The 72,089-nt window shown below is 38.4% G+C and overlaps 2 long non-coding RNA genes across 6 annotated transcripts; both read right to left on the reverse strand.

The window, feature by feature from the left end:
* Window positions 1-7,357: 7,357 nt before the first annotated feature.
* On the reverse strand, window positions 7,358-11,086 carry LOC134965634 (uncharacterized). The gene is made up of 3 exons (XR_010188474.1): window positions 10,866-11,086; window positions 9,689-9,748; window positions 7,358-8,607 (listed from the first exon to the last, which is right to left on the reverse strand). It is a non-coding gene; the product is annotated as an uncharacterized LOC134965634 (long non-coding RNA).
* A 22,558-nt stretch (window positions 11,087-33,644) lies between these two features.
* LOC134966730 (uncharacterized) lies at window positions 33,645-55,101 on the reverse strand. 5 transcript variants are annotated; one of them, XR_010188697.1, is made up of 11 exons: window positions 55,022-55,101; window positions 53,834-53,893; window positions 52,610-52,753; window positions 45,849-45,939; window positions 44,662-44,721; window positions 43,699-43,815; window positions 43,438-43,581; window positions 36,620-36,710; window positions 35,438-35,497; window positions 34,475-34,591; window positions 33,645-34,357 (listed from the first exon to the last, which is right to left on the reverse strand). It is a non-coding gene; the product is annotated as an uncharacterized LOC134966730 (long non-coding RNA). The 5 variants fall into 5 exon arrangements; XR_010188698.1 differs by lacking the exon at window positions 34,475-34,591 and adding an exon at window positions 52,871-52,987; XR_010188695.1 differs by lacking the exon at window positions 34,475-34,591.
* Window positions 55,102-72,089: the final 16,988 nt, after the last annotated feature.

Here is a 72,089-nt window from a genome sequence, read left to right on the forward strand (position 1 = left end):
ATACCGGTAGCAGAGTTAGATTGCCTGTGTATGCTGAGATGATAATTCCCTAAATTTAACCTAATTTTAGGTACAGTGCGGAACAAACTTTTATCACAATAATCCTGGGTGCAGCCACAATTTCTGATGTTCACAACAAATTATATGGTAGTGGCATACCTACAGAGGGTATTGATTTATTAATAATAAACTAAATTGCTTGGTAATCAACACATAGGTATAGTTGTGTTGTAATAATAATAGTTTTTAGATCAGTGTGTAGTTCTTTATGTTATGTTTGTTATATTTTCATATTTTAATGGATAAATAAAAGTTATGTTTCATCTCTATATTAGCAGACGCAGTACGGTAGTCCACGGCTGTGGCTATCTCTGTGTCGTCAGTGCTCGTCCATAATTGTATACCTACCTACCTGTGGTGGGGGTTTTTTTTCTATCTTCTTCATACTACTAGTTTAGGAGTCTGCTGACAGTGTCCACCAGGTCCGTCATTATAATCCTACAGTAGTAATATATTTAGTATATTATCTATACTAGCAGACGCAGTACGGTAGTCCACGGCTGTGGCTATCTCTGTGTCATCAGTGCTCGTCCATAATTGTATACCTACCTACCTGTGGTGGGGTTTTATTTTCTATCTTCTTCATACTAGTAGTTTAGGAGTCTGCTGACATTGTCCACCAGGTCCATCATTATATTATATACCTACAGTAGTAATATATTTAGTATATTATCTATACTAGCAGACGCAGTACAATAGGCCACGGCTGTACCCACCTCTGTGTCGTCACTCGTCCATAATTGTATACCTACCTACCTGTGGTGGGGGTTTTTTTTCTACCTTCTTCATACTAGTAGTTTAGCAGTCTGCTGACAGTGTCCACCAGGTCCGTCATTATATTATATATACCTACAGTAGTTATATATATATTTTTTTTATATCATTAATTATCATCTCTATACTAGCAGACGCAGTACGGTAGTCCACGGCTGTAGCTACCTCTGTGTTGTCAGTCACTCGTCATCCATAAGTAAACTAGTATCCATCCATCTCCATTGTTTACCTGAGGTGCCTTTTAGTTGTGCCTATTAAAATATGGAGAACAAAAATGTTGAGGTTCCAAAAATAGGGAAAGATCAAGATCCACTTCCACCTCGTGCTGAAGCTGCTGCCACTAGTCATGGCCGAGACGATGAAATTCCATCAACGTCGTCTGCCAAGGCCGATGCCCAATGTCATAGTACAGAGCATGTAAAATCCAAAACACAAAATATCAGTAAAAAAAGGACTCAAAAATCTAAATTAAAATCGTCGGAGGAGAAGCGTAAACTTGCCAATATGCCATTTACCACACGGAGTGGCAAGGAACGGTTGAGGCCCTGGCCTATGTTCATGGCTAGTGGTTCAGCTTCACATGAGGATGGAAGCACTCAGCCTCTCGCTAGAAAAATGAAAAGACTTAAGCTGGCAAAAGCACAGCAAAGAACTGTGCGTTCTTCGAAATCACAAATCCACAAGGAGAGTCCAATTGTGTCGGTTGCAATGCCTGACCTTCCCAACACTGGACGGGAAGAGCATGCGCCTTCCACCATTTGCACGCCCCCTGCAAGTGCTGGAAGGAGCACCCGCAGTCCAGTTCCTGATAGTCAGATTGAAGATGTCAGTGTTGAAGTACACCAGGATGAGGAGGATATGGGTGTTGCTGGCGCTGGGGAGGAAATTGACCAGGAGGATTCTGATGGTGAGGTGGTTTGTTTAAGTCAGGCACCCGGGGAGACACCTGTTGTCCGTGGAAGGAATATGGCCATTGACATGCCTGGTCAAAATACCAAAAAAATCAGCTCTTCGGTGTGGAAGTATTTCAACAAAAATGCGGACAACAGGTGTCAAGCCGTGTGTTGCCTTTGTCAAGCTGTAATAAGTAGGGGTAAGGACGTTAACCACCTCGGAACATCCTCCCTTATACGTCACCTGCAGCGCATTCATCATAAGTCAGTGACAGGTTCAAAAACTTTGGGCGACAGCGGAAGCAGTCCACTGACCAGTAAATCCCTTCCTCTTGTAACCAAGCTCACGCAAACCACCCCACCAACTCCCTCAGTGTCAATTTCCTCCTTCCCCAGGAATGCCAATAGTCCTGCAGGCCATGTCACTGGCAATTCTGACGAGTCCTCTCCTGCCTGGGATTCCTCCGATGCATCCGTGAGTGTAACGCCTACTGCTGCTGGCGCTGCTGTTGTTGCTGCTGGGAATCGATGGTCATCCCAGAGGGGAAGTCGTAAGACCACTTTTACTACTTCCACCAAGCAATTGACTGTCCAACAGTCCTTTGCGAGGAAGATGCAATATCACAGCAGTCATCCTGCTGCAAAGCGGATAACTGAGGCCTTGGCATCCTGGGCGGTGAGAAACGTGGTTCCGGTATCCATCTTTACTTCAGAGCCAACTATAGACTTGATTGAGGTACTGTGTCCCAGGTACCAAATACCATCTAGGTTCCATTTCTCTAGGCAGGCGATACCGAAAATGTACACAGACCTCAGAAAAAGACTCACCAGTGTCCTAAAAAATGCAGTTGTACCCAATGTCCACTTAACCACGGACATGTGGACAAGTGGAGCAGGGCAGACTCAGGACTATATGACTGTGACAGCCCACTGGGTAGATGTATTGACTCCCGCCGCAAGAACAGCAGCGGCGGCACCAGTAGCAGCATCTCTCAAACGCCAACCCTTTCCTAGGCAGGCTACGCTTTGTATCACCGCTTTCCAGAATACGCACACAGCTGAAAACCTCTTACGGCAACTGAGGAAGATCATCGCAGAATGGCTTACCCCAATTGGACTCTCCTGTGGATTTGTGGCATCGGACAATGCCAGCAATATTGTGCGTGCATTATATCTGGGCAAATTCCAGCACGTCCCATGTTTTGCACATACCATGAATTTGGTGGTGCAGAATTATTTAAAAAACGAGAGGGGCGTGCAAGAGATGCTGTCGGTGGCCAGAAGAATTGCGGGACACTTTCGGCGTACAGGCACCACGTACAGAAGACTGGAGCAACACCAAAAACGCCTAAACCTGCCCTGCCATCATCTGAAGCAAGAAGTGGTAACGAGGTGGAATTCAACCCTCTATATGCTTCAGAGGATGGAGGAGCAGCAAAAGGCCATTCAAGCCTATACATCTGGCCACGATATAGGCAAAGGAGGTGGAATGCACCTGTCTCAAGCGCAGTGGAGAATGATTTCAACGTTGTGAAAGGTTCTGCAACCTTTTGAACTTGCCACACGTGAAGTCAGTTCAGACACTGCCAGCCTGAGTCAGGTCATTCCCCTCATCAGGCTTTTGCAGAAGAAGCTGGAGACATTGAAGGAGGAGCTAAGACATAGCGATTCCGCTAGGCATGTGGGACTTGTGGATGGAGCCCTTCATTCGCTTAATCAGGATTCACGGGTGGTCAATCTGTTGAAATCAGAGCACTACATTTTGGCCACCGTGCTCGATCCTAGATTTAAAGCCTACGTTGTATCTCTCTTTCCGGCAGACACAAGTCTGCAGGGGTTCAAAGACCTGCTGGTGGGAAAATTATCAAGTCAAGTGGAACTTGATCGGTCAACAGCTCCTCCTTCACATTCTCCCGCAATTGGGGGTGCGAGGAAAAGGCTCAGAATTCCGAGCCCACCCGCTGGCGGTGATGCAGGGCAGTCTGGAGCGACTGCTGATGCTGACATCTGCTCCGGACTGAAGGACCTGCCAACGATTACGGACATGTCGTCTACTGGCACTGCATATGATTCTCTCTCCATTGAAAGAATGGTGGAGGATTATATGAGTGACCGCATCCAAGTAGGCACGTCAGACAGTCCGTACGTATACTGGCAGGAAAAAGAGGCAATTTGGAGGCCCTTGCAGAAACTGGCTTTATTCTACCTAAGTTGCCCTCCCACAAGTGTGTACTCCGAAAGAGTGTTTAGTGCCACCGCTCACCTTGTCAGCAATCGGCGTACGAGGTTACTTCCAGAAAATGTGGAGAAGATGATGTTCATTAAAATGAATTATAATCAATTCCTCCGTGGAGACATTGACCAGCAGCAATTGCCTCCACAAAGTACACAGGGAGCTGAGATGGTGGATTCCAGTGGGGACGAATTGATAATCTGTGAGGAGGGGGATGTACACGGTGATGAATCGGAGGATGATGATGAGGTGGACATCTTGCCTCTGTAGAGCCAGTTTGTGCAAGGAGAGATTAATTGCTTCTTTTTTGGTGGGGGTCCAAACCAACCCGTCATTTCAGTCACAGTCGTGTGGCAGACCCTGTCACTGAAATGATGGGTTGGTTAAAGTGTGCATGTCCTGTTTATACAACATATGGGTGGGTGGGAGGGCCCAAGGACAATTCCATCTTGCACCTCTTTTTTCTTTAATTTTTCTTTGCGTCATGTGCTGTTTGGGGAGTGTTTTTTGGAAGGGCCATCCTGCGTGACACTGCAGTGCCACTCCTAGATGGGCCAGGTGTTTGTGTCGGCCACTAGGGTCGCTTAGCTTACTCACACAGCTACCTCATTGCGCCTCTTTTTTTTCTTCTTTGCGTCATGTGCTATTTGGGGAGTATTTTTTGGAAGGGCCATCCTGCGTGACACTGCAGTGCCACTCCTAGATGGGCCAGGTGTTTGTGTCGGCCACTTGGGTCGCTGAGCTTAGTCACACAGCTACCTCATTGCGCCTCTTTTTTTTCTTCTTTGCGTCATGTGCTGTTTGGGGAGTGTTTTTTGGAAGGGCCATCCTGCATGACACTGCAGTGCCACTCCTAGATGGGCCAGGTGTTTGTGTCGGCCACTTGGGTCGCTTAGCTTAGCCATCCAGCGACCTCGGTGCAAATTTTAAGACTAAAAATAATATTGTGAGGTGTGAGGTGTTCAGAATAGACTGAAAATGAGTGGAAATTATGGTTATTGAGGTTAATAATACTTTGGGATCAAAATGACCCCCAAATTCTATGATTTAAGCAGTTTTTTAGGGTTTTTTGAAAAAAACACCCGAATCCAAAACACACCCGAATCCGACAAAAAAAATTCGGTGAGGTTTTGCCAAAACGCGTTCGAACCCAAAACACGGCCGCGGAACCGAACCCAAAACCAAAACACAAAACCCGAAAAATTTCCGGTGCACATCTCTAGTGTTGAGTAACGCTTCTGAGTTTTGTGGTAGTTATCGCCCGGTACAAGTGCCAGAGTATTTTCCTTTAAAAACTTGCATTGGTACATGGTCATGCAAACCGACGTTAAAGTTGTAAGTTGAAAGGGATCAACATGATTCTTAACAATGATGTCACCCTTCTTCTTAGTGATTACAATTTCTTGTTCTGTCATAGCTATAACAGCATTTCTGAAAAATATACACGCTTTTTGTAAAATTTTGACATCCGCCTTACAGTAGCGGGCATGTTCAACCTGAAAGTTAAAGGGGTTGTGGTTGCTTTTTTCATACCAATATGTAAAATCTGTTTTCTCATCAGCCATCATATACTGCACACCAAAATATTCTACTGATGTCATCATCCCTATGTAATTTTGTTAGCGGATGTGTTAAATAAATGTGGAAAATTACCTTTGACTTCATCAAAACCCATCGCTTTTGGTAATCGACTGAGACGCACGGACAAAAAATTTAAAGAGTCTATAAATGTTATTTTTAATTCGGTTGCCATTATGCACAATAGTTTACGACCTTGCGCCAGCACATTGATCTTAATTTACTTCTTAATTAACTGCCGCATTACAAAGTACGCATCATAATGCCCTACATTATGGGCTATGAATGTTTAATCCGCAAATTTCGGTCTCATGAATGTTTTTACAAAATCATCAATGCAGGGAAGGCCCTAAACTCCCAGGATTCCTCATCCATTAGTGTTAGAGCATAACAGTAATTTGGTATGTGAACACCTGTTTTTTTTTTTTTATGCACTCAAAATCATAAAATTTGTATTTCTTTGTAAGTTTCTCAGGTTTGATGCATTGTATATAAAATAAATGATCCACAAAACCATCAATATATACCTTGCATATAGGACATTTCATACCCTGGCAGTAATGGGATGGTGTGGTGTACTTCGCACTCTGATCACAATACAATCGTTCAAGACAAGATATCTTGTGAGACAATGCTAGAGACTTGTGTGTCTCTAAACATTCAGTTGACCGGCAAAATACCCTACACACCCAGCACCTTAGTGCAGACATAACAGAATCAACACAATCCTGTCTGAGGCACGACTTACAAAAGAATAGGCATTCGTGGTTATTTTTGAGATGGTACGCTGTGTGACAAAATGTGCAAAAGAATCGGGCCCCTACAAAAGTTTTAATGTCTAGAATGCCGTAGAAGTGATTATTGTGCCATAATATGAAAATTATTTTCTGTTTGTACGGACTATCTGTGCAAAAGTAATGCCAATCTCCATTACTGTAATACATTATTTTAATTGTTACTAATAATTGTTTTTCAAATAGCGCCACATCGCTAAATCCAATTGCTTTGTCATATGGAAGATTCAAAGCATCATGAAGGTCTTGAGCTCTTTTATGTATCACAAAATCATTGGCGTTATCTTTGTCCAGTAGTTTGCAGACACTAGCGGCCAGACACAGATTGTTACCAATGTTGTTAAAATCATACAACAAAAGCGATCGTTTTTCAATAATAAGGTTTATGTTTATGTCTATGGTTTATGTTTATGTTTATGGTTTATGACTCATGCTCCGCCCTGTTAACGCACCTACTATTCTGTTCTTAAGAACACTGATCACAAATCTTAATCCCTCTGATATTAAGAATTCAGCATTACTTGGAAGCGTGTTCGTTATTTGATTCAAGAAACTAATGGCATCTAGTGTCTCGTGCGGCTTCCTATGTGAATAAATTGAATTATGTAAACCTCCACCCTCCAACCTTAACTGGACACGGTCATTAGGATCTACGCCAACCAGGAAGTTATCAAGCATAGCATGAATAGCATCATGTACAGACCGAATACCCTGAACAAAAGATGTAACCCTGTTCAAATTGACAAAATGATAATGATGATGGAATTATATTGCTCTGAAATTTGGGTGTTGACATTCAAAGCTATCAATAGGTTCTAAAAAAACAGGGTGCATTTCCTCGTAATTACTGGGTGACTCAGCCCTATGTGCAGCACCATGTACAGGTGAGTCGACGTGATCAATAATGCCTTGTACTGGTGAAGATGATGGTGCAATAATATCTGGAAGTGTTGGCAGTTGGTTTGGCGTAATATGATCTGTCTGTGTTGGCTTATGCTCTATACCTATCACGGAGCCCAGCAGTAGGTCATAATTTCAGTCAGTAGCCATGTTGCTTAACTGCTGTCTCAGAAAATCACGTTTTCTGAATTTAAATTACATAGCTATTGATTGTTTTACTTTTGATAGCCTGTATGAATCTTTATATGACAATTTTCACATTACAGCATTTTTTATTTGATTTGCCTGTTTACAGATTGGAAATACATGTTTCATACTTCGGCCTACCAGTTCTAGTCATTTCGGTTCTTCAGCAAAGTAATGTATATTTTCCTTTACAAATGACCATGTTTTGTCTGAGTGTTTTCTAATTTTTGCTGTGGCATCAATATACGGAGTAATACATTTTTCAAAAACCTGTGATGGCCTTTAACTGCTAAGCATCTTCATGAGTCTAGATATGGATTTTGTTATCTGCTCCATGAACATGACATCTTTCCATAGTCTACCCATCAAAGCATAGTATTGTATTTCTGCTACTTTGTTTGTATTTTGTTGAATGTTCACTACATTAGACATTGTTGCAGCAACCGGCATAACAATGTCAGGTGATGCAACAACGTCTGTCTCTAGAACAGCGTCTTCTGATACTGCAGAACCAGGTTATGCAGACCCCGCAAAACCCCGGTTGTTCAGTGGTTCTGAATTATTTTGTATACTGTATGTATAAAGGGTTTCTTGCTGAGTATCTGTTATAGTTATATGGCTAGCCTGTGTGTCAGATATTTTATAATCTCAGTTTGTGTCATTGGCCTAAACTTGTTATTATTACTTTTTTTTCTTGAGACTCTACAAGATTTCTTTGCAGGTACTATAATATTAATACTAGTACCGGCAGCATGTTCATTTTCCGGTGTGTCTGGAATTGTGATAATGTCCTGGATTGCATAGTCACTAAGGCTATGTGTACTGTGCATTTCAGCACTGTTGTCATCATGTATCACTGAGAGGCGTTGCCGCTTAGCTGGAATGTCATCTGAATAGGGAAGTTTTCTTTTCAGACTTTTGCCATACTGCTTAGTATTTAGATCACGACCCCACTGTGTTGTGCGTGGCATACCTCTCTTTTGTTTGTTTGGCTTGGAATTACAATATGCATAATTCATAATCAATGGTTCAGCATCTTTTAGGCTGTAGTTCAGTGGTGTTGAGCAACGAAAATTGGCTACGTCATCGTCGATAGTCTGTGGCAGTGTAGTACCGCCGGTGATTGATTGGACTGCAGCCTGAGTCTCCGTCATAATAGCTTGTTCATAACAACTTGCTACATTGGCATCTGTAACAATAATAATGATATAAATTAGCTATTCATCAGTATGATTTATATCATGCGCTCTGGAAAAAAATAATTGCTTTAGACCAGTGATCATATAGCATAGTTTGATTAATGCACCTTGTATAAAACACTATTGCAACTGTTCTGTCATGTAGATTTGCGATGGTGTCAAATTTAAGACATCCAATAAGAGACTCTGTATGGTCCCACATCTGTTTGGACTTGTCGGATTATCTATTGACCACAAACAAGTATAATTACTATCTTTTAAAAAAAAAGATAAAAACATTTTCCGGACAATATGTTTAACTACAGTACTTACAGCTGCTATCAGACTGGAAATGATGTTGGAAATGCATTTTGGTATGCTGAAATATCTGCACCAAACATGTAATTAGCGGGTGGTCTTCAGTATGCCAGCTGTCGGGATCCCGGCGCACAGTAGACCTGCGCTAGGATCCTGACAGCCGGAATACTGACACTTATTCTCCCTCGTGGGGGTCCACGACCCCCCTGGAGGGAGAATAAAATAGTGTGGTGCACGTAGCGAGCGCAGCGAGCCCACAAGGGGCTCATTTGCGCTTGCCACACTGTCGGTAAGCCAGTGGTCGGGCTCCCGGCGCCGGGAGCCTGACCGCCGGCATATCGTAGTGAACCCGTAATTAGCTCCATTTGGTTAATTTGTTTCTGTCTTGTCTCCATTTACAGATCCTGTGGTTGGTTAAATATGGGAAATTATAATTTTAATAATAAATGTCAATCTTGTATCCACTATAAAAATGCTGTTCATACTTTTAAATCACTCTTCAAAGGCTGGTATTGAAAACTAGTTAGCTCATCAGAATCTGAAATGTATTATTGTCAGAGTCTGCTCAACTCTTTTGGTTCTAAAAAAAATAAAAAAATATTTTTATTTTTTTTAATGTGTCCTGGTTAATGGTTTTATACATTTTTAAACCTCTCTGAGTTGAAATCATTATTCACTGAAATAACTTTAAAATACTGCTATATACATATTTTTAAAGTAAGTTACAGATTTTAAACAGATAAAACATTAATAAAACACCAATTAAACACAAACCTGCATTATGATGATCAAATTGTTGCCTCAAATAAACTTTTTAGCCAGTTCTGCACAATTCTGCAATACATAAAATTATTCACACATTGTCATTGGATTTTATCTATACTTTTGTAGATGTAACACATGCCACTATTTAAAATGACCACTTATAAAACACAATTGTTGTTAAGTGCTGCCATCTTGTGTATTATACCCAGATCACAAGTCAAAATAGAAGCAGTTGAAAATGCTACCATCTTGTGTATTAAAACCAGAACAACCGTCAAAATAGAAGCAGCTCCAAATGCTGCATCTTGTGGATTAAAATCAGTACAACAGTCAAAATATAACAGAACAAAAATCCAAAACATGTGTCAACATATAACAGAATAAATTTTTAGTATACATACTTGCATTCCAAAACCATGTAACATCATTTAAACAAAATATTAAGACCAAACATATCATTTCAACATGCTATAATCAAATATAATCAACATGCATACACACGAACAGCATGCACTACAAAAGTATGTAACATTTAAGCAATATTTGCAACAACATTTAAACAAATAGTAAGACCAAACATCATTGAAGCATGCTATAAGCAACACCCCCCCCGAGCATAGATCAGAATAATGCATATCAAAAGTATGAAACATCATGCAAACAAATTAATAAGACATAGAATTTGAAACATAGAAACATAGAATTTGACGCCAGATAAGAACCACTTGGCCCATCTAGTCTGCCCCTTTTTTTATCCTTTAGGTAATCAAAACCCTTTTTGAACCTTAATTCTTTGTAAGGATATTCATAAGATCAAGCATATCATTGCAACATGCTATAATCAACATGCATACACAATAACAGCACACACCACAATGTTTTATATATATATATATATATATATATAAACACACATATATGACAAAATTCATACAATTAATAAAATATTAAATTAAACAAATTAGTAAGATCAAGCATATCATTGCAGCATGCTATAAGCAACATGCATACACAATAACATCACATATCACTATGTTCCTTATTTATATATATATATATATATGTATTTATATATATAAATATATATAAAACAAAATCCATACAATTAATAAAATAATGATAGTAATAATAGTAGCATTAACATGATAGCGCTGATGCTATTTATAAAATAAAATGTAATTATTACCTTTTTCTCAGTGAACAATTTCAACACTCCCTCACAGACAGCGACCCAGAGAGTTTTCAGTTCATGTGTCCATACAGTGTTGAGCCACAACCTATATAGCAATAATTTTGGTGACTCAGCTGCCCTACAGAATGACACAGTAACCCCTGTGCTATGCCACAGCCCACATATGTCATTGTACAATTAAACTATTTTTCATAAAATTAACATAACTTCTCCCCAGCTGTGCAGTGTTTTTATTTTTATTTTATCAACTTATTAGAAATTATACGCTCTTAATATTAAATATAAACAAGATATGGTGATATTTTTGTGAATATATTGCACATTGTGAATTTAACAAACATAAGTTATTTGCCTAGACATGTCTGGACATGTATATATGTATATATTATATATTAACTGTGTATATGACTTGCCTGACCATGTATATATTAAAAAATAAATAAAAAATAGAAAAATATATAATATGGTTCACACACATAATACATTCAACAAGTAGTGTACAACTATATATAGACGACTAGATGTCACCAGAGGCCCATAAATGCATCAAATGTATTACAGTTTTTTTTTATTTTCTATTAACACAAATGCTATCAGGGTGTGTGTAGCATAGCTTATCTACAACAACAGATACTATGTAAGAGAAACATGATCCACACAACAATGATTCGGTGAATGTAAGAAAAAAACACCTTATTTTAAATGGACAAGTTACAAATATCTGACCTAATTGATCTCTACATATAATATTATTAACACCGAATGGAGTATGTTACATGTATCACCGTGTAAAACAGAATATTATTATTATTAGCAACAGCACGCTGCCCAAAAAATGTTGTGTACTGCAGTCGTTTGGCTGTCAGAAAAAATGTAATATGCTTTAAACATAAAAATAAAAATACATTTGCAAGAGAGAATTTTATCAAGATGCCGTGCTATTTTTTTCGAATAGCAGTGCTGTGTGACATACTGTGGCTTTTTTCAAACCTATGAGTAAAAAAAATGTCAAGTACTTCTAATCTTGTATTATTTTTATCAAGTGCTTTATAATTAACTGTCTTACAGCTAAGATGTATAAATAATAACTAAGCACACTGAATAGTGGCACAGTTTATCAAAGCTGTCCAAGACTAAACCAACATATTATTTAATATGTGTAATATCAAAGTGTTAATTTTGCACAAAGGCACTGGGGAGGTCATGTGGCCTATTTCTTATCTTAAACAACAGTTCTTGCTATACCCCCAGCACTAGTGACTTGTTAAAAAGAAGGAAAAAAAAGCCATTTTAAAACACAAAATGCTGATTTGGTGAATATAAGAAAAAAAAACTTGTTTTAAATGGACAAGTTACAAATAGCTGACCTAATGATCTCTACATATAATATTATTAACACCAAATGCAGGGAGGTTGTGTAGCCTAGCTCTTATCTTAAACAGCAAGTCTCACTCTCCCCCATCACCAATGACTTGTTAAAAAGAAGAAAAAAAGTCATTTTAAAACACAAAATGCTGTGTCTTGTAATTAAGTGCTTTATAATTAACTGTCTTACAGTTAAGCTGTATAAATAATAACTAAGCACACTGAATACTGGCGCGGATTATCAAAGCTGTCCAAGACTAAACCAACATATTATTTAATATGTGTAATATCAAAGTGTTAATTTTGCACAAAGGCACTGGGGAGGTCGTGTGGCCTATTTCTTATCTTAAACAACAGGTCTTGCTAAAATGTAATATGCTTTTTTTCACCCATTTTTTTCGAATTGCAGTACTGTGTGACATACTGTGGCTTTATTTCAAACCTATGAGTCTTATCTGACAAAACACATCTTGCAAGATACTTTTGTGATCGGCCTATGACTAATGAAAAAACTGATATCAAATGATGACATTTATATTCAATTTATATTAAAAATGGGTGTAAAACAGGGAGTGTCGGGGGGGGGGTGTTATGGGCGGTGATGGGGGTGGGGTCTGTGCAGAGAGTAGGCTGAGAGTAGGTGGCGAGAAGGCATGGTTACCTGTCACTTTTCATTTGACAGAAAAGTATGCTATTGCTACTTACTCTGCCTGTTAGTGCTAATCACGCGGTTCCTCCGGGTCTGTTTTCAGTTAGCTCAGTGTCTGGGGCTTGGTCTGGGCTCATCACGTCCCTATCTTAAGTACTGCCATGGTGAGCAGGGATGAATTAGCGGTGCGGCGGCGGCTAATGATGTCGGAATGGCCGTGAAAGCCATAGTGAGCCGGAATGCATTAACGGTGGGACTTCTCAGTGCATCAGCAGCTGTTGGTAATATCAGACACCGCTGATGGGTGCAGACTCAGTTCGTGGAGACAATGCCTGTGATGGGTCCATTCCTGGCTAAAATGCGTTTTGTAGCTGAGTGCTACTTTTTCGAGGATGAAAGCCTAATGTTCCCTGATCCTTATTTAAGGGTCATATTCAAATCAAACTTTATATGTATATAATAAAAAAAAAAACGCATGTCCAGTAACAGGAAGTCCTTTAGAATAGTGGGAACTGCATGTCATAAAAGACTTAGCTTTTTGAAAATCTGTACTTTAAATAAAATAAAAAAAATAAAAATAAAACTGTAGAAAGTAATGTAAGTAATGTGCTTATGTGTATGATATATTAAAGGAAAGGGTTCAATTCAAAATCAACGTTCATACCCATTGGTGTAGGGTTTTTAGATTGTAGATCCAGCATGTTTCATTTTTTTTCAGAGTCCACAATACTTCCTCCTCTCCAATCCTGATTTACTTTTTGTATCTCTACAAATTTCTGCCCTTATGATGACATTCCAAAAAATGTTGTGTAACACTGTGGGTGGTCATTCCTTTTTTAATGTTGTTTATATGTTCTCCCACTAAAATTTTCAGCTTTATTTTAGTTTGTACCATGTATTGGATGCCACATGGACATTCCAATAAATAAACTACTCCTTCACTTTCACATGTTATTTTTTTTTAACAACAATAATTTTTATTGAAAAAAAGATAACAGTTTTATGGGGTACAAAAATAAAGAGGGGAATAAGCAGTACATCATACAGCATATCAAAGAGGTAGAAATAGAGGGGTGCAGGAGGGAAGGGTGGGGGGCAGGGAGCATACAGTAAATTCAAAATGCATATACGTCCATAATCTAGATAGAAGTCAAGAGAAACATCCAAAGGGGAAAGGGACATGGTACACCCAGCAAGTATACATGCAGTAGCAGAAATCATAATTTTTTGGTGCGAGGAGCACAGAGATGTAACAGTAATAACACATAGGTTTACATATTTTATAGCACAATAAGGAGGGGCTGTTAAAGAGGAAAAGAGAGGGGGAAGGTACATATATAAAACCTAGTGAAAACCTGAGTTGAGAAGGGAGAGGTGCAGAACTATAATAATTTTGGGAAGGGAATTCAGGAAGTAGACATACTGACTCGTTACTCACTATCCGGTTGTTCAATTAAATTACAGTAAGAGTGATCATTTGAAGATAGGTTGTGAAAGTGATGAGATCCCTCGCCAACAGTGACAAACTGCTGCCACAGGGACCAATTCTTCCAGGGGGAAGCAATGTTGTTGTGGGGGATATATTCAGTCTCCATAAGGTAGTGGTGATTTGTTTTGTGGATAACTGGTATTAAAGTGGGATGCACAGGTTGTTTCCAGAGCTGGGCCAGGTTAGTGCGAGTAGCAATTAGAATGTGGCCTAAGACGTAGGGGGGAATAGAAGAGGGAACAATATGAAATAACGCCAAGGTAGGGTCCGGGGTAAGGCGAGTGTTAAGGACCTTATTGGTGAAGTCAAAGACTTCAGACCAGTATTTAGTAATATGTGGGCAGGACCATGTTATTTTGTCTTTTATGGTATATTCATGCTTTGGTTTGATTTAAATTCTTTTGTAGGTTTAGTTGTTCCCACTTTGTTTCTACAACCTACACAATTAAGACAGAAATAAAAACCTTTATTCTCTTTCACTTTTAATGTCTCAGGTGGGCTGAAGCTTCTTGTAAGATCTTGATTCAATGTGCATCCTTTTTTATAGATGACTTTCGATCTCGTAGGAATAAGTTTCTTTAAGTCTTCATCTAATTCTAGAACATGCCAATGTTTAAGAAGGATTTCTTCCACTTTTTTTTATAATTGCCGTTGTATTGGGTAATGAAACACAAACTTGATTCCACTATTTCAGGTTGTCTTGGTGTGTATTTAATTAGTTGTTTTCTATTCAAATTAGTTTTTTAGACCTTGGCTTTGTTCATTGAATAATACATCCTTTGAACAGTTGCGTCGCAATCTCTTAAATTGGCCTCCATGTTATTACCATTGACTTCTGTGAAATGTATCCTAGTCTCAATATTGATATTTTCAATGAAGATTTCCAAATTAAGAAATACTAACATTTCTTTACTGTATGATGTTGTAAATTCCGAATCAAGGTTATTGCAATTTGTGTATTGTATAAATTCCTTCAATTTTTGATCTGTTCCATCCCATAAAAAGAAAATGTAATCGATATAACAATGCCACTTAATGATATGTTCTTTGTATACATTGCTTTGCCATATGGTTTCATCCTCCCAGTTTGCGACAAATACATTTGCATAACTGGGGGAAATTGATGTTCCCATTGCTGTCCCATGCTGTTGCAAGTAGAATTATCCATTGTTCCAGAAGTAATTGTGTCTTAGGATGAAGTTGATGCTGCCAAGGATGAAATTGATTTGTTTATTATTTAAGTTTGATTTTGTAGAAAGATAATGTCTGGTAGCAACCATGCCATCTTCGTGGTTGATACATGTATACAGTGAATTAATGTCACTAGTACAGAGGAAATAGGTCTCATTCCTTTAACACCTTCTAGAAGCTGTAACATGCTCATGGTATCCTTCAGGAAACTCCTCTGTAATTCAACCATAGGTTGAAGGAAACAGTCTATGTGTTTTGAAAGATTTGATGTTAAAGATCCAATTGAAGATACTATTGGCCTTCCCGGAGGGTTATTGGCATCTTTATGTAGTTTCGGAAGATAGTAAATCATTGGTATCTTTGGATTTTGTATATTGATGAAATCGTATTCTTTTTTGTTTACAATACCAAGTTCCAAACCTTCTGTCAATTCCTGATTTAATAGTTGTTCAAATGTTTTTGTAGGGTCTGCTGTTAATTTTTTATAGGAATAATTTTCTGGTAAAAGCCTTTCTAGTTCTTGTTCATACTGAACTTTGCTCAAGAGTACGATTCCTCCCCCTTTATCAGCTTGCTTGATTATTAGGTTCTTGTCATCTTTTAGACTTTTTAAACCTTATCTTTCTTTAATTGAAAAGTTGAATCTTGTTTTCATTTTTTCTGGTAGTTCAGCGATGTCTTTTTCTACTAGTTTTTGGAAACTTTCCATATGCGGTCCTTTCATATGGGTTGGATTAAATTTTGATGGAGGTCTGAAGTCTGTATGTTGGTATTCAGTAGTTGTATTTATAATCTGTCTAGTGACTAGGCACTAAGCAAAATATTTTTTAATGCATAATTTGCGAATAAATTTCTGTGTCAATGAATAAATCAAATTTACTGATGGTGGATGTGGTGCAAATTTCAAACCTTTTTCAGAACTGATATTTCTTCTGATGTTAATGTTTGATCACTCAAATTGAAAATGGTTTTATTCTCATTGCTTGACGGATCAATGTCTTTTATCTGCTGCTTCTTTGTCCTTGTTGCTCCTCTCTTGCCTCTTTTTATGATGAATAATTGTTTCTTTGCTTCTTCTGGGAATCTTTTATTGGATCTGGCAGTTTCTCTGTGACCCAAACCATTTCTAAAAAAATCATCTATTGCTTGATCTTCCTCATCTGACGAATCAATGAACTGATAGTTCCTTTTTTGTGATCTTTTTCCTGATGATTTTTCTTTTAGTTCTATATTTTCCATAAGTTTTTTTGAATTTAAATGCTCATCAATTTTTGCTTCTTGTGTGCCTCTTTTAAACGAATCTTTTATGAGTTTGTAGGGGTTTGCCTCATATGTGATAGGTGCACCCCTAGTCACAGACGGAGCCATGACTAGCATGGCTCCATCTGTAAGTAAATATCTATCTATCTATCTATCTAAACTGATTTTTTTAAGTGATCACATTATATAAATTACACTGTTTCAGCCTTATTCAGTGTCATTTTATTTACAAAGATGCATATTTGGTAATAATATTGTACTAATTGTTGTTTAAATAGCTATTATTTGCATCATTTCATAATTAAAAAGCAGCAATTTTGAGGACATTTTTGAAAATATATCAAACAGTTAAGAAGTGGTTAATAACTGATATGACCATGAGAGAGAAGATAAAAGTATTGTTGTATTTGGCGCACTAATAATAGAAAGGAACCTTTATTGTGACTCTTTGAAATGTAGAAACTAAAGCATCGACTTGTTAAAAAGAAGGAAAAAAAAGCCATTTTAAAACACAAAATGCTGATTTGGTGAATATAAGAAAAAAAAAACTTGTTTTAAATGGACAAGTTACAAATAGCTGACCTAATGATCTCTACATATAATATTATTAACACCAAATGCAGGGAGGTTGTGTAGCCTAGCTCTTATCTTAAACAGCAAGTCTCACTCTCCCCCATCACCAATGACTTGTTAAAATGAAGAAAAAAAGTCATTTTAAAACACAAAATGCTGTGTCTTGTAATTAAGTGCTTTATAATTAACTGTCTTACAGTTAAGCTGTATAAATAATAACTAAGCACACTGAATACTGGCGCGGATTATCAAAGCTGTCCAAGACTAAACCAACATATTATTTAATATGTGTAATATCAAAGTGTTAATTTTGCACAAAGGCACTGGGGAGGTCGTGTGGCCTATTTCTTATCTTAAACAACAGGTCTTGCTAAAATGTAATATGCTTTTTTTCACCCATTTTTTTCGAATTGCAGTACTGTGTGACATACTGTGGCTTTATTTCAAACCTATGAGTCTTATCTGACAAAACACATCTTGCAAGATACTTTTGTGATCGGCCTATGACTAATGAAAAAACTGATATCAAATGATGACATTTATATTCAATTTATATTAAAAATGGGTGTAAAACAGGGAGTGTCGGGGGGGGTGTTATGGGCGGTGATGGGGGTGGGGTCTGGGCAGAGAGTAGGCTGAGAGTAGGTGGCGAGAAGGCATGGTTACCTGTCACTTTTCATTTGACAGAAAAGTATGCTATTGCTACTTACTCTGCCTGTTAGTGCTAATCACGCGGTTCCTCCGGGTCTGTTTTCAGTTAGCTCAGTGTCTGGGGCTTGGTCTGGGCTCATCACGTCCCTATCTTAAGTACTGCCATGGTGAGCAGGGATGAATTAGCGGTGCGGCGGCGGCTAATGATGTCGGAACGGCCGTGAAAGCCATAGTGAGCCGGAATGCATTAACGGTGGGACTTCTCAGTGCATCAGCAGCTGTTGGTAATATCAGACGCCGCTGATGGGTGCAGACTCAGTTCGTGGAGACAATGCCTGTGATGGGTCCATTCCTGGCTAAAATGCGTTTTGTAGCTGAGTGCTACTTTTTCGAGGATGAAAGCCTAATGTTCCCTGATCCTTATTTAAGGGTCATATTCAAATCAAACTTTATATGTATATAATAAAAAAAAAAAAATGCATGTCCAGTAACAGGAAGTCCTTTAGAATAGTGGGAACTGCATGTCATAAAAGACTTAGCTTTTTGAAAATCTGTACTTTAAATAAAATAAAAAAAATAAAAATAAAACTGTAGAAAGTAATGTAAGTAATGTGCTTATGTGTATGATATATTAAAGGAAAGGGTTCAATTCAAAATCAACGTTCATACCCATTGGTGTAGGGTTTTTAGAGCGTAGATCCAGCATGTTTCATTTTTTTTCAGAGTCCACAATACTTCCTCCTCTCCAATCCTGATTTACTTTTTGTATCTCTACAAATTTCTGCCCTTATGATGACATTCCAAAAAATGTTGTGTAACACTGTGGGTGGTCATTCCTTTTTTAATGTTGTTTATATGTTCTCCCACTAAAATTTTCAGCTTTATTTTAGTTTGTACCATGTATTGGATGCCACATGGACATTCCAATAAATAAACTACTCCTTCACTTTCACATGTTATTTTTTTTTAACAACAATAATTTTTATTGAAAAAAAGATAACAGTTTTATGGGGTACAAAAATAAAGAGGGGAATAAGCAGTACATCATACAGCATATCAAAGAGGTAGAAATAGAGGGGTGCAGGAGGGAAGGGTGGGGGGCAGGGAGCATACAGTAAATTCAAAATGCATATACGTCCATAATCTAGATAGAAGTCAAGAGAAACATCCAAAGGGGAAAGGGACATGGTACACCCAGCAAGTATACATGCAGTAGCAGAAATCATAATTTTTTGGTGCGAGGAGCACAGAGATGTAACAGTAATAACACATAGGTTTACATATTTTATAGCACAATAAGGAGGGGCTGTTAAAGAGGAAAAGAGAGGGGGAAGGTACATATATAAAACCTAGTGAAAACCTGAGTTGAGAAGGGAGAGGTGCAGAACTATAATAATTTTGGGAAGGGAATTCAGGAAGTAGACATACTGACTCGTTACTCACTATCCGGTTGTTCAATTAAATTACAGAAAGAGTGATCATTTGAAGATAGGTTGTGAAAGTGATGAGATCCCTCGCCAACAGTGACAAACTGCTGCCACAGGGACCAATTCTTCCAGGGGGAAGCAATGTTGTTGTGGGGGATATATTCAGTCTCCATAAGGTAGTGGTGATTTGTTTTGTGGATAACTGGTATTAAAGTGGGATGCACAGGTTGTTTCCAGAGCTAGGCCAGGTTAGTGCGAGTAGCAATTAGAATGTGGCCTAAGACGTAGGGGGGAATAGAAGAGGGAACAATATGAAATAACGCCAAGGTAGGGTCCGGGGTAAGGCGAGTGTTAAGGACCTTATTGGTGAAGTCAAAGACTTCAGACCAGTATTTAGTAATATGTGGGCAGGACCATGTTATTTTGTCTTTTATGGTATATTCATGCTTTGGTTTGATTTAAATTCTTTTGTAGGTTTAGTTGTTCCCACTTTGTTTCTACAACCTACACAATTAAGACAGAAATAAAAACCTTTATTCTCTTTCACTTTTAATGTCTCAGGTGGGCTGAAGCTTCTTGTAAGATCTTGATTCAATGTGCATCCTTTTTTATAGATGACTTTCGATCTCGTAGGAATAAGTTTCTTTAAGTCTTCATCTAATTCTAGAACATGCCAATGTTTAAGAAGGATTTCTTCCACTTTTTTTATAATTGCCGTTGTATTGGGTAATGAAACACAAACTTGATTCCACTATTTCAGGTTGTCTTGGTGTGTATTTAATTAGTTGTTTTCTATTCAAATTAGTTTTTTAGACCTTGGCTTTGTTCATTGAATAATACATCCTTTGAACAGTTGCGTCGCAATCTCTTAAATTGGCCTCCATGTTATTACCATTCACTTCTGTGAAATGTATCCTAGTCTCAATATTGATATTTTCAATGAAGATTTCCAAATTAAGAAATACTAACATTTCTTTACTGTATGATGTTGTAAATTCCGAATCAAGGTTATTGCAATTTGTGTATTGTATAAATTCCTTCAATTTTTGATCTGTTCCATCCCATAAAAAGAAAATGTAATCGATATAACAATGCCACTTAATGATATGTTCTTTGTATACATTGCTTTGCCATATGGTTTCATCCTCCCAGTTTGCGACAAATACATTTGCATAACTGGGGGAAATTGATGTTCCCATTGCTGTCCCATGCTGTTGCAAGTAGAATTATCCATTGTTCCAGAAGTAATTGTGTCTTAGGATGAAGTTGATGCTGCCAAGGATGAAATTGATTTGTTTATTATTTAAGTTTGATTTTGTAGAAAGATAATGTCTGGTAGCAACCATGCCATCTTCGTGGTTGATACATGTATACAGTGAATTAATGTCACTAGTACAGAGGAAATAGGTCTCATTCCATTTAACACCTTCTAGAAGCTGTAACATGCTCATGGTATCCTTCAGGAAACTCCTCTGTAATTCAACCATAGGTTGAAGGAAACAGTCTATGTATTTTGAAAGATTTGATGTTAAAGATCCAATTGAAGATACTATTGGCCTTCCCGGAGGGTTATTGGCATCTTTATGTAGTTTCGGAAGATAGTAAATCATTGGTATCTTTGGATTTTGTATATTGATGAAATCGTATTCTTTTTTGTTTATAATACCAAGTTCCAAACCTTCTGTCAATTCCTGATTTAATAGTTGTTCAAATGTTTTTGTAGGGTCTGCTGTTAATTTTTTATAGAAATAATTTTCTGGTAAAAGCCTTTCTAGTTCTTGTTCATACTGAACTTTGCTCAAGAGTACGATTCCTCCCCCTTTATCAGCTTGCTTGATTATTAGGTTCTTGTCATCTTTTAGACTTTTTAAACCTTATCTTTCTTTAATTGAAAAGTTGAATCTTGTTTTCATTTTTTCTGGTAGTTCAGCGATGTCTTTTTCTACTAGTTTTTGGAAACTTTCCATATGCGGTCCTTTCATATGGGTTGGATTAAATTTTGATGGAGGTCTGAAGTCTGTATGTTGGTATTCAGTAGTTGTATTTATAATCTGTCTAGTGACTAGGCACTAAGCAAAATATTTTTTAATGCATAATTTGCGAATAAATTTCTGTGTCAATGAATAAATCAAATTTACTGATGGTGGATGTGGTGCAAATTTCAAACCTTTTTCAGAACTGATATTTCTTCTGATGTTAATGTTTGATCACTCAAATTGAAAATGGTTTTATTCTCATTGCTTGACGGATCAATGTCTTTTATCTGCTGCTTCTTTGTCCTTGTTGCTCCTCTCTTGCCTCTTTTTATGATGAATAATTGTTTCTTTGCTTCTTCTGGGAATCTTTTATTGGATCTGGCAGTTTCTCTGTGACCCAAACCATTTCTAAAAAAATCATCTATTGCTTGATCTTCCTCATCTGACGAATCAATGAACTGATAGTTCCTTTTTTGTGATCTTTTTCCTGATGATTTTTCTTTTAGTTCTATATTTTCCATAAGTTTTTTTGAATTTAAATGCTCATCAATTTTTGCTTCTTGTGTGCCTCTTTTAAACGAATCTTTTATGAGTTTGTAGGGGTTTGCCTCATATGTGATAGGCGCACCCCTAGTCACAGACGGAGCCATGACTAGCATGGCTCCATCTGTAAGTAAATATCTATCTATCTATCTATCTAAACTGATTTTTTTAAGTGATCACATTATATAAATTACACTGTTTCAGCCTTATTCAGTGTCATTTTATTTACAAAGATGCATATTTGGTAATAATATTGTACTAATTGTTGTTTAAATAGCTATTATTTGCATCATTTCATAATTAAAAAGCAGCAATTTTGAGGACATTTTTGAAAATATATCAAACAGTTAAGAAGTGGTTAATAACTGATATGACCATGAGAGAGAAGATAAAAGTATTGTTGTATTTGGCGCACTAATAATAGAAAGGAACCTTTATTGTGACTCTTTGAAATGTAGAAACTAAAGCATCGACTTGTTAAAAAGAAGGAAAAAAAAGCCATTTTAAAACACAAAATGCTGATTTGGTGAATATAAGAAAAAAAAAACTTGTTTTAAATGGACAAGTTACAAATAGCTGACCTAATGATCTCTACATATAATATTATTAACACCAAATGCAGGGAGGTTGTGTAGCCTAGCTCTTATCTTAAACAGCAAGTCTCACTCTCCCCCATCACCAATGACTTGTTAAAATGAAGAAAAAAAGTCATTTTAAAACACAAAATGCTGTGTCTTGTAATTAAGTGCTTTATAATTAACTGTCTTACAGTTAAGCTGTATAAATAATAACTAAGCACACTGAATACTGGCGCGGATTATCAAAGCTGTCCAAGACTAAACCAACATATTATTTAATATGTGTAATATCAAAGTGTTAATTTTGCACAAAGGCACTGGGGAGGTCGTGTGGCCTATTTCTTATCTTAAACAACAGGTCTTGCTAAAATGTAATATGCTTTTTTTCACCCATTTTTTTCGAATTGCAGTACTGTGTGACATACTGTGGCTTTATTTCAAACCTATGAGTCTTATCTGACAAAACACATCTTGCAAGATACTTTTGTGATCGGCCTATGACTAATGAAAAAACTGATATCAAATGATGACATTTATATTCAATTTATATTAAAAATGGGTGTAAAACAGGGAGTGTCGGGGGGGGTGTTATGGGCGGTGATGGGGGTGGGGTCTGGGCAGAGAGTAGGCTGAGAGTAGGTGGCGAGAAGGCATGGTTACCTGTCACTTTTCATTTGACAGAAAAGTATGCTATTGCTACTTACTCTGCCTGTTAGTGCTAATCACGCGGTTCCTCCGGGTCTGTTTTCAGTTAGCTCAGTGTCTGGGGCTTGGTCTGGGCTCATCACGTCCCTATCTTAAGTACTGCCATGGTGAGCAGGGATGAATTAGCGGTGCGGCGGCGGCTAATGATGTCGGAACGGCCGTGAAAGCCATAGTGAGCCGGAATGCATTAACGGTGGGACTTCTCAGTGCATCAGCAGCTGTTGGTAATATCAGATGCCGCTGATGGGTGCAGACTCAGTTCGTGGAGACAATGCCTGTGATGGGTCCATTCCTGGCTAAAATGCGTTTTGTAGCTGAGTGCTACTTTTTCGAGGATGAAAGCCTAATGTTCCCTGATCCTTATTTAAGGGTCATATTCAAATCAAACTTTATATGTATATAATAAAAAAAAAAAAACGCATGTCCAGTAACAGGAAGTCCTTTAGAATAGTGGGAACTGCATGTCATAAAAGACTTAGCTTTTTGAAAATCTGTACTTTAAATAAAATAAAAAAAATAAAAATAAAACTGTAGAAAGTAATGTAAGTAATGTGCTTATGTGTATGATATATTAAAGGAAAGGGTTCAATTCAAAATCAACGTTCATACCCATTGGTGTAGGGTTTTTAGAGCGTAGATCCAGCATGTTTCATTTTTTTTCAGAGTCCACAATACTTCCTCCTCTCCAATCCTGATTTACTTTTTGTATCTCTACAAATTTCTGCCCTTATGATGACATTCCAAAAAATGTTGTGTAACACTGTGGGTGGTCATTCCTTTTTTAATGTTGTTTATATGTTCTCCCACTAAAATTTTCAGCTTTATTTTAGTTTGTACCATGTATTGGATGCCACATGGACATTCCAATAAATAAACTACTCCTTCACTTTCACATGTTATTTTTTTTTAACAACAATAATTTTTATTGAAAAAAAGATAACAGTTTTATGGGGTACAAAAATAAAGAGGGGAATAAGCAGTACATCATACAGCATATCAAAGAGGTAGAAATAGAGGGGTGCAGGAGGGAAGGGTGGGGGGCAGGGAGCATACAGTAAATTCAAAATGCATATACGTCCATAATCTAGATAGAAGTCAAGAGAAACATCCAAAGGGGAAAGGGACATGGTACACCCAGCAAGTATACATGCAGTAGCAGAAATCATAATTTTTTGGTGCGAGGAGCACAGAGATGTAACAGTAATAACACATAGGTTTACATATTTTATAGCACAATAAGGAGGGGCTGTTAAAGAGGAAAAGAGAGGGGGAAGGTACATATATAAAACCTAGTGAAAACCTGAGTTGAGAAGGGAGAGGTGCAGAACTATAATAATTTTGGGAAGGGAATTCAGGAAGTAGACATACTGACTCGTTACTCACTATCCGGTTGTTCAATTAAATTACAGAAAGAGTGATCATTTGAAGATAGGTTGTGAAAGTGATGAGATCCCTCGCCAACAGTGACAAACTGCTGCCACAGGGACCAATTCTTCCAGGGGGAAGCAATGTTGTTGTGGGGGATATATTCAGTCTCCATAAGGTAGTGGTGATTTGTTTTGTGGATAACTGGTATTAAAGTGGGATGCACAGGTTGTTTCCAGAGCTGGGCCAGGTTAGTGCGAGTAGCAATTAGAATGTGGCCTAAGACGTAGGGGGGAATAGAAGAGGGAACAATATGAAATAACGCCAAGGTAGGGTCCGGGGTAAGGCGAGTGTTAAGGACCTTATTGGTGAAGTCAAAGACTTCAGACCAGTATTTAGTAATATGTGGGCAGGACCATGTTATTTTGTCTTTTATGGTATATTCATGCTTTGGTTTGATTTAAATTCTTTTGTAGGTTTAGTTGTTCCCACTTTGTTTCTACAACCTACACAATTAAGACAGAAATAAAAACCTTTATTCTCTTTCACTTTTAATGTCTCAGGTGGGCTGAAGCTTCTTGTAAGATCTTGATTCAATGTGCATCCTTTTTTATAGATGACTTTCGATCTCGTAGGAATAAGTTTCTTTAAGTCTTCATCTAATTCTAGAACATGCCAATGTTTAAGAAGGATTTCTTCCACTTTTTTTAGAATTGCCGTTGTATTGGGTAATGAAACACAAACTTGATTCCACTATTTCAGGTTGTCTTGGTGTGTATTTAATTAGTTGTTTTCTATTCAAATTAGTTTTTTAGACCTTGGCTTTGTTCATTGAATAATACATCCTTTGAACAGTTGCGTCGCAATCTCTTAAATTGGCCTCCATGTTATTACCATTCACTACTGTGAAATGTATCCTAGTCTCAATATTGATATTTTCAATGAAGATTTCCAAATTAAGAAATACTAACATTTCTTTACTGTATGATGTTGTAAATTCCGAATCAAGGTTATTGCAATTTGTGTATTGTATAAATTCCTTCAATTTTTGATCTGTTCCATCCCATAAAAAGAAAATGTAATCGATATAACAATGCCACTTAATGATATGTTCTTTGTATACATTGCTTTGCCATATGGTTTCATCCTCCCAGTTTGCGACAAATACATTTGCATAACTGGGGGAAATTGATGTTCCCATTGCTGTCCCATGCTGTTGCAAGTAGAATTATCCATTGTTCCAGAAGTAATTGTGTCTTAGGATGAAGTTGATGCTGCCAAGGATGAAATTGATTTGTTTATTATTTAAGTTTGATTTTGTAGAAAGATAATGTCTGGTAGCAACCATGCCATCTTCGTGGTTGATACATGTATACAGTGAATTAATGTCACTAGTACAGAGGAAATAGGTCTCATTCCATTTAACACCTTCTAGAAGCTGTAACATGCTCATGGTATCCTTCAGGAAACTCCTCTGTAATTCAACCATAGGTTGAAGGAAACAGTCTATGTATTTTGAAAGATTTGATGTTAAAGATCCAATTGAAGATACTATTGGCCTTCCCGGAGGGTTATTGGCATCTTTATGTAGTTTCGGAAGATAGTAAATCATTGGTATCTTTGGATTTTGTATATTGATGAAATCGTATTCTTTTTTGTTTATAATACCAAGTTCCAAACCTTCTGTCAATTCCTGATTTAATAGTTGTTCAAATGTTTTTGTAGGGTCTGCTGTTAATTTTTTATAGAAATAATTTTCTGGTAAAAGCCTTTCTAGTTCTTGTTTATACTGAACTTTGCTCAAGAGTACGATTCCTCCCCCTTTATCAGCTTGCTTGATTATTAGGTTCTTGTCATCTTTTAGACTTTTTAAACCTTATCTTTCTTTAATTGAAAAGTTGAATCTTGTTTTCATTTTTTCTGGTAGTTCAGCGATGTCTTTTTCTACTAGTTTTTGGAAACTTTCCATATGCGGTCCTTTCATATGGGTTGGATTAAATTTTGATGGAGGTCTGAAGTCTGTATGTTGGTATTCAGTAGTTGTATTTATAATCTGTCTAGTGACTAGGCACTAAGCAAAATATTTTTTAATGCATAATTTGCGAATAAATTTCTGTGTCAATGAATAAATCAAATTTACTGATGGTGGATGTGGTGCAAATTTCAAACCTTTTTCAGAACTGATATTTCTTCTGATGTTAATGTTTGATCACTCAAATTGAAAATGGTTTTATTCTCATTGCTTGATGGATCAATGTCTTTTATCTGCTGCTTCTTTGTCCTTGTTGCTCCTCTCTTGCCTCTTTTTATGATGAATAACTGTTTCTTTGCTTCTTCTGGGAATCTTTTATTGGATCTGGCAGTTTCTCTGTGACCCAAACCATTTCTAAAAAAAATCATCTATTGCTTGATCTTCCTCATCTGACGAATCAATGAACTGATAGTTCCTTTTTTGTGATCTTTTTCCTGATGATTTTTCTTTTAGTTCTATATTTTCCATAAGTTTTTTTGAATTTAAATGCTCATCAATTTTTGCTTCTTGTGTGCCTCTTTTAAACGAATCTTTTATGAGTTTGTAGGGGTTTGCCTCATATGTGATAGGCGCACCCCTAGTCACAGACGGAGCCATGACTAGCATGGCTCCATCTGTAAGTAAATATCTATCTATCTGTTAGGCGCCGGGGTCCGCGCGGCCGTGCGGCCCGGCGCCTAGCAACCAGGGACGCCGGGCGCGTACAGCCGCCGGCTCCCTGGCAACGCTGACGCCGGGCGCACGCAGCCGCTCGAGACCTTAGCAACGGGGACGCCACGTTCGGGCCGCGTTCCCCGTTGCTGGGTCTGTTGTAATCAAATCTGGGTGTGCTGGCCGTGCAGCATGCAGCTGCACGGCATTTAGTGTAATTACCAGTCTGGCTCCTGATTGGGGAGCTCACAGTTATAGGCTCCCTTTTGACTTCTCACAGACGCCGGTGATAGCTTCCTGTTTGCCTGTGTCTGCTGCAGAGAGAGTTCCCAGTCCCGGTCTATCCGTTTGTTCCTGTTCTCAGTGATCCAGTACTCGGAAGTTACCATCTGTTCCTGGAGTCTGACCGAGCACCGTTAACATCTGGTGGTGTTCGTGAGTCGTGGCGCAGCCGTGTGTTGCGGCTTGTCCGCTATAATTTATTATTTTGTTTATATTGCGTTCTGGAGATTTGCGGAGGATTCCGCTTCCACAAGATCCACTCTGGTGTCCAGCGGTGCCGGATAGGAGTGTCGGATCAGTGGATCTTTGGTTGTCCTTTTCCCTGGCGGCTAGTCCGCACATACCTTTTGATTTAGTTAAGTTAGCTTGTAACCCCTGGCTTGGTTGCTTAGTCAGAGGGCCCCTTGTTATCACCCTGTCTCGGACTTCCCCTTGTCTCCCATTAAGACCTGCGGGGGCATCGGGGTTGGGCAGACATAATCCGCCCTTCGAACGCGGCTGCCATGGGCTCAAGCAACCATAGTCTCGCAGGGGATTTCTGATAACACGGGCGAGACAACGGAGTTAGGGCGCCAGGGGTTACTAGGCTCTCCAGCTCCCACAACCTGTATATTGTTCCTGTACTCAGATCCCTGCCATAAGATCTTCTCCAGTCTGGAGTACAGGAATCGTAACATTATCACCGGCCCACAAAAGAAAAAATTTCAACAGGAGTTAATTTTTTCACTTATCCAGTTGGGAGAATTTTGTCGGTCTCATGAATCCCACCGGTGTTGGGCCAAATCCTGGCCAGTTTCTAGTTAGTCAGATTCAGGAACTTACCCAGATGGTTCAGGATCTGTCCCTCCGGGTGAGCTCACAGGAAGATCTCTTACGGACTTCCCCGAGGGTCATCCCTGAACCAAAAATGCATCTGCCTGACCGTTTTTCTGGGGATAGAAAACAGTTTTTTAATTTTAAAGAGTCTTGTAAACTGTATTTTCGTTTAAGACCAGTCTCCTCAGGTACGGAGGCTCAGCGGGTTGGAATTATAATTTCTCTGCTTCAGGGGGATCCTCAGACCTGGGCTTTTGGTTTAAAGACAGACGATCCGGCCTTATCGTCTGTAGACGCCTTTCTAAAATCGTTAGGGCTATTGTATGACGACCCTGATAGAGAGGCGTCCGCAGAAAGTCAGTTGCGTGCTCTAAGACAGGGTAGGAATCCTGCAGAGAATTATTGTACGGAGTTTCGCCGTTGGTCGAACGACTGTGGCTGGAATGACCCTGCCCTGCGCAGTCAGTTTCGCCTCGGCTTATCTGAATCTATAAAAGACAGCCTCCTTCAGTATCCCGCTCCTGAGACCCTTGATAAACTCATGGAGCTCTCTATTAAAATAGATCGTCGGCTCAGAGAGCGGAGGACTGAAAAAGGGGCATCTGTAGTTTCTTTTCCCTGTGTTCCTTCCGTTCCTGTAGACATGGAGGAGCCTATGCAGATTGGTCTCTCCAAATTGTCTCCGGAGGAAAGAAACAGGAGGCAAAATTCTGGTCTGTGTTTGTACTGCGGAGGTAAGGGACATTTTGCCCGTAGTTGCCCAATCAAGTCGGGAAACTTCCTGACCAAGTGAATAGTGAGGGGGTTCACTTTGGTCTACAGCTCATCTCCTCAAATAATTCACTGTTGGTTCCTGCTAAAGTTTCTTATGACAGCCTCTGTTCCTCGGTCTCTGCTTTTGTGGACAGTGGAGCTGCAGGAAACTTTATGGACTTAACATGGGCCAAGGCCTTAGGTATTCCTCAGCTAACCTTAGGTAGGTGTATCACCATGCATGGTTTAGATGGGAGTCCCTTATCCAATGGGGTTATTTCTCTATGTACCCCTCCAGTTTTGCTCTCGGTGGGAGCTCTACATTCTGAAAAGATTGAGTTTTTTCTTACCCATTGTCCAGCAGTTCCTGTGGTTCTGGGTCACCCTTGGCTGGCCTTTCATAATCCCATCATAGATTGGCAGTCTGGGGAGATCCTACAATGGGGTACCATCTGTGATAAAGAATGTATTACACTTCCTATCCGAGTAGCTGCTGCCAGGTCCGCACATATTCCTGGAGAATACCAGGATTTTTTGGATGTGTTTTCCAAGGGCAATGCTGATATTTTGCCTCCCCATAGGCCTTATGATTGTACCATTGAATTAATTCCTGGTGCCACGTTGCCTAAAGGAAGGTTATATGCATTGTCTGGTCCTGAAACGGTGGCCATGAATGAGTATGTGAAAGAAAGTCTTGAGGAAGGGTTTATCAGGCCATCTAAGTCCCCTTTGAGTGCAGGTTTCTTCTTCGTAGAGAAGAAGGATGGTTCTCTCAGACCCTGCATTGACTTTCGAGCCTTGAATAAGATCTCAGTAAAGAATACTTACCCCCTGCCGCTGATCTCTGTCCTTTTTGATCAGCTACGTTCGGCTGTTATTTTTTCTAAGATTGACCTGAGAGGAGCATATAATCTCATTAGAATCAGGTCAGGGGATGAGTGGAAAACGGCATTCAGCACTCAATCAGGCCACTATGAGTATCTGGTCATGCCATTTGGCCTATCTAACGCTCCGGCAGTCTTTCAGGATCTCATTAATGATGTGCTCCGTGAGTTTCTGGGAAGATTCGTCGTGGTCTATTTAGACGACATTTTGATATATTCTGACTCTGCAGAACAACATGTTACCCAGGTGCGTCAGGTGCTTAAGAAATTACGTGAAAACCACTTGTATGCCAAACCGGAGAAGTGTGAATTTCACGTCACGGAGGTATCCTTTTTAGGGTACATTATTTCCCCTCGGGGATTCCGAATGGAACCTAAGAAGCTCCAAGCCATCCTGAGTTGGGCGCAACCCACTAACTTAAAAGCAATTCAGCGCTTTTTAGGGTTTGCAAACTACTATAGAAGGTTTATTCACTCTTTTTCTGACCTAGTTGCTCCCATTGTGGCACTCACTAAGAAGGGAGCAGATCCTACCAATTGGTCATGTGAAGCTAAAGCATCTTTTCAGGCCTTGAAACAAGCCTTTGTCTCAGCCCCTGTCCTTAGACATCCCAACCCAGAATTGCCTTTCATCGTTGAGGTAGATGCCTCGGAGGTTGGTGTAGGGGCTATCCTTTCTCAGAAGGATCCTGATTCCCTTGAGTTACATCCTTGTGCCTTTATGTCCAGGAAATTCTCGTCTGCTGAATCCAACTACGATGTTGGTAATCGGGAGTTGCTGGCTATTAAATGGGCTTTTGAGGAGTGGAGACATTGGCTTGAAGGAGCGACCCATACCATTTCAGTTTTGACTGATCACAAAAATCTTCAATACATTGAATCAGCTAAGCGACTGAATGCCCGACAGGCTCGTTGGGCTTTATTTTTTACTCGTTTCAAATTCTTTATCACCTTCAGACCTGGTTCCAAGAATACCAAGGCAGATGCCCTCTCACGCAGTTTTCTTCCCGTTCAAGACAACAGTCCTGTTACTCCCATACTTCCGCCTTCAGTCATTCAGGCAGGTCTCACACAGGATGTTTTTTCTCAATTGAAGCTGCTTCAACATCAAGCTCCGGGAAATACTCCTGCTGGTCGTCTTTTTGTTCCTGAGTTTTTGAGAGCAACTGTTTTGGAGGAATTTCATGATAGCAAAGTTGCAGGGCATCTGGGAGTCGCTAAAACTTTGGAATTGGTATCCCGCTCAGTGTGGTGGCCTGGTCTTTCTAAAGACATTAAAGAGTTTGTTTTTTCGTGTCAGGTCTGTGCACAGCATAAAGTTCCCCGTTCTTTGCCTATTGGTCAACTTATGCCATTGAATGTTCCTCTTAGACCATGGTCGCATATCTCCATGGATTTTGTGGTGGATCTCCCTCTGTCAGCTGGATGCACAGTCATATGGGTGGTAGTGGACCGTTTTAGTAAGATGGCTCATTTTATTGGTCTTCCCCGATTGCCATCTGCTCAGGGATTGGCAGTCTTGTTCCTCCGTCATGTTTTCAGACTCCATGGGTTACCCACTGATATTGTTTCTGACAGGGGTCCACAATTCATTGCACAATTTTGGAAGTCTTTTTGTGCTTCGTTAAAAATGAAGTTATCATTAACCTCCGGGTATCATCCACAATCAAATGGACAGACTGAGCGAGTGAACCAATCCCTAAAACAATATTTACGTTTGTACTCGGCCAAACTCCAAAATGACTGGTCTGAGTTTCTTCCATTGGCAGAGTTTGCTTATAATAATGCCTGTCATTCCTCCACCAATGTATCTCCATTTTTTGCAGTTTTTGGTTTCCACCCCAGAGCTAATTCATTTTTCCAACATTCCTCTGTCTCCTCTCTGGCCCTGACCTCTCATCTTAAACTTATTTGGAAAAGAGTGCACATTGCTCTCAGAAAAGCAGCTTTCAGAGAAAAAAAATTTTCTGACAGGCTCCGGCGGCCGTGCACTTTTAAAGTAGGAGACAGGGTGTGGCTGTCGACTCGCAATATCAAACTTCGACAAACCTGAGCCAGATTGGGTCCTAGATTTATTGGACCATTTCTCATTATCAAGAAAGTCAATCCAGTTGCTTTCCGGTTACAGCTACCAAAAACTTTACGGATCGGAAATACCTTCCATTGCTCTTTGCTCAAACCATATGTTTCATCTAGCAGATTTCCTCGTAAAAGACCTCAGGGGAGATCACCAGTTAATGTACAGGGTCAGCAGGAGTTCTTGGTTGAGAAGGTTCTCGATTCCAAGTTGTCCCGGGGTCGGCTCTATTTTTTGGTGCATTGGAGAGGTTATGGTCCTGATGAAAGGTCGTGGGTCCTTGATGAGGACCTTCATGCCCCGAGACTCAAAAGGGCATTTTTTCAGGAATTTCCTCGGAAACCCGGATTTAGGGGTTCCTTGACCCCTCCTCAAGGGGGGGGTACTGTTAGGCGCCGGGGTCCGCGCGGCCGTGCAGCCCGGCGCCTAGCAACCAGGGACACCGGGCGCGTACAGCCGCTGGCTCCCTGGCAACGCTGACGCCGGGCGCACGCAGCCGCTCGAGACCTTAGCAACGGGGACGCCACGTTCGGGCCGCGTTCCCCGTTGCTGGGTCTGTTGTAATCAAATCTGGGTGTGCTGGCCATGCAGCATGCAGCTGCACGGCATTTAGTGTAATTACCAGTCTGGCTCCTGATTGGGGAGCTCACAGTTATAGGCTCCCTTTTGACTTCTCACAGACGCCGGTGATAGCTTCCTGTTTGCCTGTGTCTGCTGCAGAGAGAGTTCCCAGTCCCGGTCTATCCGTTTGTTCCTGTTCTCAGTGATCCAGTACTCGGAAGTTACCATCTGTTCCTGGAGTCTGACCGAGCACCGTTAACATCTGGTGGTGTTCGTGAGTCGCGGCGCAGCCGTGTGTTGCGGCTTGTCCGCTATAATTTATTATTTTGTTTATATTGCGTTCTGGAGCTTTGCGGAGGATTCCGCTTCCACAAGATCCACTCTGGTGTCCAGCGGTGCCGGATAGGAGTGTCGGATCAGTGGATCTTTGGTTGTCCTTTTCCCTGGCGGCTAGTCCGCACATACCTTTTGATTTAGTTAAGTTAGCTTGTAACCCCTGGCTTGGTTGCTTAGTCAGAGGGCCCCTTGTTATCACCCTGTCTCAGACTTCCCCTTGTCTCCCATTAAGACCTGCGGGGGCATCGGGGTTGGGCAGACATAATCCGCCCTTCGAACGCGGCTGCCATGGGCTCAAGCAACCATAGTCTCGCAGGGGATTTCTGATAACACGGGCGAGACAACGGAGTTAGGGCGCCAGGGGTTACTAGGCTCTCCAGCTCCCACAACCTGTATATTGTTCCTGTACTCAGATCCCTGCCATAAGATCTTCTCCAGTCTGGAGTACAGGAATCGTAACACTATCTATCTAAACTGATTTTTTTAAGTGATCACATTATATAAATTACACTGTTTCAGCCTTATTCAGTGTCATTTTATTTACAAAGATGCATATTTGGTAATAATATTGTACTAATTGTTGTTTAAATAGCTATTATTTGCATCATTTCATAATTAAAAAGCAGCAATTTTGAGGACATTTTTGAAAATATATCAAACAGTTAAGAAGTGGTTAATAACTGATATGACCATGAGAGAGAAGATAAAAGTATTGTTGTATTTGGCGCACTAATAATAGAAAGGAACCTTTATTGTGACTCTTTGAAATGTAGAAACTAAAGCATCGATATACTGAAAGTACAAGTATGTGTGAAAAGAAATGGAATAAGTGATTTAAAATTTCAAATTGTCCCACTGTGTATTTGTTATATTGTTAGGTGCTACACTATCGGCGGGATGTAATGTGATGCAAGTTAGTTGTGTGGGATAAAAGCAAACCTTCACATTAGAAGGTGCGAGTGTGCTGCAAAACTTGCCCAATGTAATAGACTGCAAGATTTTAAATTTGAGGCTATTACATTATGCGAGTGTATTCAAGTTTTCACAAATGAAAACTCACACATTGTAATGTCTGTTTCATTACACTGTGCACGTTTGGCAGAAGCATGCACAGATCAGTGAGATCTGTGCTTGCTTCTGTCATGAAAAGTACTGAAAAAGTAAAAAAACAAACACACCATGTAACTTGATCTAACTGGACGTAAGGGGATCCATGTGTATACATGTAGTCTGTGGCAGTGTAGTACCGCCGGTGATTGATTGGACTGCAGCCTGAGTCTCCATCATAATAGCTTGTTCATAACAACTTGCTACATTGGCATCTGTAACAATAATAATGATATAAATTAGCTATTCATCAGTATGATTTATATCATGCGCTCTGGAAAAAAATAATTGCTTTAGACCAGTGATCATATAGCATAGTTTGATTAATGCACCTTGTATAAAACACTATTGCAACTGTTCTGTCATGTAGATTTGCGATGGTGTCAAATTTAAGACATCCGATAAGAGACTCTGTATGGTCCCACATCTGTTTGGACTTGTCGGATTATCTATTGACCACAAACAAGTATAATTACTATCTTTTAAAAAAAAGATAAAAACATTTTCCGGACAATATGTTTAACTACAGTACTTACAGCTGCTATAAGACTGGAAATGATGTTGGAAATGCATTTTGGTATGCTGAAATATCTGCACCAAACATGTAATTAGCGGGTGGTCTTCAGTATGCTGGCTGTCAGGATCCCGGCGCACAGTAGACCTGTGCTGGGATCCTGACAGCCGGAATACTGACACTTATTCTCCCTCGTGGGGGTCCACGACCCCCCTGGAGGGAGAATAAAATAGTGTGGTGCACGTAGCGAGCGCAGCGAGCCCACAAGGGGCTCATTTGCGCTTGCCACACTGTCGGTAAGCCAGTGGTCGTGCTCCCGGCGCCGGGAGCCTGACCGCCGGCATATCGTAGTGAACCCGTAATTAGCTCCATTTGGTTAATTTGTTTCTGTCTTGTCTCCATTTACAGATCCTGTGGTTGGTTAAATATGGGAAATTATAATTTTAATAATAAATGTCAATCTTGTATCCACTATAAAAATGCTGTTCATACTTTTAAATCACTCTTCAAAGGCTGGTATTGAAAACTAGTTAGCTCATCAGAATCTGAAATGTATTATTGTCAGAGTCTGCTCAACTCTTTTGGTTCTAAAAAAATAAAAAAAATATTTTTATTTTTTTTAATGTGTCCTGGTTAATGGTTTTATACATTTTTAAACCTCTCTGAGTTGAAATCATTATTCACTGAAATAACTTTAAAATACTGCTATATACATATTTTTAAAGTAAGTTACAGATTTTAAACAGATAAAACATTAATAAAACACCAATTAAACACAAACCTGCATTATGATGATCAAATTGTTGCCTCAAATAAACTTTTTAGCCAGTTCTGCACAATTCTGCAATACATAAAATTATTCACACATTGTCATTGGATTTTATCTATACTTTTGTAGATGTAACACATGCCACTATTTAAAATGACCACTTATAAAACACAATTGTTGTTAAGTGCTGCCATCTTGTGTATTATACACAGATCACAAGTCAAAATAGAAGCAGTTGAAAATGCTACCATCTTGTGTATTAAAACCAGAACAACCGTCAAAATAGAAGCAGCTCCAAATGCTGCATCTTGTGGATTAAAATCAGTACAACAGTCAAAATATAACAGAACAAAAATCCAAAACACGTGTCAACATATAACAGAATAAATTTTTAGTATACATACTTGCATTCCAAAACCATGTAACATCATTTAAACAAAATATTAAGACCAAACATATCATTTCAACATGCTATAATCAAATATAATCAACATGCATACACACGAACAGCATGCACTACAAAAGTATGTAACATTTAAGCAATATTTGCAACAACATTTAAACAAATAGTAAGACCAAACATCATTGAAGCATGCTATAAGCAACACCCCCCCGAGCATAGATCAGAATAATGCATATCAAAAGTATGAAACATCATGCAAACAAATTAATAAGACATAGAATTTGAAACATAGAAACATAGAATTTGACGCCAGATAAGAACCACTTGGCCCATCTAGTCTGCCCCTTTTTTTATCCTTTAGGTAATCAAAACCCTTTTTGAACCTTAATTCTTTGTAAGGATATTCATAAGACCAAGCATATCATTGCAACATGCTATAATCAACATGCATACACAATAACAGCACACACCACAATGTTTTTTATATATATATATATATATATATATATATATATAAACACACATATATGACAAAATTCATACAATTAATAAAATATTAAATTAAACAAATTAGTAAGATCAAGCATATCATTGCAGCATGCTATAAGCAACATGCATACACAATAACATCACATATCACTATGTTCCTTATTTATATATATATATATATATTTATATATATAAATATATATAAAACAAAATCCATACAATTAATAAAATAATGATAGTAATAATAGTAGCATTAACATGATAGCGCTGATGCTATTTATAAAATAAAATGTAATTATTACCTTTTTCTCAGTGAACAATTTCAACACTCCCTCACAGACAGCGACCCAGAGAGTTTTCAGTTCATGTGTCCATACAGTGTTGAGCCACAACCTATATAGCAATAATTTTGGTGACTCAGCTGCCCTACAGAATGACACAGTAACCCCTGTGCTATGCCACAGCCCACATATGTCATTGTACAATTAAACTATTTTTCATAAAATTAACATAACTTCTCCCCAGCTGTGCAGTGTTTTTATTTTTATTTTATCAACTTATTAGAAATTATACGCTCTTCATATTAAATATAAACAAGATATGGTGATATTTTTGTGAATATATTGCACATTGTGAATTTAACAAACATAAGTTATTTGCCTAGACATGTCTGGACATGTATATATGTATATATTATATATTAACTGTGTATATGACTTGCCTGACCATGTATATATTAAAAAATAAATAAAAAATAGAAAAATATATAATATGGTTCACACACATAATACATTCAACAAGTAGTGTACAACTATATATAGACGACTAGATGTCACCAGAGGCCCATAAATGCATCAAATGTATTACAGTTTTTTTTTCTTTTCTATTAACACAAATGCTATCAGGGTGTGTGTAGCATAGCTTATCTACAACAACAGATACTATGTAAGAGAAACATGATCCACACAACAATGATTCGGTGAATGTAAGAAAAAAACACCTTATTTTAAATGGACAAGTTACAAATATCTGACCTAATTGATCTCTACATATAATATTATTAACACCGAATGGAGTATGTTACATGTATCACCGTGTAAAACAGAATATTATTATTATTAGCAACAGCACGCTGCCCAAAAAATGTTGTGTACTGCAGTCGTTTGGCTGTCAGAAAAAATGTAATATGCTTTAAACATAAAAATAAAAATACATTTGCAAGAGAGAATTTTATCAAGATGCCGTGCTATTTTTTTCGAATAGCAGTGCTGTGTGACATACTGTGGCTTTTTTCAAACCTATGAGTAAAAAAAATGTCAAGTACTTCTAATCTTGTATTATTTTTATCAAGTGCTTTATAATTAACTGTCTTACAGCTAAGATGTATAAATAATAACTAAGCACACTGAATACTGGCACAGTTTATCAAAGCTGTCCAAGACTAAACCAACATATTATTTAATATGTGTAATATCAAAGTGTTAATTTTGCACAAAGGCACTGGGGAGGTCATGTGGCCTATTTCTTATCTTAAACAACAGTTCTTGCTATACCCCCAGCACTAGTGACTTGTTAAAAAGAAGGAAAAAAAAGCCATTTTAAAACACAAAATGCTGATTTGGTGAATATAAGAAAAAAAAAACTTGTTTTAAATGGACAAGTTACAAATAGCTGACCTAATGATCTCTACATATAATATTATTAACACCAAATGCAGGGAGGTTGTGTAGCCTAGCTCTTATCTTAAACAGCAAGTCTCACTCTCCCCCATCACCAATGACTTGTTAAAAAGAAGAAAAAAAGTCATTTTAAAACACAAAATGCTGTGTCTTGTAATTAAGTGCTTTATAATTAACTGTCTTACAGTTAAGCTGTATAAATAATAACTAAGCACACTGAATACTGGCGCGGATTATCAAAGCTGTCAAAGACTAAACCAACATATTATTTAATATGTGTAATATCAAAGTGTTAATTTTGCACAAAGGCACTGGGGAGGTCGTGTGGCCTATTTCTTATCTTAAACAACAGGTCTTGCTAAAATGTAATATGCTTTTTTTCACCCATTTTTTTCGAATTGCAGTACTGTGTGACATACTGTGGCTTTATTTCAAACCTATGAGTCTTATCTGACAAAACACATCTTGCAAGATACTTTTGTGATCGGCCTATGACTAATGAAAAAACTGATATCAAATGATGACATTTATATTCAATTTATATTAAAAATGGGTGTAAAACAGGGAGTGTCGGGGGGGTGTTATGGGCGGTGATGGGGGTGGGGTCTGGGCAGAGAGTAGGCTGAGAGTAGGTGTCGAGAAGGCATGGTTACCTGTCACTTTTCATTTGACAGAAAAGTATGCTATTGCTACTTACTCTGCCTGTTAGTGCTAATCACGCGGTTCCTCTGGGTCTGTTTTCAGTTAGCTCAGTGTCTGGGGCTTGGTATGGGCTCATCACATCCCTATCTTAAGTACTGCCATGGTGAGCAGGGATGAATTAGCGGTGCGGCGGCGGCTAATGATGTCGGAACGGCCGTGAAAGCCATAGTGAGCCGGAATGTATTAACGGTGGGACTTCTCAGTGCATCAGCAGCTGTTGGTAATATCAGACGCCGCTGATGGGTGCAGACTCAGTTCGTGGAGACAATGCCTGTGATGGGTCCATTCCTGGCTAAAATGCGTTTTGTAGCTGAGTGCTACTTTTTCGAGGATGAAAGCCTAATGTTCCCTGATCCTTATTTAAGGGTCATATTCAAATCAAACTTTATATGTATATAATAAAAAAAAAAAACGCATGTCCAGTAACAGGAAGTCCTTTAGAATAGTGGGAACTGCATGTCATAAAAGACTTAGCTTTTTGAAAATCTGTACTTTAAATAAAATAAAAAAAATAAAAATAAAACTGTAGAAAGTAATGTAAGTAATGTGCTTATGTGTATGATATATTAAAGGAAAGGGTTCAATTCAAAATCAACGTTCATACCCATTGGTGTAGGGTTTTTAGAGCGTAGATCCAGCATGTTTCATTTTTTTTCAGAGTCCACAATACTTCCTCCTCTCCAATCCTGATTTACTTTTTGTATCTCTACAAATTTCTGCCCTTATGATGACATTCCAAAAAATGTTGTGTAACACTGTGGGTGGTCATTCCTTTTTTAATGTTGTTTATATGTTCTCCCACTAAAATTTTCAGCTTTATTTTAGTTTGTACCATGTATTGGATGCCACATGGACATTCCAATAAATAAACTACTCCTTCACTTTCACATGTTATTTTTTTTTAACAACAATAATTTTTATTGAAAAAAAGATAACAGTTTTATGGGGTACAAAAATAAAGAGGGGAATAAGCAGTACATTATACAGCATATCAAAGAGGTAGAAATAGAGGGGTGCAGGAGGGAAGGGTGGGGGGCAGGGAGCATACAGTAAATTCAAAATGCATATACGTCCATAATCTAGATAGAAGTCAAGAGAAACATCCAAAGGGGAAAGGGACATGGTACACCCAGCAAGTATACATGCAGTAGCAGAAATCATAATTTTTTGGTGCGAGGAGCACAGAGATGTAACAGTAATAACACATAGGTTTACATATTTTATAGCACAATAAGGAGGGGCTGTTAAAGAGGAAAAGAGAGGGGGAAGGTACATATATAAAACCTAGTGAAAACCTGAGTTGAGAAGGGAGAGGTGCAGAACTATAATAATTTTGGGAAGGGAATTCAGGAAGTAGACATACTGACTCGTTACTCACTATCCGGTTGTTCAATTAAATTACAGAAAGAGTGATCATTTGAAGATAGGTTGTGAAAGTGATGAGATCCCTCGCCAACAGTGACAAACTGCTGCCACAGGGACCAATTCTTCCAGGGGGAAGCAATGTTGTTGTGGGGGATATATTCAGTCTCCATAAGGTAGTGGTGATTTGTTTTGTGGATAACTGGTATTAAAGTGGGATGCACAGGTTGTTTCCAGAGCTGGGCCAGGTTAGTGCGAGTAGCAATTAGAATGTGGCCTAAGACGTAGGGGGGAATAGAAGAGGGAACAATATGAAATAACGCCAAGGTAGGGTCCGGGGTAAGGCGAGTGTTAAGGACCTTATTGGTGAAGTCAAAGACTTCAGACCAGTATTTAGTAATATGTGGGCAGGACCATGTTATTTTGTCTTTTATGGTATATTCATGCTTTGGTTTGATTTAAATTCTTTTGTAGGTTTAGTTGTTCCCACTTTGTTTCTACAACCTACACAATTAAGACAGAAATAAAAACCTTTATTCTCTTTCACTTTTAATGTCTCAGGTGGGCTGAAGCTTCTTGTAAGATCTTGATTCAATGTGCATCCTTTTTTATAGATGACTTTCGATCTCGTAGGAATAAGTTTCTTTAAGTCTTCATCTAATTCTAGAACATGCCAATGTTTAAGAAGGATTTCTTCCACTTTTTTTATAATTGCCGTTGTATTGGGTAATGAAACACAAACTTGATTCCACTATTTCAGGCTGTCTTGGTGTGTATTTAATTAGTTGTTTTCTATTCAAATTAGTTTTTTAGACCTTGGCTTTGTTCATTGAATAATACATCCTTTGAACAGTTGCGTCGCAATCTCTTAAATTGGCCTCCATGTTATTACCATTGACTTCTGTGAAATGTATCCTAGTCTCAATATTGATATTTTCAATGAAGATTTCCAAATTAAGAAATACTAACATTTCTTTACTGTATGATGTTGTAAATTCCGAATCAAGGTTATTGCAATTTGTGTATTGTATAAATTCCTTAAATTTTTGATCTGTTCCATCCCATAAAAAGAAAATGTAATCGATATAACAATGCCACTTAATGATATGTTCTTTGTATACATTGCTTTGCCATATGGTTTCATCCTCCCAGTTTGCGACAAATACATTTGCATAACTGGGGGAAATTGATGTTCCCATTGCTGTCCCATGCTGTTGTAAGTAGAATTATCCATTGTTCCAGAAGTAATTGTGTCTTAGGATGAAGTTGATGCTGCCAAGGATGAAATTGATTTGTTTATTATTTAAGTTTGATTTTGTAGAAAGATAATGTCTGGTAGCAACCATGCCATCTTCGTGGTTGATACATGTATACAGTGAATTAATGTCACTAGTACAGAGGAAATAGGTCTCATTCCATTTAACACCTTCTAGAAGCTGTAACATGCTCATGGTATCCTTCAGGAAACTCCTCTGTAATTCAACCATAGGTTGAAGGAAACAGTCTATGTATTTTGAAAGATTTGATGTTAAAGATCCAATTGAAGATACTATTGGCCTTCCCGGAGGGTTATTGGCATCTTTATGTAGTTTCGGAAGATAGTGAATCATTGGTATCTTTGGATTTTGTATATTGATGAAATCGTATTCTTTTTTGTTTATAATACCAAGTTCCAAACCTTCTGTCAATTCCTGATTTAATAGTTGTTCAAATGTTTTTGTAGGGTCTGCTGTTAATTTTTTATAGGAATAATTTTCTGGTAAAAGCCTTTCTAGTTCTTGTTCATACTGAACTTTGCTCAAGAGTACGATTCCTCCCCCTTTATCAGCTTGCTTGATTATTAGGTTCTTGTCATCTTTTAGACTTTTTAAACCTTATCTTTCTTTAATTGAAAAGTTGAATCTTGTTTTCATTTTCTCTGGTAGTTCAGCGATGTCTTTTTCTACTAGTTTTTGGAAACTTTCCATATGCGGTCCTTTCATATGGGTTGGATTAAATTTTGATGGAGGTCTGAAGTCTGTATGTTGGTATTCAGTAGTTGTATTTATAATCTGTCTAGTGACTAGGCACTAAGCAAAATATTTTTAATGCATAATTTGCGAATAAATTTCTGTGTCAATGAATAAATCAAATTTACTGATGGTGGATGTGGTGCAAATTTCAAACCTTTTTCAGAACTGATATTTCTTCTGATGTTAATGTTTGATCACTCAAATTGAAAATGTTTTTATTCTCATTGCTTGACGGATCAATGTCTTTTATCTGCTGCTTCTTTGTCCTTGTTGCTCCTCTCTTGCCTCTTTTTATGATGAATAATTGTTTCTTTGCTTCTTCTGGGAATCTTTTATTGGATCTGGCAGTTTCTCTGTGACCCAAACCATTTCTAAAAAAATCATCTATTGCTTGATCTTCCTCATCTGACGAATCAATGAACTGATAGTTCCTTTTTTGTGATCTTTTTCCTGATGATTTTTCTTTTAGTTCTATATTTTCCATAAGTTTTTTTGAATTTAAATGCTCATCAATTTTTGCTTCTTGTGTGCCTCTTTTAAACGAATCTTTTATGAGTTTGTAGGGGTTTGCCTCATATGTGATAGGCGCACCCCTAGTCACAGACGGAGCCATGACTAGCATGGCTCCATCTGTAAGTAAATATCTATCTATCTATCTAAACTGATTTTTTTAAGTGATCACATTATATAAATTACACTGTTTCAGCCTTATTCAGTTTAATTTTATTTACAAAGATGCATATTTGGTAATAATATTGTACTAATTGTTGTTTAAATAGCTATTATTTGCATCATTTCATAATTAAAAAGCAGCAATTTTGAGGACATTTTTGAAAATATATCAAACAGTTAAGAAGTGGTTAATAACTGATATGACCATGAGAGAGAAGATAAAAGTATTGTTGTATTTGGCGCACTAATAATAGAAAGGAACCTTTATTGTGACTCTTTGAAATGTAGAAACTAAAGCATCGATATACTGAAAGTACAAGTATGTGTGAAAAGAAATGGAATAAGTGATTTAAAATCTCAAATTGTCCCACTGTGTATTTGTTATATTGTTAGGTGCTACACTATCGGCGGGATGTAATGTGATGCAAGTTAGTTGTGTGGGATAAAAGCAAACCTTCACATTAGAAGGTGCGAGTGTGCTGCAAAACTTGCCCAATGTAATAGACTGCAAGATTTTAAATTTGAGGCTATTACATTATGCGAGTGTATTCAAGTTTTCACAAATGAAAACTCACACATTGTAATGTCTGTTTCATTACACTGTGCACGTTTGGCAGAAGCATGCACAGATCAGTGAGATCTGTGCTTGCTTCTGTCATGAAAAGTACTGAAAAAGTAAAAAAACAAACACACCATGTAACTTGATCTAACTGGACGTAAGGGGATCCATGTGTATACATGTAGTCTGTGGCAGTGTAGTACCGCCGGTGATTGATTGGACTGCAGCCTGAGTCTCCATCATAATAGCTTGTTCATAACAACTTGCTACATTGGCATCTGTAACAATAATAATGATATAAATTAGCTATTCATCAGTATTATTTATATCATGCGCTCTGGAAAAAAATAATTGCTTTAGACCAGTGATCATATAGCATAGTTTGATTAATGCACCTTGTATAAAACACTATTGCAACTGTTCTGTCATGTAGATTTGCGATGGTGTCAAATTTAAGACATCCGATAAGAGACTCTGTATGGTCCCACATCTGTTTGGACTTGTCGGATTATCTATTGACCACAAACAAGTATAATTACTATCTTTTAAAAAAAAGATAAAAACATTTTCCGGACAATATGTTTAACTACAGTACTTACAGCTGCTATAAGACTGGAAATGATGTTGGAAATGCATTTTGGTATGCTGAAATATCTGCACCAAACATGTAATTAGCGGGTGGTCTTCAGTATGGCGGCTGTCAGGATCCCGGCGCACAGTAGACCTGCGCTGGGATCCTGACAGCCGGAATACTGACACTTATTCTCCCTCGTGGGGGTCCACGACCCCCCTGGAGGGAGAATAAAATAGTGTGGTGCACGTAGCGAGCGCAGCGAGCCCACAAGGGGCTCATTTGCGCTTGCCACACTGTCGGTAAGCCAGTGGTCGGGCTCCCGGCGCCGGGAGCCTGACCGCCGGCATATCGTAGTGAACCCGTAATTAGCTCCATTTGGTTAATTTGTTTCTGTCTTGTCTCCATTTACAGATCCTGTGGTTGGTTAAATATGGGAAATTATAATTTTAATAATAAATGTCAATCTTGTATCCACTATAAAAATGCTGTTCATACTTTTAAATCACTCTTCAAAGGCTGGTATTGAAAACTAGTTAGCTCATCAGAATCTGAAATGTATTATTGTCAGAGTCTGCTCAACTCTTTTGGTTCTAAAAAAAATAAAAAAATATTTTTATTTTTTTTAATGTGTCCTGGTTAATGGTTTTATACATTTATAAACCTCTCTGAGTTGAAATCATTATTCACTGAAATAACTTTAAAATACTGCTATATACATATTTTTAAAGTAAGTTACAGATTTTAAACAGATAAAACATTAATAAAACACCAATTAAACACAAACCTGCAGTATGATGATCAAATTGTTGCCTCAAATAAACTTTTTAGCCAGTTCTGCACAATTCTGCAATACATAAAATTATTCACACATTGTCATTGGATTTTATGTATACTTTTGTAGATGTAACACATGCCACTATTTAAAATGACCACTTATAAAACACAATTGTTGTTAAGTGCTGCCATCTTGTGTATTATACCCAGATCACAAGTCAAAATAGAAGCAGTTGAAAATGCTACCATCTTGTGTATTAAAACCAGAACAACCGTCAAAATAGAAGCAGCTCCAAATGCTGCCATCTTGTGGATTAAAATCAGTACAACAGTCAAAATATAACAGAACAAAAATCCAAAACACGTGTCAACATATAACAGAATAAATTTTTAGTATACATACTTGCATTCCAAAACCATGTAACATCATTTAAACAAAATATTAAGACCAAACATATAATTTCAACATGCTATTATCAAATATAATCAACATGCATACACACGAACAGCATGCACTACAAAAGTATGTAACATTTAAGCAATATTTGCAACAACATTTAAACAAATAGTAAGACCAAACATCATTGAAGCATGCTATAAGCAACACCCCCCCGAGCATAGATCAGAATAATGCATATCTAAAGTATGAAACATCATGCAAACAAATTAATAAGACATAGAATTTGAAACATAGAAACATAGAATTTGACGCCAGATAAGAACCACTTGGCCCATCTAGTCTGCCCCTTTTTTTATCCTTTAGGTAATCAAAACCCTTTTTGAACCTTAATTCTTTGTAAGGATATTCATAAGACCAAGCATATCATTGCAACATGCTATAATCAACATGCATACACAATAACAGCACACACCACAATGTTTTTTATATATATATATATATATATATATAAACACACATATATGACAAAATTCATACAATTAATAAAATATTAAATTAAACAAATTAGTAAGATCAAGCATATCATTGCAGCATGCTATAAGCAACATGCATACACAATAACATCACATATCACTATGTTCCTTATTTATATATATATATATATATATATATATATATTTATATATATAAATATATATAAAACAAAATCCATACAATTAATAAAATAATGATAGTAATAATAGTAGCATTAACATGATAGCGCTGATGCTATTTATAAAATAAAATGTAATTATTACCTTTTTCTCAGTGAACAATTTCAACACTCCCTCACAGACAGCGACCCAGAGAGTTTTCAGTTCATGTGTCCATACAGTGTTGAGCCACAACCTATATAGCAATAATTTTGGTGACTCAGCTGCCCTACAGAATGACACAGTAACCCCTGTGCTATGCCACAGCCCACATATGTCATTGTACAATTAAACTATTTTTCATAAAATTAACATAACTTCTCCCCAGCTGTGCAGTGTTTTTATTTTTATTTTATCAACTTATTAGAAATTATACGCTCTTCATATTAAATATAAACAAGATATGGTGATATTTTTGTGAATATATTGCACATTGTGAATTTAACAAACATAAGTTATTTGCCTAGACATGTCTGGACATGTATATATGTATATATTATATATTAACTGTGTATATGACTTGCCTGACCATGTATATATTAAAAAATAAATAAAAAATAGAAAAATATATAATATGGTTCACACACATAATACATTCAACAAGTAGTGTACAACTATATATAGACGACTAGATGTCACCAGAGGCCCATAAATGCATCAAATGTATTACAGTTTTTTTTTCTTTTCTATTAACACAAATGCTATCAGGGTGTGTGTAGCATAGCTTATCTACAACAACAGATACTATGTAAGAGAAACATGATCCACACAACAATGATTCGGTGAATGTAAGAAAAAAACACCTTATTTTAAATGGACAAGTTACAAATATCTGACCTAATTGATCTCTACGTATAATATTATTAACACCGAATGGAGTATGTTACATGTATCACCGTGTAAAACAGAATATTATTATTATTAGCAACAGCACGCTGCCCAAAAAATGTTGTGTACTGCAGTCGTTTGGCTGTCAGAAAAAATGTAATATGCTTTAAACATAAAAATAAAAATACATTTGCAAGAGAGAATTTTATCAAGATGCCGTGCTATTTTTTTCGAATAGCAGTGCTGTGTGACATACTGTGGCTTTTTTCAAACCTATGAGTAAAAAAAAATGTCAAGTACTTCTAATCTTGTATTATTTTTATCAAGTGCTTTATAATTAACTGTCTTACAGCTAAGATGTATAAATAATAACTAAGCACACTGAATACTGGCACAGTTTATCAAAGCTGTCCAAGACTAAACCAACATATTATTTAATATGTGTAATATCAAAGTGTTAATTTTGCACAAAGGCACTGGGGAGGTCATGTGGCCTATTTCTTATCTTAAACAACAGTTCTTGCTATACCCCCAGCACTAGTGACTTGTTAAAAAGAAGGAAAAAAAAGCCATTTTAAAACACAAAATGCTGATTTGGTGAATATAAGAAAAAAAAAAACTTGTTTTAAATGGACAAGTTACAAATAGCTGACCTAATGATCTCTACATATAATATTATTAACACCAAATGCAGGGAGGTTGTGTAGCCTAGCTCTTATCTTAAACAGCAAGTCTCACTCTCCCCCATCACCAATGACTTGTTAAAAAGAAGAAAAAAAGTCATTTTAAAACACAAAATGCTGTGTCTTGTAATTAAGTGCTTTATAATTAACTGTCTTACAGTTAAGCTGTATAAATAATAACTAAGCACACTGAATACTGGCGCGGATTATCAAAGCTGTCCAAGACTAAACCAACATATTATTTAATATGTGTAATATCAAAGTGTTAATTTTGCACAAAGGCACTGGGGAGGTCGTGTGGCCTATTTCTTATCTTAAACAACAGGTCTTGCTAAAATGTAAAATGCTTACATTTTTACATGTAATATGCGAACATCTTGCAAGATACTTTTGTGATCGGCCTATGACTAATGAAAAAACTGATATCAAATGATGACATTTATATTCAATTTATATTAAAAATGGGTGTAAAACAGGGAGTGTCGGGGGGGGGTGTTATGGGCGGTGATGGGGGTGGGGTCTGGGCAGAGAGTAGGCTGAGAGTAGGTGGCGAGAAGGCATGGTTACCTGTCACTTTTCATTTGACAGAAAAGTATGCTATTGCTACTTACTCTGCCTGTTATTGCTAATCACGCGGTTCCTCCGGGTCTGTTTTCAGTTAGCTCAGTGTCTGGGGCTTGGTCTGGGCTCATCACGTCCCTATCTTAAGTACTGCCATGGTGAGCAGGGATGAATTAGCGGTGCGGCGGCAGCTAATGATGTCGGAACGGCCGTGAAAGCCATAGTGAGCCGGAATGCATTAACGGTGGGACTTCTCAGTGCATCAGCAGCTGTTGGTAATATCAGACGCCGCTGATGGGTGCAGACTCAGTTCGTGGAGACAATGCCTGTGATGGGTCCATTCCTGGCTAAAATGCGTTTTGTAGCTGAGTGCTACTTTTTCGAGGATGAAAGCATAATGTTCCCTGATCCTTATTTAAGGGTCATATTCAAATCAAACTTTATATGTATATAATAAAAAAAAAAACGCATGTCCAGTAACAGGAAGTCCTTTAGAATAGTGGGAACTGCATGTCATAAAAGACTTAGCTTTTTGAAAATCTGTACTTTAAATAAAATAAAAAAAATAAAAATAAAACTGTAGAAAGTAATGTAAGTAATGTGCTTATGTGTATGATATATTAAAGGAAAGGGTTCAATTCAAAATCAACGTTCATACCCATTGGTGTAGGGTTTTTAGAGCGTAGATCCAGCATGTTTCATTTTTTTTCAAAGTCCACAATACTTCCTCCTCTCCAATCCTGATTTACTTTTTGTATCTCTACAAATTTCTGCCCTTATGATGACATTCCAAAAAATGTTGTGTAACACTGTGGGTGGTCATTCCTTTTTTAATGTTGTTTATATGTTCTCCCACTAAAATTTTCAGCTTTATTTTAGTTTGTACCATGTATTGGATGCCACATGGACATTCCAATAAATAAACTACTCCTTCACTTTCACATGTTATTTTTTTTTAACAACAATAATTTTTATTGAAAAAAAGATAACAGTTTTATGGGGTACAAAAATAAAGAGGGGAATAAGCAGTACATCACGCAGCATATCAAAGAGGTAGAAATAGAGGGGTGCAGGAGGGAAGGGTGGGGGGCAGGGAGCATACAGTAAATTCAAAATGCATATACGTCCATAATCTAGATAGAAGTCAAGAGAAACATCCAAAGGGGAAAGGGACATGGTACACCCAGCAAGTATACATGCAGTAGCAGAAATCATAATTTTTTGGTGCGAGGAGCACAGAGATGTAACAGTAATAACACATAGGTTTACATATTTTATAGCACAATAAGGAGGGGCTGTTAAAGAGGAAAAGAGAGGGGGAAGGTACATATATAAAACCTAGTGAAAACCTGAGTTGAGAAGGGAGAGGTGCAGAACTATAATAATTTTGGGAAGGGAATTCAGGAAGTAGACATACTGACTCGTTACTCACTATCCGGTTGTTCAATTAAATTACAGTAAGAGTGATCATTTGAAGATAGGTTGTGAAAGTGATGAGATCCCTCGCCAACAGTGACAAACTGCTGCCACAGGGACCAATTCTTCCAGGGGGAAGCAATGTTGTTGTGGGGGATATATTCAGTCTCCATAAGGTAGTGGTGATTTGTTTTGTGGATAACTGGTATTAAAGTGGGATGCACAGGTTGTTTCCAGAGCTGGGCCAGGTTAGTGCGAGTAGCAATTAGAATGTGGCCTAAGACGTAGGGGGGAATAGAAGAGGGAACAATATGAAATAACGCCAAGGTAGGGTCCGGGGTAAGGCGAGTGTTAAGGACCTTATTGGTGAAGTCAAAGACTTCAGACCAGTATTTAGTAATATGTGGGCAGGACCATGTTAATTTGTCTTTTATGGTATATTCATGCTTTGGTTTAATTTAAATTCTTTTGTAGGTTTAGTTGTTCCCACTTTGTTTCTACAACCTACACAATTAAGACAGAAATAAAAACCTTTATTCTCTTTCACTTTTAATGTCTCAGGTGGGCTGAAGCTTCTTGTAAGATCTTGATTCAATGTGCATCCTTTTTTATAGATGACTTTCGATCTCGTAGGAATAAGTTTCTTTAAGTCTTTATCTAATTCTAGAACATGCCAATGTTTAAGAAGGATTTATTCCACTTTTTTTATAATTGCCGTTGTATTGGGTAATGAAACACAAACTTGATTCCACTATTTCAGGTTGTCTTGGTGTGTATTTAATTAGTTGTTTTCTATTCAAATTAGTTTTTTAGACCTTGGCTTTGTTCATTGAATAATACATCCTTTGAACAGTTGCGTCGCAATCTCTTAAATTGGCCTCCATGTTATTACCATTGACTTCTGTGAAATGTATCCTAGTCTCAATATTGATATTTTCAATGAAGATTTCCAAATTAAGAAATACTAACATTTCTTTACTGTATGATGTTGTAAATTCCGAATCAAGGTTATTGCAATTTGTGTATTGTATAAATTCCTTCAATTTTTGATCTGTTCCATCCCATAAAAAGAAAATGTAATCGATATAACAATGCCACTTAATGATATGTTCTTTGTATACATTGCTTTGCCATATGGTTTCATCCTCCCAGTTTGCGACAAATACATTTGCATAACTGGGGGAAATTGATGTTCCCATTGCTGTCCCATGCTGTTGCAAGTAGAATTATCCATTGTTCCAGAAGTAATTGTGTCTTAGGATGAAGTTGATGCTGCCAAGGATGAAATTGATTTGTTTATTATTTAAGTTTGATTTTGTAGAAAGATAATGTCTGGTAGCAACCATGCCATCTTCGTGGTTGATACATGTATACAGTGAATTAATGTCACTAGTACAGAGGAAATAGGTCTCATTCCATTTAACACCTTCTAGAAGCTGTAACATGCTCATGGTATCCTTCAGGAAACTCCTCTGTAATTCAACCATAGGTTGAAGGAAACAGTCTATGTATTTTGAAAGATTTGATGTTAAAGATCCAATTGAAGATACTATTGGCCTTCCCGGAGGGTTATTGGCATCTTTATGTAGTTTCGGAAGATAGTGAATCATTGGTATCTTTGGATTTTGTTTATTGATGAAATCGTATTCTTTTTTGTTTATAATACCAAGTTCCAAACCTTCTGTCAATTCCTGATTTAATAGTTGTTCAAATGTTTTTGTAGGGTCTGCTGTTAATTTTTTATAGGAATCATTTTCTGGTAAAAGCCTTTCTAGTTCTTGTTCATACTGAACTTTGCTCAAGAGTATGATTCCTCCCCCTTTATCAGCTTGCTTGATTATTAGGTTCTTGTCATCTTTTAGACTTTTTAAACCTTATCTTTCTTTAATTGAAAAGTTGAATCTTGTTTTCATTTTTTCTGGTAGTTCAGCGATGTCTTTTTCTACTAGTTTTTGGAAACTTTCCATATGCGGTCCTTTCATATGGGTTGGATTAAATTTTGATGGAGGTCTGAAGTCTGTATGTTGGTATTCAGTAGTTGTGTTTATAATCTGTCTAGTGACTAGGCACTAAGCAAAATATTTTTTAATGCATAATTTGCGAATAAATTTCTGAGTCAATGAATAAATCAAATTTACTGATGGTGGATGTGGTGCAAATTTCAAACCTTTTTCAGAACTGATATTTCTTCTGATGTTAATGTTTGATCACTCAAATTGAAAATGGTTTTATTCTCATTGCTTGACGGATCAATATCTTTTATCTGCTGCTTCTTTGTCCTTGTTGCTTCTCTCTTGCCTCTTTTTATGATGAATAATTGTTTCTTTGCTTCTTCTGGGAATCTTTTATTGGATCTGGCAGTTTCTCTGTGACCCAAACCATTTCTAAAAAAATCATCTATTGCTTGATCTTCCTCATCTGACGAATCAATGAACTGATAGTTCCTTTTTTGTGATCTTTTTCCTGATGATTTTTCTTTTAGTTCTATATTTTCCATAAGTTTTTTTGAATTTAAATGCTCATCAATTTTTGCTTCTTGTGTGCCTCTTTTAAACTAATCTTTTATGAGTTTGTAGGGGTTTGCCTCATATGTGATAGGCGCACCCCTAGTCACAGACGGAGCCATGACTAGCATGGCTCCATCTGTAAGTAAATATCTATCTATCTATCTAAACTGATTTTTTTAAGTGATCACATTATATAAATTACACTGTTTCAGCCTTATTCAGTTTAATTTTATTTACAAAGATGCATATTTGGTAATAATATTGTACTAATTGTTGTTTAAATAGCTATTATTTGCATCATTTCATAATTAAAAAGCAGCAATTTTGAGGACATTTTTGAAAATATAACAAACAGTTAAGAAGTGGTTAATAACTGATATGACCATGAGAGAGAAGATAAAAGTATTGTTGTATTTGGCGCACTAATAATAGAAAGGAACCTTTATTGTGACTCTTTGAAATGTAGAAACTAAAGCATCGATATACTGAAAGTACAAGTATGTGTGAAAAGAAATGGAATAAGTGATTTAAAATCTCAAATTGTCCCACTGTGTATTTGTTATATTGTTAGGTGCTACACTATCGGCGGGATGTAATGTGATGCAAGTTAGTTGTGTGGGATAAAAGCAAACCTTCACATTAGAAGGTGCGAGTGTGCTGCAAAACTTGCCCAATGTAATAGACTGCAAGATTTTAAATTTGAGGCTATTACATTATGCGAGTGTATTCAAGTTTTCACAAATGAAAACTCACACATTGTAATGTCTGTTTCATTACACTGTGCACGTTTGGCAGAAGCATGCACAGATCAGTGAGATCTGTGCTTGCTTCTGTCATGAAAAGTACTGAAAAAGTAAAAAAACAAACACACCATGTAACTTGATCTAACTGGACGTAAGGGGATCCATGTGTATACATGTAGTCTGTGGCAGTGTAGTACCGCCGGTGATTGATTGGACTGCAGCCTGAGTCTCCATCATAATAGCTTGTTCATAACAACTTGCTACATTGGCATCTGTAACAATAATAATGATATAAATTAGCTATTCATCAGTATGATTTATATCATGCGCTCTGGAAAAAAATAATTGCTTTAGACCAGTGATCATATAGCATAGTTTGATTAATGCACCTTGTATAAAACACTATTGCAACTGTTCTGTCATGTAGATTTGCGATGGTGTCAAATTTAAGACATCCGATAAGAGACTCTGTATGGTCCCACATCTGTTTGGACTTGTCGGATTATCTATTGACCACAAACAAGTATAATTACTATCTTTTAAAAAAAAGATAAAAACATTTTCCGGACAATATGTTTAACTACAGTACTTACAGCTGCTATAAGACTGGAAATGATGTTGGAAATGCATTTTGGTATGCTGAAATATCTGCACCAAACATGCAATTAGCGGGTGGTCTTCAGTATGCTGGCTGTCAGGATCCCGGCGCACAGTAGACCTGCGCTGGGATCCTGACAGCTGGAATACTGACACTTATTCTCCCTCGTGGGGGTCCACAACCCCCCTGGAGGGAGAATAAAATAGTGTGGTGCACGTAGCGAGCGCAGCGAGCCCACAAGGGGCTCATTTGCGCTTGCCACACTGTCGGTAAGCCAGTGGTCGGGCTCCCGGCGCCGGGAGCCTGACCGCCGGCATATCGTAGTGAACCCGTAATTAGCTCCATTTGGTTAATTTGTTTCTGTCTTGTCTCCATTTACAGATCCTGTGGTTGGTTAAATATGGGAAATTATAATTTTAATAATAAATGTCAATCTTGTATCCACTATAAAAATGCTGTTCATACTTTTAAATCACTCTTCAAAGGCTGGTATTGAAAACTAGTTAGCTCATCAGAATCTGAAATGTATTATTGTCAGAGTCTGCTCAACTCTTTTGGTTCTAAAAAAAATAAAAAAATATTTTTATTTTTTTTAATGTGTCCTGGTTAATGGTTTTATACATTTTTAAACCTCTCTGAGATGAAATCATTATTCACTGAAATAACTTTAAAATACTGCTATATACATATTTTTAAAGTAAGTTACAGATTTTAAACAGATAAAACATTAATAAAACACCAATTAAACACAAACCTGCATTATGATGATCAAATTGTTGCCTCAAATAAACTTTTTAGCCAGTTCTGCACAATTCTGCAATACATAAAATTATTCACACATTGTCATTGGATTTTATGTATACTTTAGTAGATGTAACACATGCCACTATTTAAAATGACCACTTATAAAACACAATTGTTGTTAAGTGCTGCCATCTTGTGTATTATACCCAGATCACAAGTCAAAATAGAAGCAGTTGAAAATGCTACCATCTTGTGTATTAAAACCAGAACAACCGTCAAAATAGAAGCAGCTCCAAATGCTGCCATATTGTGGATTAAAATCAGTACAACAGTCAAAATATAACAGAACAAAAATCCAAAACACGTGTCAACATATAACAGAATAAATTTTTAGTATACATACTTGCATTCCAAAACCATGTAACATCATTTAAACAAAATATTAAGACCAAACATATCATTTCAACATGCTATAATCAAATATAATCAACATGCATACACACGAACAGCATGCACTACAAAAGTATGTAACATTTAAGCAATATTTGCAACAACATTTAAACAAATAGTAAGACCAAACATCATTGAAGCATGCTATAAGCAACACCCCCCCGAGCATAGATCAGAATAATGCATATCAAAAGTATGAAACATCATGCAAACAAATTAATAAGACATAGAATTTGAAACATAGAAACATAGAATTTGACGCCAGATAAGAACCACTTGGCCCATCTAGTCTGCCCCTTTTTTTTATCCTTTAGGTAATCAAAACCCTTTTTGAACCTTAATTCTTTGTAAGGATATTCATAAGACCAAGCATATCATTGCAACATGCTATAATCAACATGCATACACAATAACAGCACACACCACAATGTTTTTTTTATATATATATATATATATATATATATATATAAACACACATATATGACAAAATTCATACAATTAATAAAATATTAAATTAAACAAATTAGTAAGATCAAGCATATCATTGCAGCATGCTATAAGCAACATGCATACACAATAACATCACATATCACTATGTTCCTTATATATATATATATATATATATATATTTATATATATAAATATATATAAAACAAAATCCATACAATTAATAAAATAATGATAGTAATAATAGTAGCATTAACATGAAAGCGCTGATGCTATTTATAAAATAAAATGTAATTATTACCTTTTTCTCAGTGAACAATTTCAACACTCCCTCACAGACAGCGACCCAGAGAGTTTTCAGTTCATGTGTCCTTACAGTGTTGAGCCACAACCTATATAGCAATAATTTTGGTGACTCAGCTGCCCTACAGAATGACACAGTAACCCCTGTGCTATGCCACAGCCCACATATGTCATTGTACAATTAAACTATTTTTCATAAAATTAACATAACTTCTCCCCAGCTGTGCAGTGTTTTTATTTTTATTTTATCAACTTATTAGAAATTATACGCTCTTAATATTAAATATAAACAAGATATGGTGATATTTTTGTGAATATATTGCACATTGTGAATTTAACAAACATAAGTTATTTGCCTAGACATGTCTGGACATGTATATATGTATATATTATATATTAACTGTGTATATGACTTGCCTGACCATGTATATATTAAAAAATAAATAAAAAATAGAAAAATATATAATATGGTTCACACACATAATACATTCAACAAGTAGTGTACAACTATATATAGACGACTAGATGTCACCAGAGGCCCATAAATGCATCAAATGTATTACAGTTTTTTTTTCTTTTCTATTAACACAAATGCTATCAGGGTGTGTGTAGCATAGCTTATCTACAACAACAGATACTATGTAAGAGAAACATGATCCACACAACAATGATTCGGTGAATGTAAGAAAAAAACACCTTATTTTAAATGGACAAGTTACAAATATCTGACCTAATTGATCTCTACATATAATATTATTAACACCGAATGGAGTATGTTACATGTATCACCGTGTAAAACAGAATATTATTATTATTAGCAACAGCACGCTGCCCAAAAAATGTTGTGTACTGCAGTCGTTTGGCTGTCAGAAAAAATGTAATATGCTTTAAACATAAAAATAAAAATACATTTGCAAGAGAGAATTTTATCAAGATGCCGTGCTATTTTTTTCGAATAGCAGTGCTGTGTGACATACTGTGGCTTTTTTCAAACCTATGAGTAAAAAAAATGTCAAGTACTTCTAATCTTGTATTATTTTTTATCAAGTGCTTTATAATTAACTAGAGATGAGCGCCTGAAATTTTTCGGGTTTTGTGTTTTGGTTTTGGGTTCGGTTCCGCGGCCGTGTTTTGGGTTCGAACGCGTTTTGGCAAAACCTCACCGAATTTTTTTTGTCGGATTCGGGTGTGTTTTGGATTCGGGTGTTTTTTTCAAAAAACACTAAAAAACAGCTTAAATCATAGAATTTGGGGGTCATTTTGATCCCAAAGTATTATTAACCTCAAAAACCATAATTTACACTCATTTTCAGTCTATTCTGAATACCTCACACCTCACAATATTATTTTTAGTCCTAAAATTTGCACCGAGGTCGCTGTGTGAGTAAGATAAGCGACCCTAGTGGCCGACACAAACACCGGGCCCATCTAGGAGTGGCACTGCAGTGTCACGCAGGATGTCCCTTCCAAAAAACCCTCCCCAAACAGCACATGACGCAAAGAAAAAAAGAGGCGCAATGAGGTAGCTGTGTGAGTAAGATTAGCGACCCTAGTGGCCGACACAAACACCGGGCCCATCTAGGAGTGGCACTGCAGTGTCACACAGGATGTCCCTTCCAAAAAACCCTCCCCAAACAGCACATGACGCAAAGAAAAAAAGAGGCGCAATGAGGTAGCTGTGTGAGTAAGATTAGCGACCCTAGTGGCCGACACAAACACCGGGCCCATCTAGGAGTGGCACTGCAGTGTCACGCAGGATGTCCCTTCCAAAAATCCCTCCCCAAACAGCACATGACGCAAAGAAAAAAAGAGGCGCAATGAGGTAGCTGTGTGAGTAAGATTAGCGACCCTAGTGGCCGACACAAACACCGGGCCCATCTAGGAGTGGCACTGCAGTGTCACGCAGGATGTCCCTTCCAAAAAACCCTCCCCAAACAGCACATGACACAAAGAAAAAAAGAGGCGCAATGAGGTAGCTGACTGTGTGAGTAAGATTAGCGACCCTAGTGGCCGACACAAACACCGGGCCCATTTAGGAGTGGCACTGCAGTGTCACGCAGGATGTCCCTTCCAAAAAACCCTCCCCAATCAGCACATGATGCAAAGAAAAAGAAAAGAAAAAAGAGGTGCAAGATGGAATTGTCCTTGGGCCCTCCCACCCACCCTTATGTTGTATAAACAAAACAGGACATGCACACTTTAACCAACCCATCATTTCAGTGACAGGGTCTGCCACACGACTGTGACTGATATGACGGGTTGGTTTGGACCCCCCCAAAAAAGAAGCAATTAATCTCTCCTTGCACAAACTGGCTCTACAGAGGCAAGATGTCCACCTCATCATCACCCTCCGATATATCACCGTGTACATCCCCCTCCTCACAGATTATCAATTCGTCCCCACTGGAATCCACCATCTCAGCTCCCTGTGTACTTTGTGGAGGCAATTGCTGCTGGTCAATGTCTCCGCGGAGGAATTGATTATAATTCATTTTAATGAACATCATCTTCTCCACATTTTCTGGATGTAACCTCGTACGCCGATTGCTGACAAGGTGAGCGGCGGCACTAAACACTCTTTCGGAGTACACACTTGTGGGAGGGCAACTTAGGTAGAATAAAGCCAGTTTGTGCAAGGGCCTCCAAATTGCCTCTTTTTCCTGCCAGTATAAGTACGGACTGTGTGACGTGCCTACTTGGATGCGGTCACTCATATAATCCTCCACCATTCTATCAATGTTGAGAGAATCATATGCAGTGACAGTAGACGACATGTCCGTAATCGTTGTCAGGTCCTTCAGTCCGGACCAGATGTCAGCATCAGCAGTCGCTCCAGACTGCCCTGCATCACCGCCAGCGGGTGGGCTCGGAATTCTGAGCCTTTTCCTCGCACCCCCAGTTGCGGGAGAATGTGAAGGAGGAGATGTTGACAGGTCGCGTTCCGCTTGACTTGACAATTTTGTCACCAGCAGGTCTTTCAACCCCAGCAGACTTGTGTCTGCTGGAAAGAGAGATCCAAGGTAGGCTTTAAATCTAGGATCGAGCACGGTGGCCAAAATGTAGTGCTCTGATTTCAACAGATTGACCACCCGTGAATCCTTGTTAAGCGAATTAAGGGCTCCATCCACAAGTCCCACATGCCTAGCGGATTCGCTCCGTGTTAGCTCCTCCATTTAATGTCTCCAGCTTCTTCTGCAAAAGCCTGATGAGGGGAATGACCTGACTCAGGCTGGCAGTGTCTGAACTGACTTCACGTGTGGCAAGTTCAAAGGGCATCAGAACCTTGCACAACGTTGAAATCATTCTCCACTGCGCTTGAGACAGGTGCATTCCACCTACTATATCGTGCTCAATTGTATAGGCTTGAATGGCCTTTTGCTGCTCCTCCAACCTCTGAAGCATATAGAGGGTTGAATTCCACCTCGTTACCACTTCTTGCTTCAGATGATGGCAGGGCAGGTTCAGTAGTTTTTGGTGGTGCTCCAGTCTTCTGTACGTGGTGCCTGTACGCCGAAAGTGTCCCGCAATTCTTCTGGCCACCGCAGCATCTCTTGCACGCCCCTGTCGTTTTTTAAAAAATTCTGCACCACCAAATTCAAGGTATGTGCAAAACATGGGACGTGCTGGAATTTGCCCATATTTAATGCACACACAATATTGCTGGCGTTGTCCGATGCCACAAATCCACAGGAGAGTCCAATTGGGGTAAGCCATTCCGCGATGATCTTCCTCAGTTGCCGTAAGAGGTTTTCAGCTGTGTGCGTATTCTGGAAAGCGGTGATACAAAGCGTAGCCTGCCTAGGAAAGAGTTGGCGTTTGTGAGATGCTGCTACTGGTGCCGCCGCTGCTGTTCTTGCGGCGGGAGTCCATACATCTACCCAGTGGGCTGTCACAGTCATATAGTCCTGACCCTGCCCTGCTCCACTTGTCCACATGTCCGTGGTTAAGTGGACATTGGGTACAACTGCATTTTTTAGGACACTGGTGAGTCTTTTTCTGACGTCCGTGTACATTCTCGGTATCGCCTGCCTAGAGAAGTGGAACCTAGATGGTATTTGGTAACGGGGGCACACTGCCTCAATAAATTGTCTAGTTCCCTGTGAACTAACGGCGGATACCGGACGCACGTCTAACACCAACATAGTTGTCAAGGCCTCAGTTATCCGCTTTGCAGTAGGATGACTGCTGTGATATTTCATCTTCCTCGCAAAGGACTGTTGAACAGTCAATTGCTTACTGGAAGTAGTACAAGTGGGCGTACGACTTCCCCTCTGGGATGACCATCGACTCCCAGCGGCAACAACAGCAGCGCCAGCAGCAGTAGGCGTTACACGCAAGGATGCATCGGAGGAATCCCAGGCAGGAGAGGACTCGTCAGAATTGCCAGTGACATGGCCTGCAGGACTATTGGCATTCCTGGGGAAGGAGGAAATTGACACTGAGGGAGTTGGTGGGGTGGTTTGCGTGAGCTTGGTTACAAGAGGAAGGGATTTACTGGTCAGTGGACTGCTTCCGCTGTCACCCAAAGTTTTTGAACTTGTCACTGACTTATTATGAATGCGCTGCAGGTGACGTATAAGGGAGGATGTTCCGAGGTGGTTAACGTCCTTACCCCTACTTATTACAGCTTGACAAAGGGAACACACGGCTTGACACCTGTTGTCCGCATTTCTGGTGAAATACCTCCACACCGAAGAGCTGATTTTTTTGGTATTTTCACCTGGCATGTCAACGGCCATATTCCTCCCACGGACAACAGGTGTCTCCCCGGGTGCCTGACTTAAACAAACCACCTCACCATCAGAATCCTCCTGGTCAATTTCCTCCCCAGCGCCAGCAACACCCATATCCTCCTCATCCTGGTGTACTTCAACACTGACATCTTCAATCTGACTATCAGGAACTGGACTGCGGGTGCTCCTTCCAGCACTTGCAGGGGGCGTGCAAATGGTGGAAGGCGCATGCTCTTCAGGTCCAGTGTTGGGAAGGTCAGGCATCGCAACCGACACAATTGGACTCTCCTTGTGGATTTGGGATTTCGAAGAATGCACAGTTCTTTGCTGTGCTGCTTTTGCCAGCTTGAGTCTTTTCATTTTTCTAGCGAGAGGCTGAGTGCTTCCATCCTCATGTGAAGCTGAACCACTAGCCATGAACATAGGCCAGGGCCTCAGCCGTTCCTTGCCACTCCGTGTCGTAAATGGCATATTGGCAAGTTTACGCTTCTCCTCCGACAATTTTATTTTAGGTTTTGGAGTCCTTTTTTTACTGATATTTGGTGTTTTGGATTTGACATGCTCTGTACTATGACATTGGGCATCGGCCTTGGCAGACGACGTTGCTGGCATTTCATCGTCTCGGCCATGACTAGTGGCAGCAGCTTCAGCACGAGGTGGAAGTGGATCTTGATCTTTCCCTAATTTTGGAACCTCAACATTTTTGTTCTCCATATTTTAATAGGCACAACTAAAAGGCACCTCAGGTAAACAATGGAGATGGATACTAGTATACAATTATGGACTGCCTGCCGAGTGCAGACACAGAGGTAGCCACAGCCGTGAACTACCGTACTGTACTGTGTCTGCTGCTAATATAGACTGGTTGATAAAGAGATAGTATACTCGTAACTAGTATGTATGTATAAAGAAAGAAAGAAAAACCACGGTTAGGTGGTATATACAATTATGGACGGGCTGCCGAGTGCCGACACAGAGGTAGCCACAGCCGTGAACTACCGCACTGTACTGTGTCTGCTGCTAATATATAGACTGGTTGATAAAGAGATAGTATACTCGTAACTAGTATGTATGTATAAAGAAAGAAAAAAAACCCACGGTTAGGTGGTATATACAATTATGGACGGGCTGCCGAGTGCCGACACAGAGGTAGCCACAGCCGTGAACTACCGCACTGTACTGTGTCTGCTGCTAATATATAGACTGGTTGATAAAGAGATAGTATACTCGTAACTAGTATGTATGTATAAAGAAAGAAAAAAAAACCACGGTTAGGTGGTATATACAATTATGGACGGGCTGCCGAGTGCCGACACAGAGGTAGCCACAGCCGTGAACTACCGCACTGTACTGTGTCTGCTGCTAATATAGACTGGTTGATAAAGAGATAGTATACTCGTAACTAGTATGTATGTATAAAGAAAGAAAAAAAACCACGGTTAGGTGGTATATACAATTATGGACGGGCTGCCGAGTGCCGACACAGAGGTAGCCACAGCCGTGAACTACCGCACTGTACTGTGTCTGCTGCTAATATAGACTGGTTGATAAAGAGATAGTATACTCGTAACTAGTATGACTATAAAGAAAGAAAAAAAAACCACGGTTAGGTGGTATATACAATTATGGACGGGCTGCCGAGTGCCGACACAGAGGTAGCCACAGCCGTGAACTACCGCACTGTACTGTGTCTGCTGCTAATATATAGACTGGTTGATAAAGAGATAGTATACTCGTAACTAGTATGTATGTATAAAGAAAGAAAAAAAAACCACGGTTAGGTGGTATATACAATTATGGACGGGCTGCCGAGTGCCGACACAGAGGTAGCCACAGCCGTGAACTACCGCACTGTACTGTGTCTGCTGCTAATATAGACTGGTTGATAAAGAGATAGTATACTCGTAACTAGTATGTATGTATAAAGAAAGAAAAAAAAACCACGGTTAGGTGGTATATACAATTATGGACGGGCTGCCGAGTGCCGACACAGAGGTAGCCACAGCCGTGAACTACCGCACTGTACTGTGTCTGCTGCTAATATATAGACTGGTTGATAAAGAGATAGTATACTCGTAACTAGTATGTATGTATAAAGAAAGAAAAAAAACCACGGTTAGGTGGTATATACAATTATGGACGGGCTGCCGAGTGCCGACACAGAGGTAGCCACAGCCGTGAACTACCGCACTGTACTGTGTCTGCTGCTAATATATAGACTGGTTGATAAAGAGATAGTATACTCGTAACTAGTATGTATGTATAAAGAAAGAAAAAAAAACCACGGTTAGGTGGTATATACAATTATGGACGGGCTGCCGAGTGCCGACACAGAGGTAGCCACAGCCGTGAACTACCGCACTGTACTGTGTCTGCTGCTAATATAGACTGGTTGATAAAGAGATAGTATACTCGTAACTAGTATGTATGTATAAAGAAAGAAAAAAAACCACGGTTAGGTGGTATATACAATTATGGACGGGCTGCCGAGTGCCGACACAGAGGTAGCCACAGCCGTGAACTACCGCACTGTACTGTGTCTGCTGCTAATATAGACTGGTTGATAAAGAGATAGTATACTCGTAACTAGTATGACTATAAAGAAAGAAAAAAAAACCACGGTTAGGTGGTATATACAATTATGGACGGGCTGCCGAGTGCCGACACAGAGGTAGCCACAGCCGTGAACTACCGCACTGTACTGTGTCTGCTGCTAATATATAGACTGGTTGATAAAGAGATAGTATACTCGTAACTAGTATGTATGTATAAAGAAAGAAAAAAAAACCACGGTTAGGTGGTATATACAATTATGGACGGGCTGCCGAGTGCCGACACAGAGGTAGCCACAGCCGTGAACTACCGCACTGTACTGTGTCTGCTGCTAATATAGACTGGTTGATAAAGAGATAGTATACTCGTAACTAGTATGTATGTATAAAGAAAGAAAAAAAAACCACGGTTAGGTGGTATATACAATTATGGACGGGCTGCCGAGTGCCGACACAGAGGTAGCCACAGCCGTGAACTACCGCACTGTACTGTGTCTGCTGCTAATATATAGACTGGTTGATAAAGAGATAGTATACTCGTAACTAGTATGTATGTATAAAGAAAGAAAAAAAACCACGGTTAGGTGGTATATACAATTATGGACGGGCTGCCGAGTGCCGACACAGAGGTAGCCACAGCCGTGAACTACCGCACTGTACTGTGTCTGCTGCTAATATATAGACTGGTTGATAAAGAGATAGTATACTCGTAACTAGTATGTATGTATAAAGAAAGAAAGAAAAACCACGGTTAGGTGGTATATACAATTATGGACGGGCTGCCGAGTGCCGACACAGAGGTAGCCACAGCCGTGAACTACCGCACTGTACTGTGTCTGCTGCTAATATAGACTGGTTGATAAAGAGATAGTATACTCGTAACTAGTATGTATGTATAAAGAAAGAAAAAAAAACCACGGTTAGGTGGTATATACAATTATGGACGGGCTGCCGAGTGCCGACACAGAGGTAGCCACAGCCGTGAACTACCGCACTGTACTGTGTCTGCTGCTAATATAGACTGGTTGATAAAGAGATAGTATACTCGTAACTAGTATGTATGTATAAAGAAAGAAAAAAAAACCACGGTTAGGTGGTATATACAATTATGGACGGGCTGCCGAGTGCCGACACAGAGGTAGCCACAGCCGTGAACTACCGCACTGTACTGTGTCTGCTGCTAATATAGACTGGTTGATAAAGAGATAGTATACTCGTAACTAGTATGACTATAAAGAAAGAAAAAAAAACCACGGTTAGGTGGTATATACAATTATGGACGGGCTGCCGAGTGCCGACACAGAGGTAGCCACAGCCGTGAACTACCGCACTGTACTGTGTCTGCTGCTAATATAGACTGGTTGATAAAGAGATAGTATACTACTAATATTATATATACTGGTGGTCAGGTCACTGGTCACTAGTCACACTGGCAGTGGCACTCCTGCAGCAAAAGTGTGCACTGTTTAATTTTAATATAATATTATGTACTCCTGGCTCCTGCTATAACCTATAACTGGCACTGCAGTGCTCCCCAGTCTCCCCCACAATTATAAGCTGTGTGAGCTGAGCACAGTCAGATATATATATACATTGATGCAGCACACTGGGCTGAGCAGTGCACACAGATATGGTATGTGACTGAGTCACTGTGTGTATCGTTTTTTTCAGGCAGAGAACGGATATATTAAATAAAACAAACAACTGCACTGTCTGGTGGTCACTGTGGTCGTCAGTCACTAAACTCTGCACTCTCTTCTACAGTATCACAGCCTCAGGTCAATCTCTCTCTCTCTCTCTCAACCCTAATCTAAATGGAGAGGACGCCAGCCACGTCCTCTCCCTATCAATCTCAATGCACGTGTGAAAATGGCGGCGACGCGCGGCTCCTTATATAGAATCCGAGTCTCGCGATAGAATCCGAGCCTCGCGAGAATCCGACAGCGTCATGATGACGTTCGGGCGCGCTCGGGTTAACCGAGCAAGGCGGGAAGATCCGAGTCGCTCGGACCCGTGAAAAAAAACATGAAGTTCGGGCGGGTTCGGATTCAGAGAAACCGAACCCGCTCATCTCTATAATTAACTGTCTTACAGCTAAGATGTATAAATAATAACTAAGCACACTGAATACTGGCACAGTTTATCAAAGCTGTCCAAGACTAAACCAACATATTATTTAATATGTGTAATATCAAAGTGTTAATTTTGCACAAAGGCACTGGGGAGGTCATGTGGCCTATTTCTTATCTTAAACAACAGTTCTTGCTATACCCCCAGCACTAGTGACTTGTTAAAAAGAAGGGAAAAAAAGCCATTTTAAAACACAAAATGCTGATTTGGTGAATATAAGAAAAAAAAAACTTGTTTTAAATGGACAAGTTACAAATAGCTGACCTAATGATCTCTACATATAATATTATTAACACCAAATGCAGGGAGGTTGTGTAGCCTAGCTCTTATCTTAAACAGCAAGTCTCACTCTCCCCCATCACCAATGACTTGTTAAAAAGAAGAAAAAAAGTCATTTTAAAACACAAAATGCTGTGTCTTGTAATTAAGTGCTTTATAATTAACTGTCTTACAGTTAAGCTGTATAAATAATAACTAAGCACACTGAATACTGGCGCGGATTATCAAAGCTGTCCAAGACTAAACCAACATATTATTTAATATGTGTAATATCAAAGTGTTAATTTTGCACAAAGGCACTGGGGAGGTCGTGTGGCCTATTTCTTATCTTAAACAACAGGTCTTGCTAAAATGTAATATGCTTTTTTTCACCCATTTTTTTCGAATTGCAGTACTGTGTGACATACTGTGGCTTTATTTCAAACCTATGAGTCTTATCTGACAAAACACATCTTGCAAGATACTTTTGTGATCGGCCTATGACTAATGAAAAAACTGATATCAAATGATGACATTTATATTCAATTTATATTAAAAATGGGTGTAAAACAGGGAGTGTCGGGGGGGTGTTATGGGCGGTGATGGGGGTGGGGTCTGGGCAGAGAGTAGGCTGAGAGTAGGTGTCGAGAAGGCATGGTTACCTGTCACTTTTCATTTGACAGAAAAGTATGCTATTGCTACTTACTCTGCCTGTTAGTGCTAATCACGCGGTTCCTCCGGGTCTGTTTTCAGTTAGCTCAGTGTCTGGGGCTTGGTCTGGGCTCATCACGTCCCTATCTTAAGTACTGTTGGTAATATCAGACGCCGCTGATGGGTGCAGACTCAGTTCGTGGAGACAATGCCTGTGATGGGTCCATTCCTGGCTAAAATGCGTTTTGTAGCTGAGTGCTACTTTTTCGAGGATGAAAGCATAATGTTCCCTGATCCTTATTTAAGGGTCATATTCAAATCAAACTTTATATGTATATAATAAAAAAAAAAACGCATGTCCAGTAACAGGAAGTCCTTTAGAATAGTGGGAACTGCATGTCATAAAAGACTTAGCTTTTTGAAAATCTGTACTTTAAATAAAATAAAAAAAATAAAAATAAAACTGTAGAAAGTAATGTAAGTAATGTGCTTATGTGTATGATATATTAAAGGAAAGGGTTCAATTCAAAATCAACGTTCATACCCATTGGTGTAGGGTTTTTAGAGCGTAGATCCAGCATGTTTCATTTTTTTTCAGAGTCCACAATACTTCCTCCTCTCCAATCCTGATTTACTTTTTGTATCTCTACAAATTTCTGCCCTTATGATGACATTCCAAAAAATGTTGTGTAACACTGTGGGTGGTCATTCCTTTTTTAATGTTGTTTATATGTTCTCCCACTAAAATTTTCAGCTTTATTTTAGTTTGTACCATGTATTGGATGCCACATGGACATTCCAATAAATAAACTACTCCTTCACTTTCACATGTTATTTTTTTTTAACAACAATAATTTTTATTGAAAAAAAGATAACAGTTTTATGGGGTACAAAAATAAAGAGGGGAATAAGCAGTACATCATACAGCATATCAAAGAGGTAGAAATAGAGGGGTGCAGGAGGGAAGGGTGGGGGGCAGGGAGCATAAAGTAAATTCAACATGCATATACGTCCATAATCTAGATAGAAGTCAAGAGAAACATCCAAAGGGGAAAGGGACATGGTACACCCAGCAAGTATACATGCAGTAGCAGAAATCATAATTTTTTGGTGCGAGGAGCACAGAGATGTAACAGTAATAACACATAGGTTTACATATTTTATAGCACAATAAGGAGGGGCTGTTAAAGAGGAAAAGAGAGGGGGAAGGTACATATATAAAACCTAGTGAAAACCTGAGTTGAGAAGGGAGAGGTGCAGAACTATAATAATTTTGGGAAGGGAATTCAGGAAGTAGACATACTGACTCGTTACTCACTATCCGGTTGTTCAATTAAATTACAGTAAGAGTGATCATTTGAAGATAGGTTGTGAAAGTGATGAGATCCCTCGCCAACAGTGACAAACTGCTGCCACAGGGACCAATTCTTCCAGGGGGAAGCAATGTTGTTGTGGGGGATATATTCAGTCTCCATAAGGTAGTGGTGATTTGTTTTGTGGATAACTGGTATTAAAGTGGGATGCACAGGTTGTTTCCAGAGCTGGGCCAGGTTAGTGCGAGTAGCAATTAGAATGTGGCCTAAGACGTAGGGGGGAATAGAAGAGGGAACAATATGAAATAACGCCAAGGTAGGGTCCGGGGTAAGGCGAGTGTTAAGGACCTTATTGGTGAAGTCAAAGACTTCAGACCAGTATTTAGTAATATGTGGGCAGGACCATGTTATTTTGTCTTTTATGGTATATTCATGCTTTGGTTTGATTTAAATTCTTTTGTAGGTTTAGTTGTTCCCACTTTGTTTCTACAACCTACACAATTAAGACAGAAATAAAAACCTTTATTCTCTTTCACTTTTAATGTCTCAGGTGGGCTGAAGCTTCTTGTAAGATCTTGATTCAATGTGCATTCTTTTTTATAGATGACTTTCGATCTCGTAGGAATAAGTTTCTTTATGTCTTCATCTAATTCTAGAACATGCCAATGTTTAAGAAGGATTTCTTCCACTTTTTTTATAATTGCCGTTGTATTGGGTAATGAAACACAAACTTGATTCCACTATTTCAGGTTGTCTTGGTGTGTATTTAATTAGTTGTTTTCTATTCAAATTAGTTTTTTAGACCTTGGCTTTGTTCATTGAATAATACATCCTTTGAACAGTTGCGTCGCAATCTCTTAAATTGGCCTCCATGTTATTACCATTGACTTCTGTGAAATGTATCCTAGTCTCAATATTGATATTTTCAATGAAGATTTCCAAATTAAGAAATACTAACATTTCTTTACTGTATGATGTTGTAAATTCCGAATCAAGGTTATTGCAATTTGTGTATTGTATAAATTCCTTCAATTTTTGATCTGTTCCATCCCATAAAAAGAAAATGTAATCGATATAACAATGCCACTTAATGATATGTTCTTTGTATACATTGCTTTGCCATATGGTTTCATCCTCCCAGTTTGCGACAAATACATTTGCATAACTGGGGGAAATTGATGTTCCCATTGCTGTCCCATGCTGTTGCAAGTAGAATTATCCATTGTTCCAGAAGTAATTGTGTCTTAGGATGAAGTTGATGCTGCCAAGGATGAAATTGATTTGTTTATTATTTAAGTTTGATTTTGTAGAAAGATAATGTCTGGTAGCAACCATGCCATCTTCGTGGTTGATACATGTATACAGTGAATTAATGTCACTAGTACAGAGGAAATAGGTCTCATTCCATTTAACACCTTCTAGAAGCTGTAACATGCTCATGGTATCCTTCAGGAAACTCCTCTGTAATTCAACCATAGGTTGAAGGAAACAGTCTATGTATTTTGAAAGATTTGATGTTAAAGATCCAATTGAAGATACTATTGGCCTTCCCGGAGGGTTATTGGCATCTTTATGTAGTTTCGGAAGATAGTAAATCATTGGTATCTTTGGATTTTGTATATTGATGAAATCGTATTCTTTTTTGTTTATAATACCAAGTTCCAAACCTTCTGTCAATTCCTGATTTAATAGTTGTTCAAATGTTTTTGTAGGGTCTGCTGTTAATTTTTTATAGAAATAATTTTCTGGTAAAAGCCTTTCTAGTTCTTGTTCATACTGAACTTTGCTCAAGAGTACGATTCCTCCCCCTTTATCAGCTTGCTTGATTATTAGGTTCTTGTCATCTTTTAGACTTTTTAAACCTTATCTTTCTTTAATTGAAAAGTTGAATCTTGTTTTCATTTTTTCTGGTAGTTCAGCGATGTCTTTTTCTACTAGTTTTTGGAAACTTTCCATATGCGGTCCTTTCATATGGGTTGGATTAAATTTTGATGGAGGTCTGAAGTCTGTATGTTGGTATTCAGTAGTTGTATTTATAATCTGTCTAGTGACTAGGCACTAAGCAAAATATTTTTTAATGCATAATTTGCGAATAAATTTCTGTGTCAATGAATAAATCAAATTTACTGATAGTGGATGTGGTGCAAATTTCAAACCTTTTTCAGAACTGATATTTCTTCTGATGTTAATGTTCGATCACTCAAATTGAAAATGGTTTTATTCTCATTGCTTGACGGATCAATGTCTTTTATCTGCTGCTTCTTTGTCCTTGTTGCTCCTCTCTTACCTCTTTTTATGATGAATAATTGTTTCTTTGCTTCTTCTGGGAATCTTTTATTGGATCTGGCAGTTTCTCTGTGACCCAAACCATTTCTAAAAAAATCATCTATTGCTTGATCTTCCTCATCTGACGAATCAATGAACTGATAGTTCCTTTTTTGTGATCTTTTTCCTGATGATTTTTCTTTTAGTTCTATATTTTCCATAAGTTTTTTTGAATTTAAATGCTCATCAATTTTTGCTTCTTGTGTGCCTCTTTTAAACGAATCTTTTATGAGTTTGTAGGGGTTTGCCTCATATGTGATAGGCGCACCCCTAGTCACAGACGGAGCCATGACTAGCATGGCTCCATCTGTAAGTAAATATCTATCTATCTATCTAAACTGATTTTTTTAAGTGATCACATTATATAAATTACACTGTTTCAGCCTTATTCAGTGTCATTTTATTTACAAAGATGCATATTTGGTAATAATATTGTACTAATTGTTGTTTATATAGCTATTATTTGCATCATTTCATAATTAAAAAGCAGCAATTTTGAGGACATTTTTGAAAATATATCAAACAGTTAAGAAGTGGTTAATAACTGATAAGACCATGAGAGAGAAGATAAAAGTATTGTTGTATTTGGCGCACTAATAATAGAAAGGAACCTTTATTGTGACTCTTTGAAATGTAGAAACTAAAGCATCGATATACTGAAAGTACAAGTATGTGTGAAAAGAAATGGAATAAGTGATTTAAAATCTCAAATTGTCCCACTGTGTATTTGTTATATTGTTAGGTGCTACACTATCGGCGGGATGTAATGTGATGCAAGTTAGTTGTGTGGGATAAAAGCAAACCTTCACATTAGAAGGTGCGAGTGTGCTGCAAAACTTGCCCAATGTAATAGACTGCAAGATTTTAAATTTGAGGCTATTACATTATGCGAGTGTATACAAGTTTTCACAAATGAAAACTCACACATTGTAATGTCTGTTTCATTCCACTGTGCACGTTTGGCAGAAGCATGCACAGATCAGTGAGATCTGTGCTTGCTTCTGTCATGAAAAGTACTGAAAAAGTAAAAAAACAAACACACCATGTAACTTGATCTAACTGGACGTAAGGGGATCCATGTGTATACACATGGATCCCCTTTTACTGAATGGCATGCCTCCATGTGACATCTGTAACTTGGAGACCCTCCAGCCAATCAGGGTGCACCACATAGTAGAGGTGTACCACAGACCACAAACTTAACTGAGGTCACTCTTGTGGGGGACCTCAGTTAACATTGTGGCCTGCATTAGACTGCCAGTTACTACCCACAGAATTTAATGGGGATCTTTTTCCCATTGAACTCTATGGGCTCTGCTTGAGTGACAGGTGAGGAGCATACAGGCAATCAGGAGAGCACTATGATGTGGTGCTCCCTGAATGGCTGGTGGGTCTCCAAGTGACAGATATCACATAAAGGCCTGATATTTGGGAAAAGGGGATCTGGTTATGTGGTTTTCTATTTTTTAACCCGAATTTAAATAGAAGGAAGAGTAAAAGTTGAGCAGCACTAGTTTAAACACATGTACTTCGTGTTATTGCACCCCGTATATAAGGTTATGACATGTTTCCTCATGATCTTACACTGACACAAGTCCATCTCCAAATCCTCTCACACTGACACAAATCCATCTCCTGATCATCTCACACTGACACAAGGCCATCTCCTGATCAACTTCCTCTGACAAAAGACCATCTTCTAATCAGCTCCCTCTGACACAAGACCATCTCTCATTCATCTTGCACTGACAAAAGACGATCACCTGATTATCTAACACTGACAAAAGACCATCTTTTGAGCATCTCAGAATGGCACAAGAGCGTTTCCCAATCATCTCACACTAACACAAGACCATCTCCTGATCATCTTACAAAAACACAAGACCATCTTCTGATCATCTCACACTGACACAACACATCTATTGATCATCTCCTATTTATATGAGATCGTTATTTTCACATAGAGTACTAACAAGAAACCAGTTACTGCTCATCTCATATGAACACAAGATTGCACAAGACTACAATATCTTATTACCTCTCATATGAACAGATAACTATCAGCTGATAATCTCATACTTACACAAAATAACTAGAGATGAGCAGGTTTGTTTTTCAGAGAACAAACCACCCTGAACTTCACGCTACGAGTCCGGATCTGAGCCAAACTCAGGACTTTCTGCCAGACTCGGAAACTAGAACGAGGCAAAACGTCATCATCCCGCTGTCAGATTCTTGCTGGATTTGGATTCCATATAAACAGCTGCACGTCGCCGCCATTTTCACTCCAGTCCTGGAAAGTGTAGAGAGAGGACGTGTCTCCTCAGTGTCTGTGCGGGAGAGTGGCATGGTGAATGGCAACCTGCTCTTTTGCATGAGTCCAGTGGTGGTGTCTTGTGCAGCACCAGTCCAGTGGTGGTGTCCTGTGCTGCCAAAAGGCCTGTGCTGCTGTATAAGTCCAGTCCAGTGATGCTGTCTTGTCCTGCATCAGTCCAGTGGTGGTGTCCTGTGCTGCTGTATAAGTCCAGTGTTGCTGTATAAGTCCAGTACAGTGGTGCCATCTTGTGCTGCATCAGTCCAGTGGTGGTGTCCTGTGCGGCCATACATCCAGTGGTGGTGTGCTGCGCTGCCATAAGTCCAGTGCTGCTACCGTATAAGTCCAGGGGTACTGATATATAAGTCCAGCAGTGCTTCTGTATAAGTCCAGGGGTACTGCCATATAATTCCAGCTGTACTGCCGCATAAGTCCAGCGGTACTGCCATATAAGTCCAGGGGTACTGCCGTATAAGTCCAGGGGTACTGCTGTATAAGTTCAGTGGTGCTGTATAAGTCCACTCCAGTGGTGCTGTCCTGTACTGCCATAAGTCCATTGGTGGTGTCCTGTGCTGCCATAAGTCCAGTGTATCTGCTGTACAAGTCCAGTCCAGTGGTGGTGTCCTGTGCTGCCATAAGTCTAGTGCAGATGCCGTATATGTCCAGGGGTACTGCCGTATAAGTTCTGGAGTAATGCCATATAAGTCCAGCGATACTGCCATATAAGTCTAGCAGTACTGACGTATAAGTCAAGGGGAACTGCCATATAAGTCCTGGGGTACTGCCGTAT

Source organism: Pseudophryne corroboree, chromosome 10 (assembly GCF_028390025.1).
Source record: "Pseudophryne corroboree isolate aPseCor3 chromosome 10, aPseCor3.hap2, whole genome shotgun sequence".
In the NCBI taxonomy this organism is placed as follows: Eukaryota; Metazoa; Chordata; class Amphibia; order Anura; family Myobatrachidae; genus Pseudophryne; species Pseudophryne corroboree.